Here is a 62,842-nt window from a genome sequence, read left to right as displayed (position 1 = left end):
GAGAGGGAGGTGAAAGCAACATCTGACCGCTTTTGGAAGGATTCTGAATGAGAAGCAAGGTGCCTCTGGGCATGTACAGAGTGCAGAACTGCACACCTGTGCCAGAGATCCGCTAGCTGCAGTTCCTGCGTCAGACTGGACTGGATGACTTCTTCCATCTCTACATTTCTATGATTCTAGCCAATTGACCAATTTCTACCAAAGCCCCAAACTTGTTATTTGCCCTCTCCCAACAAGAATAATGTTGGCGCCTTCACACAGCTTAATCGGTTGATGGATCCCACGCCTTATCTAATCCCTAACCCGATCCTGGAGATATTCCTGAATGGTTGACACTCCCCATGTTTATATATAGAGATTTTTTTCTATACCACCCTTCATCTGAGGATGACAGGGCAGCTTACAGTATAAAAGCACCAAAACTAACAAACGAAAAACATCGTAACAAAACAAAAGAACAGCTGCTGCCCCCAAACAGTTTTAAAGGCCTTCGGTGGTTTAATTGACCAATGGCCTGGTTGATGATGAATGTTTTTGCCTGGCGCATAATGTATAATGAAGGCACCAGGCAAACTTCCCTGGGGAGAGCAATTCCACAGATGGGGAGCCACCACCGAAAAGGCCCCGTTCTTGTGTTTCCACCTTCCGGGCCTCTCACGGAGGTGGCACACAAAGAAGGGCCTCAGAAGATGATCTCAGGGTCTGGGTCGGTTCATATGGAAAGAGGCGGTCCTTGAGGAATTGCAGTCCTGAGCTGTTTAAGGCAGGGGTCAGCAACCTTTTTCAGCCGTGGGGCGGTCCACCGTCCCTCAGGCCATGTGGGCCAGACTATATTTTGTGGGGGGAAATGAATAAATGCACCACAAATAACCCAGAGATGCATTTTAAATAAAAACACACATTCTACTTGTGTAAAAACACGCTGATTTCCGGACCATCTGCGGACTGGATTGAGAAGGCAATTGGGCCGGATCCGGCCCCCGGGCCTTATGTTGCCTACTCCTGCTTTACGGCTTTATAGGTCAAAACCAGCGCTTTGAACTGGGCCCGGAAACTAATTGGTGGCCAGTGCAGTCAGAGCAGGATCGGTGCAATATGCCCAAACTGTCTGCTCAGGTGAGCAACCTGGCCACTGAATTCTGAAGTTTCTGAACTGTCTTCAGAGGCAGCTGCTGTGGGTTAAACCACTGAGCCTAGGACTTGCCGATCAGAAGGTCGGCAGTTCGAATCCCCGTGACGGGGTGAGCTCCCGTTGCTCGGTCCCAGCTCCTGCCAACCTAGCAGTTCAAAAGCATGAAGTGCAAGTAGATAAATAGGTACCACTCTGGCGGGAAGGTAAACGGCGTTTCCGTGCGCTGCTCTGGTTCGCCAGAAGCGGCTTAGTCCTGCTGGCCACATGACCCAGAAGCTGTACACCGGCTCCCTTGGCCAGTAAAGCGAGATGAGCGCCGCAATCCCAGAGTTGGTCACGACTGGACCTAATGGTCAGGGGTCCCTTTACCTTTAATGGAGCCTAGAGGTTGCCAGAGCATAGACAACAGTAGTTAGCCTATTCCTGTCCAAATAGGGGTGCAGCTGGGCTACCAGTCGAAGCTGATGAGAGGCCCTCCATGCCATTGAGGCCTCAAGCGACGGCAGAGGATCCATAACCCCATGACCTCCCAAGGGGGACTGTCTCACTGTCAAACAGCTCTTACTGTCAGAAAGTTCTTCCGAATGTTTCGTCGGAATCTCCTTTCTTGCAACGTGAAGCCATGAGTTCGAGTCCTACCCTCCGGAGCAGGAGAAAACAAGCTTGCCCCCTCTTCTATGGGACAGCGCTTCAGCTATTTGAAGACGGCTGTCAGATCTTCTCCTTTCCAGGCTAAACTCACCCAGCTCCTTCAACCGTTCCTCATATGGCTTGGTTTCCAGACCCTTGACCATCTTCTTCTCCCTCCTCGGCACATCTTCCAGCTTGTCAACATCCTTAAATTGTGGTTTGCAGAACGGGACACGGTATTCCCGGTGTGGTCTGACCAAGGCAGAACAGAGCGGTCCCATTAGCTCCCTTGAGTTTGACACTATATTTCTGTGGACGCAGCCTAGAATAGCGTTAGCTTTTTCTGCCACTGCATCACACTGTTGGCTCATGTTGAGCTTGTGGTCCACTCAGACCCCTAGATCAGGGGTCAGCAAACCTTTTCAGCAGGGGGCCGGCCCACTGTCCCTCAGACCTTGTGGGGGGCCGGACTAAATTTTTTTTTTTGGGGGGGGGAAATGAACGAATTCCTATGCCCCACAAATAACCCAGAGATGCATTTTAGATAAAAGCACACATTCTACTCATGTAAAAACATGCTGATTCCCGGACTGTCTGCGGGCCAGATTGAGAAGGCGATTGGGCCGGATCCGGCCCCCGGGCCTTAGTTTGCCTGCCCATGGCCTAGATCCTTTTCACATATATTAACTGGCAAGCCAGGTGTCCCCCACCTTATATAGAGCTCTCCCGCCCTGAGCATAGATTTATCTGTGGGGTGGCGCTGTGGGTTAAACCACAGAGCCTAGGACTTGCCAGTCAGAAGGTCGGCGGTTCGAATCCCCGCCACGGGGTGAGCTCCCGTTGCTCGTTCCCTGCTCCTGCCAACCTAGCAGTTCAAAAGCACGTCAAAGTGCAAGTAGATAAATAGGTACCACTCCGGCGGGAAGGTAAACGGCGTTTCCATGCGCTGATCTGGTTCGCCAGAAGCGGCTTAGTCATGCTGGCCACATGACCCGGAAGCTGGACGCCGGCTCCCTCGGCCAGTAAAGCGAGATGAGCACCGCAACCCCAGAGTCGGCCATGACTGGACCTAACGGTCAGGGGTCCCTTTACCTAATCCTAATGGGAGTATCCTCCATTTCCCCCTGAATCTTAGGGTTTTGCACTCACCCTAAACCATCTGGGAGACGAGAGGGATCTGCGACTCCTGCCCTTGCAATATGCCAGAGGTTGATGACTCAGTTGGTAGAGCGTGAGAATTTTAGTCTCACGGTTGTGGGTTCGAGTTTTACACCAGGCAAAAGTTTCCTGCGTTTAAGGGGTTGGGCTAGATGAATGGGGTGTAAAAGGTATAGTTAAACGGACCCCTGACCATTAGGTCCAGTCGTGACCGACTCTGGGGTTGCAGCGCAGGAGCAGGGACCGAGCAACAGGGGCTCATCCCGTCGCAGGCGCCGACCTTCTGATTGGCAAGTCTTAGGCTCTGTGGTTTAACCCACAGCGCCACCCGCATCCCATATGGGGCATGGAGTGAGGCTTGCCTTAAATGGAGCATCTTTTGCTTTTGTTGTGCGAGGAGGCCTTGCGACACAGCTGCTTGCCATTACAAGATTGCAGTTGTGGGCCTTGCGGCGTTTTATCGTGCCGCCGCCGGCTCTCCAAACGAGCTTCTTGCAAAGCGCATCTTTGCAAAGGAGCTCTTTGGCTTGCAAGAAAAGAGAGAGGCCTTGTTTCTTCTTTGGCAAAAGCTCCCCTTCTTTTTGCTTCGAAGCTTGGAGAAGGCTTACCTCTCCTATCGTCTGTTCAAATAAAACAATTTAGAACAAAGGGAAAGAAACGCCGTGGTCCTGAGAGGCTGGCGAACGGAGAAGATGGGTCCAGGTTGGCAACTTTTGGAACCGAGATGGAGGATGCAGGAGCGCATCTGGATGTGATGATGTTGTAAACAAAAAATGCCCTTTTCCCAAGAGCCCATATGGAGTCCTTACATAGGTTCCCTATTGGTAGGAGAAGATAACAGAGGCCAACCAGAGAATATTGAGAAGCAAAGCAGCTAGTAAGCCTGATCTTTATTGATCTGTTGCAACGGGGTGCTCCCCTCACATGCAGGAGAGAGGAGGGACCCCGAAAAATGGCGCGCAAGGCCTTATAAAGACTTTTGAAATTGCCACCCTGTAGATCAAGACCACCCCCAGAAACATCATACATACATCACAGAAAAGGCGGTCTAAAACAGAATTTTTAATATTGTTTTTCTTCTGTTGTTGTTTATCTCCTGTCTGGTAGGTTACTTGATTGGATTGCCTGGGGAGCCTGGCCAGTCTTTTGTAGTGATAAATACTTAGTTCCTGGGCCAGGTCACAGGCTCACACCCTATTCAAACACAGACATACCCTTAAGACAGGATTTGTGAAGGAAAAGACAATGGGGAGGCTTTTCCAGTTTGACCCTGCAGAGAAAACATTTGCTCAGTTTATAAATCAAAATGGTTCCAGGTTGGCCTTCCTGTGCTGATCTATGTATGTGCTTGGTTGGTACACTTATGAACATTACCATATAGCTAAGACCATAAAATTCCTATCACAGATGGAGGATACAGGAGCACACTTGGATGTGCAGAGGAACTCCAGAGAGCCGGGCTCAGGCTCCGGCCCCCCAAACCCCGTCTCCCTGCCCCCATGGATTTCTGCTGCGTCCACGCAAGCCTTGACCCGACGAGTTTATGTCAACAACCTTTCCTGACAGTGCAGAATCGTCGCTGTTTGCCCACCGCATATCCCGGCTCGCGGCTGCAGTCTCTGCCAGACGCCGCTGCATCTTGACACCCTCCGTTGACATGATCCCCATCTGGCCTTGGCTGGTCCTCCTGGTGGTCTCAGGACCCTCTCGGGCGGCCGGGGAGGGGCTGCAGGAGATCTTGGGGGGCCACGTTCCCAAGGTGAGTCGGGGAGCTTTGCCGGGTACCGGGGAGCAACTGTCTGGGATAGGGGTGTTCAGAAGATTTTGGGGGGCACACCTGGGTCCCGTATACCCCAGCCGTGCCTGGATTCGGCCTCGGGGCGTTTTGCACAGGAGAGCCCTCTGAGCACGTCCAGAGGGCTTGCAGCAACGCCGGAAGCAGGGGAAACGTCGTCTGCGTCATAGGATGGCGCAACGTTTATAAAAGTAAGCCTGGCCTGGTGAATTTCCTCCCTCCCACTAGAACTTGTGGGTGTATGATGAAGGTGAGCGTTGGAAGAGTCAGGCCAGGCCAAAGGAAGTCCTCTTTTGTGCAGTTAAACTGTGGAACTCCCTGCCACAGGATTCTTCTGATGGGAGTGGCGGACTCCTCCTCCTTCCCAGACAGGAGACTGGGCTCCGGGTGGGCTGCGTTCAGCCCCACATCTCCCGCTGACGCTTTGGGTTCAGCCTCGGGGGCATTTCGTGCTGGAGATACCTCTGAGCATGTCCAGAGTGCCTACAGCAGCGCCAGGGAAAACAATGTCCGGCTCGTAGGATGGGGGGCGGGGGTAAGCTCTCTTTAAAGAAGAGAGGCATGGGAAATAAATATCCTTCGTGAAATGATTGCTCTGCCCTCACAAAATCCCTGGCGCCTTTTCGCAACTGCGCCGCAGGCAGGAGCTCAACAGGTGAAGTTTTCCCTGGAGGCTGCCTTCGCAAAGCATCATGGGGTTTGTAGTTTCCTCCCTGAAATGGAGAAGCAGTGGGTGATGGGAAATTAGTTTTTAGAGTTTGGGAAGGGTTTCCCACCCCACAGGTCACCTAATATTTTGAAAGTAAAGAACTGAATTACTTGGTCCCTGCCATATATATATTTTTTTCTGACAGGGGCTCCTAACCCCTTTCATAGCTATGGTGCTCTTCATCTGGGCAGTTTACAATATAAAAAGACAAAAATACATGCCGTCATAACAAACAAAAACACACTGTGTTTATTTTTTGAAATAATAATCGCCTTACAGCTTTGTGGGTGGGGAGAGAAGGAAACAGAGAGGAGGGAGGGAGGGGGAGAGAAGGAAACAGAGAGGAGGGAGGGAGGGGGAGAGAAGGAAACAGAGAGGAGGGAGGGAGGGGGAGAGAAGGAAACAGAGAGGAGGGAGGGAGGGAGGGAGGGAGGAAGGAAGGGAGGAAGGAAGGAAGGAAGGAAGAGAAAGAAAGAAAGAAAGAAAGAAAGAAAGAAAGAAGGAAAGAAGGAAGGAAGGAAGGAAGGAAGGAAGGAAGGAAGGAAGGAAAGAAAGAAAGAAAGAAAGAAAGAAAGAAGGAAAGAAGGAAGGAAGGAAGGAAGGAAGGAAGGAAGGAAGGAAAGAAAGAAAGAAAGAAAGAAAGAAAGAAAGAAAGAAAGAAGGAAGGAAAGAAGGAAGGAAGGAAGGAAGGAAGGAAGGAAGGAAGGAAGGAAGGAAAGAAAGAAAGAAAGAAGGAAGGAAGGAAAGAAGGAAGGAAGGAAGGAAGGAAGGAAGGAAGGAAGGAAAGAAAGAAAGAAAGAAAGAAAGAAAGAAAGAAGGAAGGAAGGAAAGAAAGAACTAAAAATGTTGAAGTACTACCTACCTACCTATATAAAATAATAAAAGTAAAAATAAAAAGGGTATATAAAAAAACCCTTTGGGAGGATGAGGGGAAGGAAAAATATATTGTTATTAAATAATCTGTTTCGTTGTGTGTGTGTGTCTTTAAAAGCAACAAACAAAAAAAGGGGAAAAGAAAAGAAAAACAACAATAGCAAAGGCAATAAGGTGAAATAGTAAAAAATAGTGATGGTAATGATGAAAGGGTGGGAGGGGGGGACGGACACTGATAGATTCCCCCCCCCACACACAATTTAATTTTAAAGATAATGATAACATTACTCAATAATAAAAAGAAGAGGAAATTAGGGCTGAAGCAGAGGTCCCAGGAAGTTGTCTCTGTTGGTTCAGGCCTCCTTCGAGAGTGCCAACATTTTAATTCCTGAGAGATGAAGATGAAGATGAAGATGAAGATGAAGATGAAGATGAAGAAGAAGAAGAAGAAGAAGAAGAAGAAGAAGGAGAGGAAGAAAAGTTTGGGTCTTGTGTCCCTCTCCCTAGTTCCTCCCCTTTTCTTCCCAACCCAATACTGCATGCAACACTAACCTCTCGCAACAAGTGAAACTGATCTGTAGAAAATGCAATGCATGTATTTTTGTAAAGTAATAAATTGCGGGTGCCGTTGTGGGTTAAACCACAGAGCCTAGGACTTGCCAGTCAGAAGGTCGGCGGTTCGAATCCCCGCCACGGGGTGAGCTCCCGTTGCTCGGTCCCAGCTCCTGCCCACCTAGCAGTTCAAAAGCACGTCAAAGTGCAAGTAGATAAATAGGTACCACTCCGGCGGGAAGGTAAACGGCGTTTCCGTGCGCTGCTCTGGTTTCGCCAGAAGCGGCTTAGTCCTGCTGGCCACATGACCCGGAAGCTGTACACCGGCTCCCTCGGCCAGTAAAGCAAGATGAGCGCCGAAACCCCAGAGTCGGCCACGACTGGACCTAAAGGTCAGGGGTCTCTTTACCTTTACCTTTAAATCTTTAATAATAATAAAAAGTTAGGGTTCCAGGTGGAGAAATCGAAGTTAGAAACAGAATTGTTAGAACCAAAGACTAAGGTACTATCTAGAATGTATAACTTGCTGTTAAAATGGAATACACAAGACGAAATGGTTAAATCGGCTATGATAAAGTGGGCACAGGACATTGGGCATAACATTATGTTTGAGGACTGGGAAAGGTTGTGGACCACTGGGCTGAACTTCACCGCATGTAATGCTCTGAAGGAAAATGTAATGAAAATGATATATAGATGGTACATGACCCCAGTTAAACTTGCCAAAATATACCATTCGTCTGATAATAAATGTTGGAAATGTAAAGAAAATGAAGGAACATTCTTTCACCTCTGGTGGACATGCCCTAAAGTGAAGGCCTTCTGGGAAATGATATATAATGAGCTGAAAAAGGTATTTAAGTATACCTTCACTAAGAAACCAGAGGCCTTCCTTCTGGGTATTGTCGGCCAGAAGGTGCTAAAGAAGGACCGAACATTTTTTATGTATGCAACAACGGCAGCAAGGATACTCATCGCTAAAAACTGGAAAACTCAAGATCTACCCACACTGGAAGAGTGGCAGATGCAGCTGATGGACTATATGCAACTGGCCGAGATGACTGGCAGAATCCGAGACCTGGGAGAAGAGAGGATTGAGGAAGACTGGAAGAAATTTAAGACGTATCTACAAAAACATTGTAATTTGGTTGAATGTTAAGAAGGATGCTAGATTATAAAAAATTGGCCACCACTAAATTAGATTTGAATTTGATGATAAGTGAGATTAAAGAAAACATAAATTTTTTGGAGAATTGCTAGATTATATTTAAATGAGTGGATATAAGATCGTAAACAAGTTGATAATTTGCTTGGAAAAACCTTTTTACGATGTAAATGGGAGCGGGAGACGTGAGGGAGTCCAAAGAAGCGATGAAACCACGTTATGATATAAGTAAGGTTGTTTATTATTTGTGTATTTGTATTCAAAAATTTTAATAAATATTTATATAAATAAATAAATAAATAAATATTTAATAATAATAATAATAATAGCCTTACAGCTAATACAGTATAACTGCTCATCCGCACAGCAGGAAGGGGCTTCGATTGACTTACATCTAGTGGCCTCTGTTTGAGTGGCGAGTGTATTATAGGGCCCCAGGGCCTTTCACAGCTGGGCTACAGGCAGAAATTCAACAGGTGAAACCCGCCACCTCCACATCCTGCTGACCGAAGCTTTATAGGTTGAAATTCTGCCTATTGCACAATTTAAAGGCGTAGAAGCCCCCTTCCGGGTAGGTGGGTAAATAAGGCGTCTATTGCAGCTCCTAATTTATTTATTTAAAGTAAATAAGACGTAATTCTGCTTCCAAGAGTTATTTTTCTTCCCCCGCGGAATCCAGATTTCATTCCCACGAGACGCCAGCGCAAGAAAGAAATGCCGAATTGACAATGGCTCCGAGCTGCACCGAAAACGAGCCCTGCTATTAATTAATTACAATTGGCTTTCTAAAGCAGTTTACGCAGGGGAAAAAATATGTATTAAATTTTAACGGGGCAACAGCGCCACCTTGTGGTGCTGAGGTGTAATGAACTGTGGAATATTCTTTATTTGCAGCAGCAGCAGCAGCACCTACCGGTCAGTTCTGGTAATTCACCCGTTCCCTATTTCTTTTCCGGGTCGGTGCTGTCACCTAGTGGCCAATGATGGTAAATGGCCGTTATATCTTTTCCCCCAGTACGGCCAGTGCTTCCAGTCCGTCTCTGGAGAGGCAGGTGCTTTGAATGTTGGGCAGAGATGGGGAGACCCCTCCCCGACGGCCACATTGGTCATTGATCCGCGTACGGTGACAAGGTAAGTGCCTGAGTCACGCTGCGAGGTCCTGAGAGCCATCGGGGCAGTGGCATAGCAAGGTCAGGGGGTGCCCGGGGCGGAAAATTTCTTGTCAAAACCCCACCGCCCACTGAAATTAGGAAAAGAAGGAAAAAACCTGAGAACCTGAGAAAGTTTCTGGATTTTCAGTGTGTTTATAAAACTGGTGGAATAATAATAATAATAATAATTTATTTATACCCCGCCCATCTGGCTGAGTTTCCCCAGCCACTCTGGGCGGCTCCCAATCTAGTGTTAAAAACAATACAGCATTAAATTTTAAAAACTTCCCTAAACAGGGCTGCCTTCAGATGTCTTTTAAAAAGAAGATAGCTGCTTCTTTCCTTCACATCTGGTGGGAGGGCGTTCCACAGGACGGGCGCCACTACCGAGAAGGCCCTCCGTCTGGTTCCCTGTAACCTCACTTCTCGCAATGAGGGAACCACCAGAAGGCCCTCGGAGCTGGACCTCAGCGTCCGGGTAGAATGATGGGGGTGGAGACGCTCCTTCAGGGATACTGGGCCTTTGAGGCTGTTCAGGGCTTCCAAGGTCAGCACCAACACTTTGAATCGTGCTTGGAAACATACTGGGAGCCAATGCAGATCTCTCAGGACCGGCATGTGGTCTTGGCAGCCACTCCCAGTCACCAGTCTAGCTGCCGCATTCTGGATTAGTTGCAATTTCCGGATCACCTTCGAAGGTAGCCCCACGTAGAGCGCATTGCAGTAGTCCAAGCGGGAGATAACTAGAGCATGCACCCCTCTGGCGAGACAGTCTGCGGGCAGGGAGGGTCTCATCCTGCATACCAGATGGAGCTGGTAGACAGGCGCCCTGTACACAGAATTAACCTGCACCTCCATGGACAGCGGTGAGTCCAAAATGACTCCCAGGCTGCGCACCTGGTCCTTCAGGGGCACAGTTACCCCATTCAGGACCAGGGAGTCCTCCAGACCTGCTCGCCCCCTATCCTCCAAAAACAGTACTTCTGTCTTGTCAGGATTCAACCTCAATCTGTTAGCCGCCATCCATCCTGCAACTGCCTCCAGACACTCACACAGGACCTTCACCGCCTTCACTGGTTCTGATTTGAAAGAGAGGTAGAGCTGGGTGTCATCTGCATATTGATGGACACCCAGTCCAAACCCCCTGATGATCTCTCCCAGCGGCTTCATATAGATGTTAAAAAGCATGGGGGAGAGGACGGAACCCTGAGGCACCCCACAAGTGAGGGCCCAGGGGTCTGAACACTAACCCCCCCACCACTTTCTGAACACGGCCCAGGAGGAAGGAGCGAAACCACTGTATGACAGTGCCCCCAGCTCCCAGCCCCTCTAGACGGTCCAGAAGGATGTTATGGTCGATGGTATCAAAGGCCACTGAGAGATCCAGCAGAACTAGGAAACAGAACTAGGGACTGGGGGGCAGGAAAGCACCTCTGTGGCTTTAACAAGGGCAAGAAAAACAGGCGGAAATTCAACGGGTGCAGTATCTTTTGCCCCAAAGATGAACTGATATGGGGTGGGGTCAGGCCGTCGCACAAGTGGTAGAGCATCAGACAGAATGTCCCAGGTTCAACCCCTGAGGGCTGGGAAAGGACTCCCTGCCTGAAAAACTCTGAGAAAAACTGGGCTGCGGGTTGGTGTACACAATACTGTACTGAGGTAGATATCGCTCTCCATAAGGCAGAGTCTTTGCACAAGAAGTCGCTTGTTCAGATTTTGGCCCCTCTCATTAAAGGACGGCAGGGAATACGGTAAATATCTCTCAGTTAGGGACGCCAGTCAGAAGAGGCAATACTTAGAGATGGGCCAATGATCTGACTCTGAAAGAGGCAGCTTCGTGTGGTTTGCTTCGCCAGTTGGATTTCTGCCTGCCTGGGAACAACCCTTCTTAAAAAATAAAACAACAACCAAGAAAACAAAGGAGGGGAATTTTAGAGTTGAGATAACTTCCGAACCAACATTATTATTATTATTATTATTAATTGGTTTGGGAGTTTAATAATAATAATAATAATAATAATAATAATAATAATAATAATATTTGTGCCCCATCTATCTGACTAGGTTGCTGCAGCCACTCTGGGCAGCTTCCAACACATAAAAATACAATAAATCATTAAACATTGAAAAGCTTCCTGCATTTCGGGGGTTGGTCTAGATGACCCTCAGAGGTCCCGCCCAACTCTACCATTCTGGGATTAAGTGGGGCCTGGCTGATCTCAGCAGCTTCTGATTCCGTCTCCCCAGTGCCACCTCCTATTTCGACTTCCGCACTTTCGACCCGGAAGGCGTGATCTTCTACGGGGACATGAGCCCCGGAGTCAACTGGTTCCTCCTGGCTCTGCGCAACGGGAAGCCCGAAATCCAGATCCACAACACCTTGACGAACGTCACCGTTTCCGGGGGGCGGCGCCTCGACGACGGCCAGTGGCATCGGGTACGGGGTGTGTGTATGTGTTTGTGTGTGTTCCTGTGACAGATGCAAAGTTTAGGTAGATGAAGACGCAACTCGCTCTGCACAAACAGACCCCTCTGAAATGCCCCAAAATATTGGGGCAGGACCCATATGTGGTCTCGGGCTGGGAGGTGCCAGGGAGGACCTAAACTGGCACTCCCCAAACTATTAGAAGCTCCTGACCCATTGGCTTCATAAACCAACCCCACACTTGTTCAGGTGACGGTAAAGGACCCCTGACGGGAAAGGACAGAGCTCCCGTTGCTCGGTCCCTGCTCCTGCCAACCTAGCAGTTCGAAAGCACGTCAAAGCGCAAGTAGATAAATAGGTACCACTCCAGCGGGAAGGTAAACGGCGTTTCTGTGCGCTGCTCTGGTTCGCCAGAAGTGGCTTAGTCCTGCTGGCCACATGACCCGGAAGCTGTACACTGGCTCCCTCGGCCAATAAAGCGAGATGAGCGCCGCAACCTCAGAGTCGGCCACGACTGGACCTATCGGTCAGGGGTCCCTTTACCTTTAACTTTGGAAAGGCGGCATGCAAATAAAATGATTGATTGATTGAGCACTGTTAAAGGGATGGGATAGGAGGGCCTCTGTGTGTCAATATCTAAGGTGTAGTGGTTAGTAAAGGTAAAGGGATCCCTGACCATTAGGTCCAGTCGTGACCGACTCTGGGGTTGCGGCGCTCATCTCGCTTTATTGGTCGAGAGAGCCGGCGTACAGCTTGTGGGTCATGTGGCCAGCAGGACTAAGCCACTTCTGGTGAACCAGAGCAGCGCATGGAAACACCGGTTACCTTCCCCCCAGACTGGTACCTATTTATCTACAGTCATACCTTTTGTTACATTTGCTTCAGGTTAAATCTTTTCAGTTTGCGTCCTGCGGCGACCCAGAAGTACCGGAAAGGGTCACTTCCGGGTTTCGCCGCTCGCGCATGCGCAGACGCTCAAAATGACGTCATGCGGTGAATCACGACCAGTGCACCCGCAGACACGGGTTGCGTTCTGCTCATGTTGTGAACGGAGCTCTGGAACGGATCCTGTTCGCAACCAGAGGTACCACTATACTAGCATTTTTGGCGTGCTTTCGAACTGCTAGGTTGGCAGGAGCAGGGACCGAGCAACGGGAGCTCACCCCGTCACGGGGATTCGAACCGCCAACCTTCTGATCGGCAAGCCCAAGAGGCTCGGTTGTTTAGGTGCCATCCATTTTGGGAAACTCTGATCTAAAGGAAGGGGGAGGGCTGTAGCTCCGTGCGAGAGCATCTGGGTCCCAGGTTCAGTTCCTGAGAACTGCAAGTAGGCCTGGGAGTGGTCTCGGCTGAAACCCCAGAAATCTGCAGTCAGTGTGTAGACAATTTACCAGACTCTGAATAAGGCAGCTTGGCCCCTTCCAAACACCCCAATAAACACAGCCCCTTGGCTATTGGCTTCTGCTCAAAAAGCCTCTGTGTTAATTGAGCAACACTAAAGCGCATTGAAGGGCATTGTTCACATTAAAATCAGAGCGCTTTTGTTCCGCTCTTCAGGGAGAAAGGGGGCTCCCAGAGATGTCAGTGGCAAAGCACTCCCTGCTCTCAATCTTACAATCTCAAGCTGCTTTCACTTTTTTTGTCTGTTTTTGAGATGGGATCTGAAATATACTCTGAGTCGAGAGTGGATTTCGTGCTCTTTATTCAGCTCATAGTGGTGAGGAGGGAACGAAAGTCCCCTCAAAGTATCTGCTTTATATACATTATTTACACAATGGGCTGCACGTGATTGGCTAATTCCGGAATTCTCCTGTAGGCCAATCAGGTTGTGGATTCACTTGCATCAGGAGCTGGATTGGGTGGCTCCTGCCGACCAATCATACTGCTGCATTGTTCTAGGACCAATCAGACTGCTGCATTCTGAATCCTATTGTTCTAGGACCAATCAGACTGCTGCATTCTGAATCCTATTGTTCTAGGACCAATCAGACTGCTGCAGTTTGGATCCTATTCAACTCAGTACATAACAGGATCTTTGCCTTTCACGCCCACGTGTGAATTCTGTGTAGCGTCTGCATGTCACAACTGACATTCCAGTCCATATCTCTCTCCCCATCTGTGCTTTAATTCAGACCTCCCTTTTTCTGGGGGAAACCTGCCACGTTAAAAAAACAAACAAAAAAACCCGTTTGCGGGCCTGTTTGTCATATTAAGCCTCCCGTGTGGAAGACACGACACGAGAGGGAAAGGAGTGTGGAGGGAGGAGGAAAACAGAAAACCCCAGCACTCTTCTTGAGCTTGCAGAGCGATGTGCCTGTATGATATCAACCGCTGAATGCTTGCCCATGTTCCTGCCAGAGTAGAGAGACAAGGAAGGGGAAATTGTGAGCCTTTCCTGTTCCTAACGTCTCTCCGCTCTGCCCGACAGATCATGGCGAAGAACGAGGGGCACAGTGTCCTGCTGGCGGTGGACGGCGTTGACCAGCTGACCCTCAACCACGTCTCCGAAGCCATTGTGGAGGCCCCTGTCTTCGCCCTGCGCATTGGCGTTGGGGGCTTGCTGATCCCCACGGAGGAGCTCCTTGTCCCAGTAAGAGAGCCTGTCCCCTTCCTTGTATGCTAGAAGGGGCTGCAGGTGGGGGCTGGAGCTCCTTGGCACAGGTATGGTTGGAGGAGCCAACAGTAGGTGGCGCTAGAGGGCACTGTTTCTGCATCAGGACCCCCCCCATCTCCGGCAGCATAGAGCGGAACGGTTTGTTGGGGCTGCAATAGCTGGAGACCGGTCCTCTCGCAGTGCCAAGCATCGCTGTGGAATTGGGGGGGGGGTGCTTCTTGAAAATATTGGGAGGCTGCCCCCTGCCCTCCCAGATGGTGAACCTGGCTCCCTCTGGTGGTGGAGGTTAGAAAGAACACCAGGTCACTAATAATAATAATAATAATAATAATAATAATAATAATAATAATTTATTTATTATTTATACCCCACCCATCTGGCTGGGCTTCCCCAGCCACTCAGGGCGGCTTCCAACACAATATTAAAATACAGTAATGCCTCAAACATTAAAAGCTTCCCTAAACAGGGCTGCCTTCAGATGTCTTCTAAAAGTTTGGTAGTTGTTTTTCTCTTTGACCATCTGGTGGGAGGGAGTTCCACAGGACGGGCGCCACCACCGAGAAGGCCCTCTGCCTGGTTCCCTGTAACTGGGCTTCTCGCAGGGAGGGAACCGCCAGAAGGCCCTCGGCGCTGGATCTCAGTGTCCGGGCAGAACGATGGGGGTGGAGACGCTCCTTCAGGTCTACTGGGCCTTTGAGGCCGTTTGGGGCTTTCAAGGTCAGCACCAACACTTTGAATTGTGCTTGGAAACGTACTGGGAGCCAATGCAGATCTCTCAGGACCGGTGTTATGTGGTCCCCCAGTCCCCAGCCTAGCTGCCACATTCTGGATTAATTGCAGTTTCCGGGTCACCTTCAAAGGTAGCCCCACATAGAGCGCATTGCAGTAGTCCAGGCAGGAGATAACCAGAGCATGCGCTACTCTGGCGAGACAGTCTGCGGGCAGGGAGGGTCTCATCCTGCGTACCAGGTGGAGCTGGCAGACAGCCGCCCTGGACACAGAATTGACCTTCGCCTCCATGGACAGCGGTGAGTCCAGAATGACTCCCAGGCTGCACACCTGTCCTTCACATGGATAGAGCCCCTGTTTGATGGATGGATGGTTTCTAAGAATCCTATACCGTTCTTCTTCCAAACAGATCCCAGGGCAGCATGCAAGAACCCACCATTCCTGTCAGTTTAATGTTTATTTATTTTATTAAACAAAATAAACCCAGGACAAATCGCATGGAGAACTATGGTTTCAGCGCAAGGTTGGACGTTATCGTTGAACTTGCTCTTCTAAAACAATACAAAAAATACCCCTTTTTCCATAGCTCAGCCGGTGGAACATTTCGGAGTTGTGGGTTCGAGATCCACGTCGGGCAAAAGATTCCTGCATTGTAGGGAGTTGGGCTAGATCAGGGGTAGGCAAACTAAGGCCCAGGGGCCGGATCCGGCCCAATCACCTTCTCAATTCAGCCCGTGGACAGTCCGGGAATCAGCATGTTTTTACATGAGTAGAATGTGTCCTTTTATTTAAAAGGCATCTCTGGGTTATTTGTGGGGCATAGGAATTCGTTCATACTTTTTTTCAAAATTTAGTCCGGCCCCCCACAAGGTCTGAGGGACAGTGGACCGGCCCCCTGCTGAAAAAGGTTGCTGACCCCTGGGCTAGATGATTCATAATCCCGCGAGGCTGGTTTATATGTATTCTTTCGTCGTAATTCAGTTTAATCAAATGGACCACATTTTCTCCATCTATTCAGATATAGCAGGAAATACGCCCTGTACCCCCGCTCCCCAAATTTTAGCTTTTACAATCTTAGCAGCAGTTATACGGTTAAACGTTATAATTGTACTAAAGCGTCATAACAAATCTCCTCACGTACCATCGAAGCAGCAGAAGTCAGGTTTGAATTTCTGTCGCCCCGGCTGTCTCCACAGAAACAGAATTAACTGCAGCCTCAGGCAAAGAAATCTCAATGGCAATAACATCCCTTAATCTCTACAGTGCAAACCAAAACACAGTTTCCTCCGGCAACTTAGCTGGGTACGAGAGACAGCTGTCTATCGCAGGGGTAGGCAACCTAAGGCCCGGGGGCCGGATCCGGCCCAATCGCCTTCTCATTCCAGCCCACGGACAGTCCCGGAATCAGCGTGTTTTTACATGAGTAGAATGTGTCCTTATATTTAAAATGCATGTCTGGGTTATTTGTGGGGCATAGGAATTTGTTCATTCCCCCCCCCTCCAAAATATAGTCTGGCCCCCACAAGGTCGGAGGGACAGTGGACCAGCCCACGGCTGAAAAAGGTTGCTGACCCCTGGCCTATCACAACAGACCCACAAATATATGTGTGGGGGGGAAATAGATTACCGTATTTTTTGCTCCATAAGATGCACTTTTTTCTTCCTAAAATGTAAGGGGAAATGTCTGTGTGTCTTATGGAGCGAATGCGTGGTCCCTGGAGCCGAATTGCCCAGGGAAAGAGGGAAGTGGGTGCTGAAACAAAGCCGCTGATCGTTCGCCCAATCGGGGAGAGAGATAAGGGGCACTAGAGATAAAGGAGGCTGCCTGGGAGGGGGAAGGTAAAGACAGCAAACTTGCAAAGGGGGGGAAACAGGAAGACTAAAGCAATAAGGAGAGAAATTAGAAGAAAAGGAGGAGCAAAAAACTGCTCCAGTTAAGGAAAAGACACTAAGGCAAACAAGAGGGAAAGGAGTGTTGAAAGGAAACAGTTGATCGGTGGGATCGGGAGAGAGATAAGGGAGGCTAGAGGAGGCTGCCTGGGAGGGGGGAGGTAAAAGCCCATGGATCCTCAGGATTTTTACATTGGTCACCCCAAATTCACCATCAGATCACATGTCTGTGGCCACAGCATGAACCACAAAAATCATACACCCAGTGTTTTCCTCCAGAATATTTTTTTCTTGTTTTCCTCCTCTAAAAACTAGGTGCATCTTATGGTCAGGTGCGTCTTATGGAGTGAAAAATACGGTACATGAAACTAGGAGTGCAAATCAGTCTAGAAAACCCACACTCAGAAGAGGGGGGCTTATTTTGAAATGAATTGCAATTTGTAATGTGCCCCACGGTCATCTAGTCCAACCCCGTACAATGCAGGAATCTCAACGACAGATGGCCGTCCAACATCTGCTTTAAAATCTTCAAGGAAGGAGAGTCCACAACCTCCCGAGGGAGTCTGTTCCCCTGTCGAACAGCTCTTGCTGTCAGAAAGTTCTTCCTAATATTTAGTCGGAATCTCCTTTCTTGAAACTTGAAGCCACGGGTTCGAGTCCTACCCTCCGGAGCAGGAGAAAGCAAGCTTGCTCCATTTTCCGTGTGATACACCTTCAGATATTGGAAGGTGGCTCTCATATCTCCTCTTGGTCTCCAATCAAAACATACCCAGCTCCTTCGACCGTTCCTCATCAGGCGTGGTTTCCAGACCCCTGGTCATCTTGGTCAACCTTCTCTGCACATCTTCCAGCTTGTCAACATCCTTCTTAAATTGTGGCTCCCAGAACTGGACGCAGGATTCCAGGTGGGGTCTGACGAAAGCACAGTAGAGGAATATTATGACTTCCCTTGACTTGGAGTCAGCAAACTTTTTCAGCAGAGGGCCGGTCCACCGTCCCTCAGACCTTGTGGGGGGCCGGACTATATTTTGAAAAAATAAATAAATGAACAAATTCCTATGCCCCACAAATAACCCAGAGATGCATTTTAAATAAAAGCACACATTCTACTCATGTAAAAACACACTGATTCCTGGACCGTCCGCAGGCCGGATTAAAAAGGTGATTGGGCTGGATCCGGCCCCTGGGCCTTAGTTTGCCTTCCCATGGGTTAGATCAGGCTTCCTCAACCTCGGCCCTCCAGATGTTTTTGGCCTACAGCTCCCATGATCCCTAGCTAGCAGGACCAGTGGACAGGGATGATGGGAACTGTAGTCCCGGGCCTCAGTTTGCCTACCCATGACCTGGACACAAGGGTTCTGTTGATGCAGCCTAGAATAGCTCTTTATTCCGTAGCACAGCTCTTCTCAACCTGTAAGTCCCCAGATGTTGTTGGATTACAACTCCCATCATCCCTGAGCTCTGGCCTCGCTAGCTAGGGATGATGGGAGTTGTAGTCCAACAACATCTGGGGACCCACAGGTTGAGAACCGCTGCGCGTAGCACCACACCGCTGTCTCACGCTCCTCTGGGACCGCTAGATCCCTTTCCACATGTGCTGCTGTTGAGTTGGGGGGTGTGATAGGAATTTTATGCAACAGATCAATAAAGATCAGGCTTACTAGCTGCTTTGCTTCTCAATATTCTCTGGCTGGCCTCTGTTATTTTCTCCTACCAATAGGGAACCCACTTAAGGACTCTATATGGGCTCTTGGATACCCCATAAGGGAAAAAGAACAGATTTTCTTTACAACAGGGGCTCACACCCTATATCTCCACCCCTAGTTTTTCCTCCCTTAAGTGCAGAACCTTGTATTTGTCCCTGTCGAATTTTGGTTTTCCTCTCCCTGCCCTTCACCCTCTTCACTCCCTTTCCCTTCCAGCTCAACCCAGCCATGGACGGCTGCATGAGGCGATGGAATTGGCTGAACAAGAGCACCGAGTGGCTGGAAGGGACGTCCCTGGAGGACAAAGACACCAAGGTCTGCTTCCCCACCATCCGCAGGGGGAGTTTCTTCCCGGGGAACGGAATGGCCACCTTCTCCCTATCAGGTACCAGTTGGGCAGGACCCCACGAATGTCTCGCTCCCCCAGTTCTGCAACCCAAGCCTAGATCTCTGTTCCCTTGAGCTGAATAGCAAAAGCCACAGACCTTCCATTGCGATGCAATCCTGACACCGGTTGCCCTAAGGCCAGGCTGCCGCAATGCCATCGCTGTGGGGCTGACCTCGCACTCAATCTGGAAGCTGCTGTGAGTGCGGGAGGCTGCGGCCCGGTTGCTGAATTATAGGCAATTAGACTTATGAACCTTAGTGGTACACCCAGCACAACTTTGTTGTTGTTGTTGAGTCGTTTAGTCGTGTCCGCCTCTTCGTGACCCCCTGGACCAGAGCACGCCAGGCACTGCTGTCTTCCACTGCCTCCCACAGTTTGGTCAAACTCATGCTGGTAGCTTTGAGAACACTGTCCCACCATCTCGTCCTCCGTCTTCCCCTTCTCCTTGTTGTCAGCATCGCCCTTGAGCCAGTGTCACCAACTGGACTCATGCACTTCAGCCCCAACTGGGCTAGGCGAGCTGGGTAGCACTTCCAGAGACCACCTTTTACACAGGAACAGGTCAAAGTGCTGTGGACTCACAGCTTGAAGTTGTGAGCACCGGATTCACTTCCACAATACAGTCGTCGCACAGCAGAGTATAGCAGAGTCTGGCAGTGTATAAACAACTCGGAGAGCAGCTCTGTAGAATATCTTCTTTTATTCTATAACTACAACTATAATACAAAACTATATACAAAGCTAAAAAGGTCTAAGCATAAATGAATGCTGCACTGAGAGTCTGCAGCTGCTCTTAGCAGCAACCTTATCTCTACACACGATCTCTAACACTCAGTCTCTCTCTCTCTCTCTCCCCCCCCCCCCCACACTGACTGACTGACTGGCTGACTTGGTGCTGGAGCTGAATAAGTAGAAAGCAGCACACTGCTCCTCCTCTCTGGAGAATCAGCAGACTCATCAGGCGATTCTTGGATATGGGAGGGGTGAAATCTCCTCATCTGTGCCCTCCATCTTTCCCAACATCAGGGTCTTTTCTAGGGAGTCTTCTCTTCTCAGGAGGTGGCCAAAGTATTGGAGCCTCAGCTTCACGATCTGTCCTTCCAGTGAGCACTCAGGGCTGATTTCCTGCAGAATGGAGAGGTCTGTTCTTCTTGCAGTCCATGGGACTCTCAAGAGTCTCCTCCAGCACCAGAATTCAAAAGCATCCATTCTTCGACGATCAGCCTTCTTTATGGTCCAGCTCTCACTTCCATACATCACTACTGGGAAAACCACAGCTTTTACTATACAGACCTTTGTCTCTGTATGTCTTTGTGATGTCTCTGCTTTTTAAGATGCTGTCTAGGTTTGTCACTGCTTTCCTCCCAAGAAGCAGGCGTCTTTTAATTTCGTGACTGCTGTCACCATCTGCAGTGACCATGGAGCCCAAGAAAGTAAAATCTCTCACTGCCTCCATTTCTTCCCCTTCTATTTGCCAGGAGGTGATGGGACCAGTGGCCATGATCTTCCTTTTTTTGAAGTTGAGCTTCAGACCATATTTTGCGCTCTCCTCTTTCACCCTCATTAAAAGGTTCTTTAATTCCTCCTCACTTTCTGCCATCAAGGTTGTTTCAGCTGCATATCTGAGGTTGTTGATATTTCTTCCGGCAATCTTAATTCCGGCTAGGGATTCATCCAGCCCAGCCTTAGTCTTTATACTATCAACTATCAATCAGAGATCTGCTGCCAGATTTCAGGGTGTTCCTATGAGTCTACCTTGGTTCGCGAATGCCTCGTGACTTGAACGCTTTGGCTCCCGAACGCCGCAAACCCGGAAGTGAGTGTTCTGGTTTGCAAACATTCTTTGGAACCCGGACTCCTGACGGGGCTTCTGATTGGCTGCAGGAGCTTCCTGCGTGCAATAATTATTTGTCCATATTTTTTTCTTCCCATTTTTTGTGTGTTGTTCCAATCGTTCTCTCTCCTGTCAGTTATGATACAATGAGGACTGTGTAACTCTCAATAAACTTATAACCCCCCCCTCTTCTCTCTCCCCCCCCCCCGCAACTCTCACCCTCCAGGCCTCCCTACTGGAGTCATCTCTGCCAACCAGATCTGGTCCCTGACTGTGGAGATGTGGATCGGGGCAGCCCCACAATCAGCGCCCCTGCTGGCTGCCTCCGCTTTCCCCCTGCGCTTGAGCCTCCATCGCACGGTGAGGGCTGCACCATGTAGACCCCCGAGGAAGGGGGGGACGGAAGAGGCGTGGCCCCCAAAACAGCAACACCGGGACCCCAGAGACCCTGAAATAATGGACACATGGGTCTACAAAATGCAAAAAGCATGGGGCGCATGTGAACCGCACGTTAAGCAAAGAGTTTTGATGCAGGGAGAACTGTCATGGCTTCCTCCCCCCCCAAAGAATTCTGGGAGTTGTAGTTTCTTGAGGGTGCTGGGAGTTGTTACAACTACATTTCCCAGAGTTCCATGGGAAGAGGGATGGGTGATTAAACCACTCTGGTCCCTGGCCAATGTGGCCATTCTCCCATCAGCCCTTGCAACACAGGTGTGCTGGCTCAGACTGATGGGAATTGTAGTCCAAAATGGATAGAAGACCCCAGATTGGCTGTCGACCAATCGCTCCGGTCTGACCCCACCAAGCATCTCGCCAAAGATGGACGGGAGAGCCGACCCTCCTGCAAACGTAGGTTGGGGGGGAATCTGGTATACCTGAAGGAGCGTCTCCATCGCCATCGCTCAGCCAGACACTGAGGCCCAGTGCCAAGGGCTTTCTGGTGGTTCCCTCCCTGTGGGAAGTGAGGTTACAGGGAACCAGGCAGAGGGCCTTCTCGGTGGTGGCGCCCGCCCTGTGGAACGCCCTCCCACCAGATGTCAAAGGAAAAAACAACTACCAGACTTTTAGGAGACATCTGAAGGCAGCCCTGTTTAGGGAAGCTTTTAATATCTCAAGGACTATTGTATTTTAATATTTTGTTGGAAGCCGCCCAGAGTGGCTCGAAAAACTCAGCCAGATGGGCAGGATATAAATAATAAATTATTATTATAGTGGTACCTTGGGTTACATACGCTTCAGGTTACAGACTGCTAACCCAGAAATAGTACCTCGGGTTAAGAACTTTGCTTCAGGATGAGAACAGAAATCGTGCTCTGGCGGCGTGGCAGTAGCAGGAGGCCCCATTAGCTAAAGTGGTGCTTCAAGTTAAGAACAGTTTCAGGTTAAGAACGGACCTCTGGAATGAATTAAGTACTTAACCCGAGGTACCACATTATTATTATTATTATTATTATTATTATTATTATTATTATTATCTCTGCTCATGGCCCCAGCCGACACCCACCTTTGGGGAGACTTCACATTTCGCCACCAGCCACCTTTTTTCCTGCCCGTCATGTGTCTGTGAGTTCCAGAGATCTCTCTTGGCTGGCCAGGTTCCTAATCTCCTGCCCTTCTCTTTCCCCCCATTTCGTGCTCCAGGATCTGACGGCTCACCTGGGGAACAAGACGGTCCTTCAGGTGCCCTTCCCCCTGGGGGGCTGCTTGGATGCCCCCCTACTCCTGAGCATCACCCCGTCCCACGCCACGCTCCGCCTGGGTGACGCAGAGACCTCGAAGCCCACCCCAAAACTGGATTTCGAAAGCCTGAAGCACACCTGGCTGGGGGAAAAGGGGGACCTCGTCGTCGGGGGGCTGCCTGGTAGGTGTCCCCCTAAAAAATGTGTATGCCCCCCCTGCAAAGGGGTGGGGAATCTCAGCTCCAGGATGTGGCCCCCAGACCTCTCCACCTGGCCCTCTGAACCTTCCCCCAGGCTGCACCCCTTACCATCCTCCTAGAGAGGTTTTGTTGTTGTTGTTGAGTCGTTTAGTCGTGTCCGCCTCTTTGTGACCCCCTGGACCAGAGCACGCCAGGCCCTCCTGTCTCCCACTGCCTCCCGCACTTTGGTCAAACTCATGCTGGTCGCTTCGAGAACACTGTCCCACCATCTCGTCCTCTGTCGTCCCCTTCTCCTTGTGCCCTCCATCTTCCCAACATCAGGGTCTTTTCCAGGGAGTCTTCTCTTCTCCTGAGGCGGCCAAAGTCTTGGAGCCTCAGCTTCAGGATCTGTCCTTCCAGGGAGCACTCAGGGCAGATTTCCTTCAGAATGGAGAGGTTTGATCTTCTTGCAGTCCATGGGACCCTCAAGAGTCTCCTCCAGCACCAGAATTCAAAAGCAACCATTCTTCGGCCATCAGCCTTCTTTATGGTCCAGCTCTCACTTCCATACATCACTACTGGGAAAACCAGAGCTTTAACTATACAGACCTTTGTTGGCAAGGTGATGTCTCTGCTTTTTAAGATGCTGTCTAGGTTTGTCATTGCTTTTCTCCCAAGAAGCAGGCGTCTCTTTATTTCGTGGCTGCTGTCACCATCTGCAGTGATCATGGAGCCCAAGAAAGTAAAATCTCTCACTGCCTCCATTTCTTCCCCTTCTATTTGCCAGGAGGTGATGGGACCAGTGGCCATGATCTTCGTTTTTTTGATGTTGAGCTTCAGACCATATTTTGCGCTCTCCTCTTTACCTGGCCGGAAATGCGTGTCATAAGGCCCCTTCCTTGCCGGGATGGAGGCTAGAGAAAGCTGTGTACAAAGGTGCAATTTGCATCCCTTGCTCCGCCCACATTTGCCTCTGGCCCCGCCCACCACCGCCATGTGGCCCTTGCATGGCAGCCCAGGCAGAAAGGTGGCCCTCGGTCTGCAAAATTCTCCCCCACCTCCCTGTTTTACTGTTTCCGTTCTAGTCCAAACCCGTGTGTTGTTTTCCAGCACGCTTTTATTTCCTGCTCTAATTTTTAAAAATAAAATTACAGTGGTCCCTTGGTTCTCAAACGCCTTGGTACTCAAACAACTTGGAACCCAAACGCCGCAAACCCGGAAGTAAGTGTTCTGGTTTGCAAACTTTTTCCGGAAGCCAAACGTGCTCCGTTTTGAGTGCCACACTTCCATTTTGAGTGTTACGCCAAGATCTGTCTGTTTTTGCTCTTTATTTTGCATTTTTGCAGCTCTTTTTATTTTATTTTCAGCTACTGATCTGTTGGTTGTGTGACTGCAGTGCATTTTTTACTCCTTTTATGGATCGATGGTCTCGTTAGAGAGTAAAATTCATTTGCTCAATTGCTTAGAGAGTAAAATGTTCAATTGCTGTTTTAGGGGTTGTTTTTAAAAGTCTGGAACAGATCGATCCGTTTTGCGTGACTTTCTATGGGAAAGTGTGCCTTGGTTTTGGAACATGCTTTGGTTTTGGAACAGACTTCCGGAATGGATTAAGTCTGAGAACCTGTACCTGTTTTTGACTGTGTGCCCTCTTGTGGTGGCAACCAGCTGATTAATAGGGCATCTGCTGCAAAAAAGGTGGTCTTGGGGGGTGAATGCCATTGCCTATGTTGTTCTTTAGTCATGTCCGCCTCTTCGTGGCCCCCTGGACCAGAGCACACCAGGCCCTCCTGTCTTCCACTGCCTCCCGCAGTTAGGTCAAACTCATGCTGGTAGCTTTGAGAACACTGTCCCATCATCTCGTCCTCCGTCGTCCCCTTCTCCTTGCGCCCTCCATCTTTCCCAACATCAGGGTCTTTTCCAGGGAGTCTTCTCTTCTCATGAGGTGGCCAAAGTATTGGAGCCTCAGCTTCAGGATCTGTCCTTCCAGTGAGCACTCAGGGCTGATTTCCTTCAGAATGGATGTTGTTATTGTTGTTGTTTAGTCGTGTCCGACTCTTCGTGACCCCGTGGACCAGAGCATGCCAGTCACTTTAGAATGGAGAGGTTTGATCTTCTTGCAGTCCATGGGTCTCTTGAGTCTCCTCCAGCACCAGAATTCAAAAGCATCCATTCTTCGGCGATCAGCCTTCTTTATGATCCAGCTCTCACTTCCATACATCACTACTGGGAAACCCACAGCTTTAACTATACGGACCTTTGTTGGCAAGGTGATGTCTCTGCTTTTTAAGATGCTGTCTTGGCCATTGCCTATAAGTGCATATAAATCATCTTTCCTCCATTGTGATACCCACCCATTCCGTTCCACTTCTGTTTCATTACAGGACAGGAAAAATTCCCGGCGGCCCAGGAGAGGAGTTTCTTCCGGGGCTGCCTGCGTGGGATCCGGGTTCAAGGCCATGAGCTGGACTTCGACGAGGTGCAGTCCAGAAGCAACTCTATCTGGCCCCACAGCTGCCCCGGAGCCGACGTAGGCCAGGCCAAGGCGGACCAAGAGGAGTAGGGCGTACGTCAGCGCATCTTTTCCCATGGAACCACCCCCTCCTGCCCCCCCAGCTCACTAATCCCCCCCTTGCACATTTAACACACAACCAGGCCGCTCTCAACAGTCACGGCTTCTCCCCCCAAGGGATCCTGGGAAATCTAGTTTTCCACGGGTGCCGAGAACACGAGAGACAGGATGCTGGTGCCACCTGTCCAGCCAAGCTTCCTGTTTTCACGGCGGCCGTGCCCATGAGCAGGATCCGAGTGCGAGAGTCGCTATCGCAGCTGTGGGGGCAGTGCACAGCCATTGTGGCAAGGAGCCTTTGACAGCTCTCTCCTCCATGAGGGTTTTAAGGCCGTCTGTCATGGATGCTTTAGCTGGGAATCCTGCATTGCAGGGGGTTGGTTTGGATGACCTCCGGGGGTCCCTTCCGACTCTACGACTCTGTGATTCCAAGGAGACCCTATACCCCTCAGCGACTTACAGTTCCCCTAGCTGGTAGTTAAACTACTCTGCGAATGGTTCCTCCATGAACAGAGGAGTCTCCTCTTTCCCCCCCTTTTTTAAAATTTTATTTTGACAAAGTAATCATCACAAATAAATAAGGATAAAAACGAGCACCCCACGCCCCCAAGGCCATTCCGTTGTAACCATCCAACCTCCCAAAATTTCGACACCTCTAGCGATGGTTTGACCCCTTTCCGTTTTGACAAATTCTATTAACACCTTCCCTATCGCCTCAAAATCATTTCTCCTGCGTATTCCCTGTCTTACCTTTATTATAAATAGCTATATCCCACACCTCTTTATAGCATTCTTCCATTTTATATTCCCCTTGGCCCTTCCGCTTCCTAGCTATAATAATTCGTGCAGCCATCAATAAATTTGTGAGCAAGTCCTTCATAGCCTGCGAACTGTCCGCCCCATCATAAATTGATAATAATGCAACCTCTGGACTTTTGGTCAGCTTTAAGTCAGTGATTTCTGTTATCTCCTTAAACGCCCTTTGCCAAAAAATTGTATGTATTTACACATGTGAACATACCATAATTCCGTTTCCTGGCATCTCAGAGGAGTCTCCTAAGAACTCTCAGCGCCCTTAACAAACTACAGCTCCCAGGATCCTTTGGGGGACGACGACAGACTGTTTAAAACGCCGTGATTCTGCTTTAAATGCGCAGTGCAGACGAGGCCTCAGTCCGATGCGTAGTTGTGCGATTGCTGAGTGGCTGGGAATGGCCTGACCAGATTTCGGTTGTGATTGTGGGCGGTTGTGCGAGGTTTTGCGTGTGTGTTGTGTGTAGGGACAGGGCGGCGATTGAATCTGGCAGTCTCAGCTTCCTTTACTTTCATGTTATTGTTTTTCCAGTCCTAAGTATGGTGCTTCTCATTTTTACGGCGGTCTGCCATTTTTAAACAGAAAAGAAATCCAGCATCTTGGCGCAGATTTATTTTCATGTACACATTTTTTTTGCTTGATATAGACATTTTTGCAAAGCGATTTCCCCTAATTTAGTGCAATTTTGGGGGATATGTTTTATATATATAGATATATATACACACACACACATATATATACACACACACATTTATGTATATGCATTTATATTCACACTTTAGCTTAGTACAGTATGTACACATTATTTCTCCTGTACACATTTCTCAGCCGGAGAGAACTGTATTGCAAACTCAAAAAGAGAAATACAAATTTCAAAGGATGGATGTGTTTCTGTTTGCATAGCGTTTTTGGAGTAGCTAGATTCTTCTTTAAATACAAACTGAACTGAATCTTTCCCCAGTCCCTTCTGGGTGTGGAACTTGCCCCCGACAAGTCAAAAATTCTCCTGGTTTTGACTGAACTTAAGCCTACTCAAGAGAGCCAAACACCTCGGGGTGAGTCACTTTATAAAAAGGACGCAAAGGGCCGCCGGAGATCATTCCCCCCCACTCCTATTTACTCAAGAGTAAGCCCCGCTGTTCTCAATGGGATGTGTAGGGTTGCAGCTAGGCCGGGCACCCCCCAAACTGGGCCCTCCAGCTGTTTTGGGACTACAACTCCCATCATCCCTAGCTAACAGGACCAGTGGTCAGGGATGATGGGAACTGTAGTCCAAAAACAGCTGGAGGGTTGAGTTTGGGGATGCCTGAGCTAGGCAGCGCAATCATGTTGTCTGTTTGCTCAGAAGTAAACCCTGGAGTGGGGCTTTCTAATAATAATAATAATAATAATAATAATAATAATAATAATAATAATAATAATAATAATAATTTGGACCACATCTGCCAGTCACAATGCAGTGCTTTAGCGCTCTTTGGCCCCAAAAGAGAGAGCAGGTTATAAGTTCTAAGCATGAAGGCAGGCCATAAATGTAAAGGGCGTGTGATGGTCACTTTTGTGGCATGCCTGAATCGGAGTTGGCTGTGTGTGGTGGCAGAGTAGTGTTGTAAGGAAATCTGCCCTTCTTCCCTTATGGGGTACTCAAGAGCCCGTATAGAGTCCTTATGTGGGTTCCCTGTCGGTAGGAGAAAATAACAGAGGCCAACCAGAGAATATTGAGAAGCAAAGCGGCTAGTAAGCCTGATCTTTATTCAAGCTGTTGCAGCAGGGTGCAGGGTCCCTGAGAAGGACCCAGAACAAAGGACTCTATACGGGCTCTTGGATACCCCATAAGGGAAGAAGGGCAGATTTTATTTACAAAAGATGGCGACCACGAAGGGACCAAAAAAGCTAGTTGCAGCCTTGATAGTAAAGGTAAAGGGACCCCTGACCCTTAGGTCCAGTCGTGGCCGACTCTGGGGTTGCGGCGCTCATCTCACTTTACTGGCCGAGGGAGCCGGCGTACACCTTCTGGGTCATGTGGCCAGCATGACTAAGCTGCTTTTGGTTTACCTTCCCGCCGGAGTGGTACCTATTTATCTACTTGCACTTTGACGTGCTTTCGAACTGCTAGGTTGGCAGGAGCAGGGACCGAGCAACGGGAGCTCACCCCGTCGCGGGGATTCGAACTGCCGACCTTCTGATTGTAAGTCCTAGGCTCTGTGGTTTAAGCCACAGCGCCACCCGCGTCCCGTGTACGTAATAGGAATGATAAATCTGTTGCAAGAGTGTTCCCAATTAACTGGGCTGTTTGGTGCTTTTTAAAAAAACAACACCACCCAGTTATTTCTAATGCAGGTCCTTAAATAAGAAGAGCCTGTTGAATCAGTCCACTGGCATCCTGCTCTCACAGTGGCTATTATGGAAAACCTGAAAGCGGGATTCGAACACAAGACCCCTCTCGCCTCCTGCGGTTTCCAGCAACTGGGATTCAAAAACATTGCCGGCTCTGACCGTGAAGGCAGACCATAGAGACATCCTAGCTTGTAGCCGGTGATAGCCCTCTCCTCCGTAAATTTGTCCAATCCTCTTTTAAATCCATCCGAGTCGGTGGCAGGGAGTTCCACGGTTCACCTTCAAGCTGCGGGAAGGACTTTCTTGGAACCTTCCAACAACAGGAAAATGGAGGGTGCCTTAAAAATAGGATGCCTCTATCGTGTGCTGCGCTGGCTCGCCAGATGCAGCTTGTCACGCTGGCCACGTGACCCGGAAGTGTCTGCGGACAGCGCTGGCTCCCGGCCTCTAGAGTGAGATGAGCGCACAACCCTAGACTGGCCCGGACGGGCAAGGGTACCTTTAAAAAAAAAATTCTCTCTCACACACACCACAGGGAACTGCTACCCCTCTAAGTAACTCCGTTAATGTGTGACCCCAAAATTCTGGATGCCCTCAAACCAATGCCAAAATTTAGTGCTGTGAACCCCACACGTCACCCCCAAACTGCGTAATTGACAATTCAGGGTCACAAGTTAATGCCCCCAAAATCCAACCTCGTTGAGCGCCGAGGTTTTGTGTTAGTTCTGTGCCGCACACCCCGTTTTTGGTGCCGCTGCCCAAAACCCCCCCGAGTCTTGCTCTGCTTTCTTTCGGACCACATTCGCCCGGCCGAGAGGCAAAACCGTCGAGCTTAGATGAACCCTCGCTGTCCCTTCGAATTCTACGACTTGTGGGGAGAGGCCGGGAGCTATCTAGGGCACAGATCCCCTGCTCTGTTTCCACCTCAGATCCCTCCAACCGGACTTCCCGGCTTTGGAAAGGCCAGCAGACGTTTGCCGGCAAAGCTCGAAGCCCATGAGGTCTAGAAACCTGCGTTGGAAGGGAGGCAAGAGCAGGGGTGGAGCAAGGTGGGTGCGGTGGGCGCGGTCTGCCCCAGGTGTCATCACCGGGGGTGTGTGACATTTGGCGCGCAACCCTCCCGCGACTCCCGCCTACCTTGAGCCGTCGGGAGGGAAGGGGGGTAGTTTCACGCTTTTCGCTGCTTCGTTTTGACAGCCCCGCACTCCCAGGCTGAACCAGGAAGGCCAGGGTATAAATAAAAATATATTATTATTATTATTATTATTATTATTATTATTATATTATGTAGATCACAGCCAGTCTTTTTTTACTGTGAGTAGATCGCAGTCTCGGGACGTGGGTGGCGCTGTGGGTTAAACCACAGAGCCTAGGACTTGCCGATCAGAAGGTCGGCAGTTCGAATCCCCACAACGGGGTGAGCTCCCATTGCTTGGTCCCTGTTCCTGCCAACCTAGCAGTTCGAAAGCACATTGAAGTGCAAGTAGATAAATAGGTACCACTCTGGTGGGAAGGTAAACGGTGTTTCTGTGCGCTGCGCTGGTTCGCCAGAAGTGGCTTAGTCCTGCTGGCCACATGACCCAGAAGCTGGACGCTGGCTCCCTCGGCTAGTAATGCGAGATGAGCGCCGCAACCCCAGAGTCGGTCACGATTGGACCTAATGGTCAGGGGTCCCTTTACCTTTACAGTCTCTTGGGAGTCCAACTAGATTTCAATGTGTGGGGGACAGGGCAAGAAATCTTCCACCGTGGGTACCACCTGACCTTGCTATGCCACTGGGCGAGAGAGCTAGGCTTTGCCAGGATGCTGAGCTTGGCACATGCTTCCCGTTCCCCGCCTGTTCCGTAGAAAGCCGCCGTTTCGGATCAGACTGTCGGTCGACATCGTTCAGTACTGTCCATACTGACTGCTGGCAGGTCCCCTGAAGATTTAGGAAAGGGGGTGTCTCTGCAATTCCCCCGTTTATAGGCCAGCCTGGGAGGGACATTAAATGCTTCTTTCCCTTGGAGTCAATGAACCAACTCTTTGATGATTCTGTGACTTGATGCTTAGATTTTCTAGAATGTGAATGGCACCCGCTATTACTAGGAGAGGTTTTTTTTTTTTGGGGGGGGCAGATTTAACCCTTTCCTGCTGTGGTTCGGAGAGAGGGAAAAATAACTTCAGAAGCTGCTACTGCATTGCATTGGGGAGGGAAGACTCTGCTGGTGCTAAAGGGAAAAAAGAAGAAGAATTAAGCACACTTGGGGGGCGAGAAGTGGTCCTATGACCTCCACTGGCAGGACCCGATCCAGTGGATCCATATTATAAGGAGATTATGGCTAGCCATCGGGAAAAACTTTCTGTTTGGCTCTCTCGGGAAGTGGCGGGTTCTCTTTCTTTGGAGGTTTTTAAACAGAGATTGGACAGCCTTCTGTCAGGGATTCTTTAGCTGAAATTCCTGCATTTCAGAGGGTTGGGCTAGATGGCCGCTGGGGGCCCCCTTCTGACTCGACGATCCTTCACCCGTCGCAGTGCCCACGCCAAGAAGCCCACAGTGTTCTTCAGCTACACAGCAAACCTGTTTATTGTCGTCAGGTGCGAACTGCGGCTTCGCAACAAAGAGCTACCTTGCACCCCCGCCGGACTGAAACCCCCAAACTACCCCCATTTGGGGGGTCCCAGACCCCTCCCAGATACCGCCCCTTCTCCATAACCTCTAACTCTCGAGGGGGAGATAGGTGAGAGAAGTTAAACAACCGAGGATAAATGCCGGTGATGGGATCAATTATTTCGTTCGTTCAGCACCATAATTATTCACCCCCCCCCAGTAAAGTGCGCCAGTGTGAAACAGGGATGAGGAACTGCCCCTCCACACACCAGATGCCTCGAATGTATCTGATGTACCCCCACCCCAGTTTCTTCAGAACACAAGCCCCCCTCCCTTGTCCGTCTAACCAATAGCTGCCGCTTCCTATCCAAACCCAGGAGTCCCCGGGGTGTGTGTGTGTGTGTGTGTGTGTGTGAACCTCCTTGCAGACTGAAAATTTAATTAAAATTAGGGAGGGCCTCCCGGGTGCGCTAGGAGGGTTGCAGAGCCTAGTGGTCAGAGCAGGCCGGCCAGAACCCAGTTCGAGTTCCCCATTGCCCCTGCCACGTAGTGAAGCAGAGTCCTGTTTCTGGTAGAGAAAGGGCCCCAGCGGCTTACAGTGCCCGGCTTCTTTCCACCGCCACTTAATTCTGGAAGGGTAGCGCAGCCTAGTGGGCATTGCCCGCCAGCCGGAAGCTGGTCCCTGTTGCGAGTCCGGCAATGGCCGCTACAGCGGCCGGAGTCCTGATGTCCGGAGACACACACACACACACCCCGCCTCTCTTCAGAGCAGCAGGCAGGTCCCCGACTTGCTGGAGGTGCTTGTTGGAGGTGCGTTGCGGTCCAGATCCCTGGGGGTGGTGCCCTTGGCCCAAGAGACGTTGAGCTCTCCGAAGACGCCCGTCTCGACCATCTCCTCCTGCCAAGGGATGGGAATGTTGCCCGTGGAGAAGTCGTCGTAGAAGGCTTTGTCCGTCTCGTCAAGCACGACGCCCTTCACCGTGGAGAAAGCGCCCACGTCGCCAATGTCTTTGGCGTAGACCACCTTGGGGTCCGGCACGAAGGGGGGCTCCACCAGTCCTGAAGCGGAAGGGGGAAGAGAGTGCGATAGGAATTTGGAGGTCTTAGATATATGGTAATGTTCATAAGTGTACCAACCAAGCCATAGCTGTCAACTTACAGATTTGAAAATAAGGGACCAGCAGCCTCGAAAATAAGGGATCAGCAGCCAAAATAAGGGATTTTAGTCAACCAGCAGCCAAACGAAGCCTCAAGCGGTGGTTCCCACAGCGCAGCAACCCGGCAAAGGGGATGCAGCAAGGAAAACCCCCGTCCCCTCTCCGCTGGGAAGCGCTGAGCAAAGGCGAGTCCCCAGGCAAGGCGGCCGATTTGATTGGCACAAGGCATGCAAGCTCCACCCCCCAGTCATTCTTAGACTCCTTATTGGGTGAGCAACGCAGCCAAGCAACACAATTGGAGCCTCCCTCCTCCCTGGCCGGCAGGGAGGGAGGGAGGGAGAGGAGCTGCTTCCTTTGAAACCCGGGAAATTTAAGGGACATCATCAATAAGGGACAGCAGCAGGACATGGCGCTGGGATAAGGGACTGGCCCGCCAAATATGGGACGGTTGACAGCTATGGCTAGCATAATGGCTCAGAAGTCGGGTGATCCCACTTAACCCCTGGAGGTCCTTACCTGCCTCGAGGCGGCCCCAGTTTATCTTCTGGAAAACGGGGTGCTTCTTCAACTCTGCGCATTCGTTGTCCTTGAACCCCAGGCGAGCAGCCGGGTCTTTCATCATCAGCCCCTCGCAGCAGGCCTTGCACTCGGCGCTGAACTTGTCCGGGTACGTGACAGGATCGTTCAGGATGCGACGTGTCACTTCCTTGTTCTCTACCTGGGGCAGGAAGGAGAAAGGTGCTGGGCCTTTCGCTAAAAAGCTTTTTCTGCCGCCCCATCGCATGCAGAAAGGCGGAAAATCTTTATGCGGGATATAAAATAAACACGCGGTCTCATTTTTTGTTAATGATAAGTACCATAATATTCGTACCCCTTGGGAATATTAAGGTCCAGTGCTTTTTTTCCTGGGGGGACGCATACCCCTAAACATTTTGTGAATCTAAGTTTGGCCTCATTGAAGGGCAGTATTTCTTTTTTAAAAAATATATGCTTTTTATTAAGTTTTCATTTTATATGCACAGACAAAATACACTAATATTTCATATCCTTTTACATCTATCTTTCTTTATGCTCTACAGAGCATTGACTTCCCTCCCTTCCGCAGGTTTTCTTATTCTGATCTCTGATCCACAGTTCTATAGTGATATCTAGACCATGACATAAGATTTATTTCAGCCCTGCTAACGTCTTCAACACGGGTGGCGCGGTGGCTTAAACCACAGAGCCTAGGACTTGCCGATCGGAAGGTCGGCGGTTCGAATCCCCGCGATGCGCTGAGCTCCTGGTGCTCGTTCCCTGCTCCTGCCCACCTAGCAGTTCGAAAGCCCGTCAAAGTGCAAGTAGATAAATAGGTACCACTCTGGCGGGAAGGTAAACGGCATTTCCGTGCGCTGCTCTGGTTCGCCATAAGCGGCTTAGTCATGCTCGCCACATGACCCAGAAGCTGTAAGCCGGCTGCCTCGGCCAATAAAGCGAGATGAGTGCCGCAACCCCAGAGTCGGCCACGACTGGACCTAATGGTCAGGGGTCCCTTTACCTTTACCTAACGTCTTCAAATTTCTACAGTTCTCAGGGTCTCATCCTACTTACCAGATGGAGCTGGTAGACAGCCGCCCTGGACACAGAACTGACCTGCGCCTCCATGGACAGCTGTGAGTCCAAAATGACTCCCAGGCTGCGCACCTGGTCCTTCAGGGGCACAGTTACCCCATTCAGGACTTTATTACCTAGTAATTCATAGAATCATAGAATTGGAAAATTTGGAAAGGAGTCATCTGGTCCAACCCCCAAGAATCTTTTGCCCCATGTGGGATTCAAACCCAGGACCGTGAGATTAACAGTCTCGAGCTCTACCAGTCGAGCTTTGCAATAAAGTTGGCACCGCTTATCGTTTATGGTGGGAATGTAAGTTGGTGCAAGATTTCTGTTATTTAGCTTTGACGCTAAACTTTACTAAAAGGAGCTATTGTTTGTCATCCAAAATCAATGCTGCTGAGTATTTTTGATGACACCGACGTAGGTATGTTGTCAAAAGAATTGATATATGATCTCGGCAGCTCAAATAGTAATTGCGACTCAACAGAAAACAGACCAAAATATTACTGCGGGCGCTTGGTGCCCCACACTCTGGAATAGAGCAATAACGGGGGGGAACTATGCACATTCTGAGATTTCGACAACGGCTTCAGACAATTTTAAGATGGTTTGGCATTCCCTTATCACATATACAAAAGGGTCATTTTCAATACAACGGCCTCCGTCCAGTATATCTGAAGCAGCGTCTCCACCCCCATCGTTCTGCCCGGACACTGAGGTCCAGCTCCGAGGGCCTTCTGGCGGTTCCCTCCCTGCGAGAAGCCAAGTTACAGGGAACCAGGCAGAGGGCCTTCTCGGTAGTGGCGCCCGCCCTGAGGAACACCCTCCCACCAGATGTCCAGGAAATAAACAACTACCTGACTTTTAGAAGACCTCTGAAGGCAGCCCTGTTTAGGGAAGCTTTTATTGTTTGGTGCATTACTGTATTTTAATATTTTTTTGGGAAGCCGCCCAGAGTGGCTGGGGGGGGGGGCAGCCAGATGGGCGGGGTATAAATAATAAATTATTATTATTATTATTATTATTATTATTATTATTATTATTATTATTTATTACAAGCCTGGGGAATCTGGAACTAGACTTGATAACTAGAATAATAAGCTGATAATCTTTACTTGGACTTTGATATTTCAACCCACATGTGACTGAACTCGTTCTTCGTGCTTGTTTTTATAGTTTTGTTTTCCATCTGTTGTTACGATTGTCAGCTCTGTTTTATATACATTATAACCTTAAGAAAAATAAACCTTGGGGGGGGGGGCAAAGATGCTATTGTCTAATATCAATAATCTAAGCACCCAAACTTTTTCTCTCCAACTCCTCGGAGGAGAACAAGGTATAATAAGCGATCAATAAAATAAGATCTGTTTTTAGCGTTAGTTCAACTTTTCAAAAGTCTTAAATTATCGTCAACCAGTCTTGCTATTGTTGTATCCTCTGTGTAAATGGGTTGCTATACGTCCAGTATTTCCAGGACTTATCTGGGATTCAAATGTCGAAATTAGCATCTGGGGGAATTTTTGGGAAATCAGCAAAATGTCCGGGTTTTTGCCAACAGAACCAGGAAGCGTGTGTTTGAGTATCATTCTCTGCCTTTTTTTGTGCGAACTCTTTAACTTTTGAGCTCAACAACTTTTTGGGCCATTTCCTAAGAAAAGCTCAATAACTTTAGTGTCTGGATTTTTTACTTCTTGAAATAGGGCAACCCTAATTGCTTTGATTTTCTGTTTTCCACAGTGTATAAATTTGATTTTTATTTTTATTTATTAAAGATTTTCTTGTTTTACAGATGTGTAATGTCTCCCGTATTTTTTCCATGTAACATTTTTACAAGTCAGTTTCATTTGTTGAGACATTAGGAAGAAAAGGAGTGTATAAATCTGATGACATAAAATAAAATAAATGCCGTACTTTTTCCCCGCGGCTGCGGAAAGGTCCTTTCGCGGCAACCATCTCATAGAGGGTTACTCCCAGGGTAAAGTAATCCACGCTCCAGTCGTATTCCTCTCCCTTAAGGAGTTCTGGGGCCATAAACCCTGTAGGGAAAGGAGAGCGGAAGAACCGCAGAATCACAGAACTGCAGAGCTGGGGCCCCCAGCGGTCATCTAGCCCAACCCGCTGTGACGCAGGAGCCGCAGCTAAATCGCAGGAACTGCAGCTGAAGAGGAGGACCCTGAATAACGGTGTGCCCACCTGGCGTGCCCGCGTAGCCCTTGGTCTTGTCTTTTCCTTCTGCCAGTTCCACCGCCAGGCCCAAATCTGACAGCCGCACGTGCCCTGAATGGGGGGGGGGGCGAGAGAAAGAAGAAGCCATCATAAGGAACCGATTGACGAACTGGGTGCAACATCTGGAATTGGAAATGAAAAGTTACACTTATTTGGGAATGTTGGAAGCCTTCCGGGTTGGAGGCCATTCATGTGGCAGGGAGTTCCACAGTTTAACCACACATGGAAAATTCCTGGATCTTTCAGCGTGTTGCTTCCCTTACCTGCATCATCCAAAAGGACGTTCTCTGGCTTGAGGTCACGGTAGACGATGCGGTTTTGATGGAGGTGTTCGAGGCCGCAGATGATCTGAGCCGTGTAGAAGATTGCCCTGGATTCCGAAAAGCCGGGGTTTTTCTCGTCGACGTTATAGACGTGGTACCTGGGAAGGGAGGCAAAGCCCCAAATCGAATCCCGTCACAGGTTTCCTAAACGCGGGATGCCCACAGAACAAAATATCCGCTAGGATATTTTGGTCAGAACTGAATACAGTGGTACCTCGGGTTACAGACGCTTCAGGTTACAGACTCTGCTAACCCAGAAATAGTACCTTGGGTTAAGAACTTTGCTTCAGGATGAGAACAGAAATTGTGCCGCGGCAGCAGGAGGCCCCATTAGCTAAAGTGGTGCTTCAGGTTAAGAACAGTTTCAGGTTAAGAACGGACCTCCAGAATGAATTAAGTTCTTAACCCGAGGTACTACTGTACAGACTTCCAGAGTTAACACTAAATACATTGCTTCTGTTATATGAGGCACCCGAACTGCTAGAGGGCTGTGAAAATTTGTGTCCCGGGCTTTTAAGGCTCATCCTCCTGTGTACTATCTGAAACAAAAGAGGTGCGCTGGTTGTCAGACTGGGAGCGGCCGCCGAGACCAGATAACACAGGTCTAGAAAGACCTCCATTGGCTCCCAGGACGTTTCCGAGCACAATTCAAAATGTTGGTGCTGACCTTGAAAGCCCTAAACAGCCTCAAAGGCCCAGTAGACCTGATGGAGCGTCTCCACCCCCATCATTCAGCCCAGACGCTGAGGTCCAGCTCCGAGGGCCTTCTGGCGGTTCCCTCATTGTGAGAAGCCAAGTTACAGGGAACCAGGCAGAGGGCCTTCTTGGTGGTGGCGCCCGCCCTGTGGAACACCCTCCCGTCAGATGTCAAGGAAATAAACAGCTATCTGACTTTTAGAAGACATCTGAAGGCAGCCCTGTTTAGGGAAGTTTTTAGTGTCTGATGTTTTATTGTATTTTTAACATTTTGTTGAGAGCCACCCAGAATGGCAGGGGAAACCCAGCCAGATGGGCGGGGTATAAATTAATAATAATAATAATAATAATAATAATAATAATAATAATAATTGTGACCCGTACCCTCTGCAATCCTACCCCACTAAGATCTAAGACATGGGTAGGCAAACTAAGACCCGGGGCTGGATCTGGCCCAATCGCCTTCTCAATCCAGCCTGCGGACGGTCTGGGAATCAGTGTGTTTTTACACGACTAGAATGTGTCCTTTTATTTAAAATGCATCTCTGGGTTATTTGTGGGGCATAGGAATTCATTCATCCCACTCCCCCCAAAAAATATAGTCCGGCCCCCCACAAGGTCTGAGGCACAGTGGACCGGCCCCCTGCTGAAAAAGTCTGCTGACCCCTGATCTAAGATCTCCGGTAGCAGAATCTGTAAAAATGACCCGGCAGTCAGGATTTGCCCCGGGACAGAAGAGGTCTGTGTTGTATATCTGCGTTGGCCGCACTACAGGCAGAACATCCCGGCCTGGTTTGGAGAGCACGACCCTGACATTTTTGCCCCGTAAAAGGGTCTCCCCACCTGAGGTCTCCTCCGTTCATCAGTGTCATAACGAGGCAGAGGTCATTTTTGGTTTGGAAGGCGTACGCCAGGGTGACGATGAATCGGCTGTGGACTTTGGCGAGAATCCTCTTCTCCACTATTGCACCCTGGAAGAAGACGGGCGAGAAAAAGACGTTTAAATATACTTTTCCAAAAAGCTAGGCTTGCTGGGAGAAGATATTAAGAAGAGAGACCAAAGATTATATTTGTATGCAACAACAGCAGCTAGAGTTTTGATAGCCCAAAAGTGGAAGTCACAAGAGATTCCGACTGTAAGGGAAAGGCTGATAAAGTTGGTTGAATACGCTGAAATGGCAAAATTGACACACAGAATTCGCAATCAGGAGGAGACGAAGTACCAGAAAGAATGGAGTAAATTCATGGTTTATATAAGTGAGAACTGTAGAAATATGAAAACGTTGGCAGGATCGAATTAATTCTTATGCCATGGTGTAATTTTTAACCAATGAAACTGTGAATTATAGATTGGAATAAGAAAAACTTCCGGGTTAGATCTCCGGCAATGGCTGAATTCCTCTGATCGGGAGGAACTTGCTCTGTGGAATTTAGGGTCTGGCCACCACGGCGAAGGCGGAGACCCACTAAAAATCGCAGGCGGTAGAAGCCTGTGAACGTGGGATTTGGCTGGCACCTTTTGCGCCTCCCCTACTCGCGGGGAGACCCGGTTTCGGGTATCCGGAGCGATGTGGGGTGAGTGGCGTGGTGCTTCGAATTGACTGCTTCTTTCACGGAGTGAAGCCGCATTGCTGTTGCCGGAGAGCGCTGACTTTTTCCTGTGGACAATTTGATTCTAAACAACTACCCGTGAGTAGAACGGAAAATTGGATTTTTAAACGTCTTAATTTGGCACCGAAATGGGGAGGTTTCAAACAGGAAGTCCGCCTTCCCCTTTTGTAAATAGATTGAAACAAAGAATTTGCAAGCTAAAGTCTTGGAAAGTCCTATGTAAAGGATTAAACTTCCATCGGCTAAAATCATTAAACCCCCTTGGAGGCAGGAGAAGAGGGGGGGAATCTTAGATCGTGTAAGCCTGCAGGAGAGAGTGAAGAAAGGTGGATCACCACCGATCTGAACCTGGAAACGGACTGCTGGTAAGATTTGACGTTTTTGGGAAAGTTCATTGACTGTGACAGGTATTAAATAAGAGAAATACACTGTTTCCATTGTCTCCTTCTGCATTTAAAAAGGAGTAAAAGTAGCTGAAAATTGAAACTAATTTTACTGCTTGAACTGTGCTTAAAAGGACTGATACAAATAGAAATTGTTTCCCTCTAGAGGGAACCTTTGAAATTGTTATTAGTGTTGGGCTGGTGGAATCCCCAGCTGCAAGAGAAAACCGTGAGATTGACCTTGGATCGCTTGAGAATGTCGACAGAAGAAGCCTTAGTGACTGCACTATGCAAGATAAATCAGTCATTGGAACAGCTCCATAAGAAGACGGATGTGATGAATATTAAAATTGATATTTTGGAACAAAAAGTGACTAATTTGGGACAAAAAGTGAACATCTACACACAAACTATTCAGGAACTGATACAGGAATCTACTCTGACATGCCAAATGGTGGAGAAAGCGAAGGAGAAAGTTGTGGTTGATGAACCTAAAGTAATACAAGTGGAGAGGGAGAGAGCCCCAGCCTTACAGAGGCAATTTGATGACTACAAGTTGTTGCCCTCTATGATTAAATTCAGAGAAAGTCAGATTGGAACCCTGCTTGGACTGGAGAAGGAAAGTTGGATAGATTATCTCACGCAGGGATTTATTGACCTTTGGGATCTGGACCTGGGTCAGAAGGAAATGGGAGTTGTGGAGACCTTCAGATTTGGAGCGATTTTGAAACACGTCCTGAAATATCTGTTGGATTTTAGTTTTAACCATGGAGATGTGGATGACATGTCGAGAAGGAATAAAAACATTGCTAGGTTGGAGCTCCCCCGAGACCTACTTTTCAGCATCAAAGAAAGGAAATTAAGAACAAGATCAGCAGAAGACAAAGTAAAGTGCATGTATAAATACGAAGAAGACTTGCAGAAGGGACCTGGAAAAGAGTTAAGAGCCTCGGACAGAAGATCACCAGGTTGATGGACTATATGGAATTGACGGAAATGACTGGCAGAATCCGAGACCAGGGAGAAGAGACGGTGGAAGAAGATTGGAAAAAGTTTAATTTATAGAAATATGGTAAAATTAATGAGTGCTAGAAAAATGTTGGAATGAAATTTTATAGCTTTAGTAGAAGTGTTATAAGGAGTTAAGTATAAATAAGTATTATAGTATTAATGGAAAATAAGGTTAAAATAAGTTAAGATATTAATATGACAGAAAATAGTGAAAGATGGAAAGGAATTGCTGAAACAATTAATAGAAGTGGAATACAAAAAGGGAGGTGAGAGGAAGTCGATGAAACAAGGGAATGAAAGATAAAGCATTGAAATGGTATGATGTATGTTTTTTTAAATTGTTTTTGTTCTGTTTTGTTTAGTTTAATGCGTTAATGTTGTGTAATGTAATGTTTACATATTGTATTGTATTGTTTTTTCTTCTTTTCTTTTTCTTTTTGTTTGTAAGATTTAAAAGTAATAAATATATATATATATATTTTTAAAAAAAAACCCTCCGGAAGGGAAGGACGGAAGTCAACGGCTCTATGGAGCATAAAGTAGGATATATGTAATATGTAATAAGATTTGATGTTTTTGTTGGTCGGTGTTGGTGTTCTTAAATCTCAATAAAAAGCATTTGGGGGGGGGAAGAAAACGAGCGAGAAACAGGGGGCGCAAGTCACTGAGGGCGTTTGCACATGTTTTGGATCAGACTTCAAGTCTTTGTATTATTATTATTATTATTATTATTATTAATTTAATGTAATATAATTTTTTTATTCAAAATAAAAACAAAATATATTATCCAAAAACATATCATCCTTATTCTCCCCCCATTTCCCCTCCCTCCCCCCACCCTCCCACAAAGGGTGCAATATAAATAAAGAAATCTATAAAATAAAATAAACAGATTTCTTTATTTATCTCCCACCCTTTCTCCAAACCAGGGCTCAAGGCGGCTTACGGGAATTCAAAAAACAATGCAAATGCAATGCCGAAAGCTAAAAATGTAGAATCAAAATGATATTTTTTTTATTTTAAAAAAATCTGCTAAAATGCAGATAATAGCACAGAACTTTTAAAAGCCGTTTTCTTAAAAATAAGAAGAAGAGTCAGTTCCTGCGGGAATAAAAGCATCTTCTCTTGCCAGCAGAAGGACAGCAAGGAGGAAGATGGTCTGGCTTCTCTTGGAAGGGAGTTCCAAAGTTGTCTGGGAGGAGCCACCACTGAGAAGGCCCCGTCGCACGTCCCCACCAAGCGGGCCCTGTGAGCGTGGCTGGGCTGAGAGAAGGCCTTCTCCTAGGGATCCCAGATCCCAGGCGGGTTTGTTGTCCTTCAAATAGTCTGGGCCTCAGCCCCATGCGACCCACGGAATCAGGAGGCAAAGGGGGGTATTCAACTAGTTCCAATAGACTAGCTCCAATGGACTTTGACAGTCACTACTGGGGAAACCCAGCCAGATGGGCAGGGGTATACATAATAAAATTGTTGTTGTTGTTGTTGTATCATGGCCACTGGTCCCATCACCTCCTGGCAAATAGAAAGGGAGGAAATGGAGGCAGTGAGAGATTTTACTTTCTTGGGCTCCATAATCACTGCAGATGGTGACAGCAGCCACAAAATTAAAAGACGCCTGGTCCTTGGGAGAAAGGCGATGGCAAACCTAGACAGCATCTTGAAAAGTAGAGACATCACCTTGCCGACAAAGGTCCGTATAGTTAAAGCTCTGGTTTTCCCAGTAGTGATGTATGGAAGTGAGAGCTGGACCATAAAGAAGGCTAATCGCCAAAGAATTGATGCTTTTGAATTCTGGTGCTGGAGGAGACTCTTGAGAGTCCCATGGACTGCAAGAAGATCAAACCTCTCCATTCTGAAGGAAATCAGCCCTGAGTGCTCACTGGAAGGACAGATCCTGAAGCTGAGGCTCCAAGACTTTGGCCACCTCATGAGAAGAGAAGACTCCCTGGAAAAGACCCTGATGTTGGGAAAGATGGAGGGCCCAAGGAGAAGGGGACAAGATCTGTCCTTCCAGTGAGCACTCAGGGCTGATTTCGTTAAGAATGGAGAGGTTTGATCTTCTTGCAGTCCATGGGACTCTCAAGAGTCTCCTCCAGCACCAGAATTCAAAAGCATCCATTCTTCAGCGATCAGCCTTCTTTATGGTCCAGCTCTCACTTCCATACATCACTACTGGGAAAACCAGAGCTTTTACTATACAGACCTTTGTTGGCAAGGTGATGTCTCTGCTTTTTAAGATGCTCTCTAGGTTTGTCATTGCTTTTCTCCCAAGAAGCAGGCGTCTTTTAATTTCGTGGCTGCTGTCACCATCTGCAGTGATCATGGAGCCCAAGAAAGTAAAATCTCTCACTACCTCCATTTCTTCCCCTTCTATTTGCCAGGAGGTGATGGGCCCAGTGGCCATGATCTTAGTTTTTTTTTATGTTGAGCTTCAGACCATATTTTGCGCTCTCCTCTGTCACCCTCATTAAAAGGTTCTTTAATTCCTCCTCACTTTCTGCCATCAAGGTTGTATCATCTGCATATCTGAGGTTGTTGATATTTCTTCCAGCAATCTTAATTCCGGCTTGGGATTCATCCAGCCCAGCCTTTCGCATGATGTATTCTGCATATAAGTTAAATAAGCAGGGAGACAATATACAGCCTTGTCGTACGCCTTTCCCAATTTTGAACCAGTCAGTTGTTCCAAATCCAGTTCTAACTGTAGCTTTTTGTTCTACATAGAGATTTCTCAGCAGACAGATGAGCTTAGAGCATCCATTTCTCCTGCTGCAATGCTGTCATTTTTTTTGTTGTGAACTGCCATCAGATCTATGGGTGTCTATGGGCATCGCTTGATGGAGCAAGGGTTTTGGGTTCGAGTCTCGCACTGGGCAAAAGGGGACCCTCGTGGCCCCTTCTGATTCTGCAATTCCACGGTTCCTATCTCACACACCACCCTCCCTGCCGCGAAACCGCTGACACTGATGTTCTCTGACACCTCTTTCGCCAGATCCGCCATCGCGGCCAGCAAGCGGCTAAACGGCAAGCTTCTTTACGGGGGAATAATTGGCCCCGTTGGGGATTAAGGTGGCTAATTTGCTTCATCTGAAAATAATCCCGGGATGGGAAGCAGGCCGGTTCGCCTGAGAGAGGGAGACACGGTTGTCGTGAGCCGGCCGCGCACGTGGCTCATCCCATCGGACACCAGGCCAGGGAGGAGATCACGCGCACGGCTGCGCAGAGGCCGTTCCCAACACCTTGCACAGAATTGCCAAGACGGATGGGACCCCCAAAGGTCTACTAGTCCAACCGTCTGCGACTCAGGGACACGTGACTTCGCTCGTTTTGCACACCTTGGATGGTGTGGACACACGCAATGGCAAAGCTAGAATTCGCAATGCTAGAAATTCACTTGTGCCCAGTGTAAGCTAAATAAGCTATAGCTTAAAGGTAAAGGTAAAGGGACCCCTGACCATTAGGTCCAGTCGTGGCTGACTCTGGGGTTGCAGCGCTCATCTCGCTTTCTTGGCCGAGGGAGCCGGCGTACAGCTTCCAGGTCATGTGGCCAGCAGGGCTAAGCCGCTTCTGGCGAACCAGAGCAGCACACGGAAACACCGTTTACCTTCCCGCCGGAGTGGTTCCTATTTATCTACTTGCACTTTGACGTGCTTTCGAACTGCTAGGTTAGCAGGAGCAGGGACGGAGCAACGGGAGCTCACCCCGTCGCGGGGATTCGAACCGCCGACCTTCTGATCAGCAAGTCCTAGGCTCTGTGGTTTAAGCCACAGCGCCACCCGAGTCCCGAAAGCAATAGCTATAGCTTAGGGCCCCAAAAAAAATTTTAAAGGAAAAAACACCCTGGATTTACATTTCCAAAATATAAGAGAAAAAACAAATAAAACCTACATGCAGCAACAGCGTTTTGTGTTGTGCAGACTCCAACTTGTTGTGTGCAAATGGCTTGAGATACCTATCAGGTCCATCAATGACCATCTAGCATATATTCAGCAAATGGCAGAAAAACATGGCTAAAAAAGCCACCTCTATTGGTCTGTCAACCCCCAACTGTATTACCTGGGTTATGAAGGCACCCTAAAGACGTTAAAGCAAAGATTATGGGATAATGCACACAGTGACTTGCGATCTCGATCACACGCAGTCTGTAGTCTGCTGGCAGTAGGAGTACAATATGTGCATGTCTTTAAGTTAACACCTTACATTAAAAACCTGACAGTACCAAACTATCGAAGGCTTTTCACCAAAGCCAGACTAAACGTCTTTCCTTCTGCAGTGTGGGATGGCAGGTTGAGAGGAGTTCCCTGCCAGGACAGTCTTTGCTCGTGTGCTCAAGACATCGATTCCATAAAACATATTTTGTTGCATTGTGCAAAATATGAGCAAGCCAGGGCTGAAGTGATATTACCCTTGCTGGTACCTTTCCCGGGAAAATCTGAGGCTCACTATGTGAGGTTCCTATTGGAAGACCGGACAAACGCTAGAACTTTAGCAGTGGCAAAGTTTTTATCGATGGTTGCAAGAACCAATGATCCCTATATTCTTAATGAAATGCTTGTTTAACCTGGAGGTAGGGTGTATGAATTGTGTATTGCTTTGTAACGATTTGTTGGGTCTCTGGACTGTAATAAAGATTGATATGATTATATAGGTAAAGGTAAAGGGACCCCTGACCATTAGGTCCAGTCTTGGCCGACTCTGGGTTTGCGGCGCTCATCTCGCTTTACTGGCCGAGGGAGCCGGCATACAGCTTTCCGGGTCATGTGGCCAGCAGGGCTAAGCCGCTTCTGGCAAACCAGAGCAGCGCACAGAAATGCCGTTTACCTTCCCACCGGAGCAGTACCTCTTTATCTACTTGCACTTTGAGGTGCTTTCAAACTGCTAGGTTGGCAGGAGCAGGGACGGAGCAACAGGAGCTCACCCCGTGGAGGGGATTCGAACCGCCGACCTTCTGATCGGCAAGTCCTAGGCTCTGTGGTTTAACCCACAGTGCCACCCGTGTATATATATGATTATATATTCAACACAAAAAAGTGAAAATTTGTTGTTGACAAAGGACAGCTGGACATATAAAGGGCCCCATTACCTTCAGGAGCTTAGGGCCTCGTAATGGCACCGCACAGCTGAAAACTGCTCTCGCACTTTTTCACCATTGGCTGCATGATGTGACAAAAACAATCTATGCATTTCTGGGGCTGTAGCTCTGCAGCGGAACGGTTCGATTCCTTCTCCTTTCTCAGAGAAGGAGTTTGGACAGCCATCCAGTGGCGTAGCGTGGGGGGTGCAGAGGGGGGCCCGGCCGCACCGGGCGCAACATCTGGGGGTTAGGGTTAGGGGGCGCAAATCCACGGGTTAGGGGGTGCAAATTACTTGCCTTGCCCCGGGTGCTGACAACCCACGCTACGCCACTGCAGCCATCTGCCCTGGCTGCTTTAGCTGAGATTCCTGCATTGAAGGGGGTTGGACTCGATGATCGCTGGGGTTCCCTTTGAAGTGAAGTTCTACGATTCTATGGTTTCCAGCTTCGCCTAGTAGGGCTGGGGTAACATCCTGCCTGAAACCCAGTACCCCAGTAGCCTTGGAGGCGGCCTATGCCTCTGAATGACAGTTCCAGGGATTCACAGTAGGGGAGAGCGACTCTTGAACTCGGGTCCCGCTTACAGGCTTCTCACTGGGGGGTCTTGGTGAGACAGGCTGCTGGAACAGACGGGCCTCAGGCCTGATCCAGTGAAAGGGCTCTACTGTTCTCACGCACTGGCTCTCAGCCTGGTCTACCTCGAAGGGTTGTTATTAGGATAAAATCAGAGGAAGAACAGAAGGAACATTTTATCATATGTGGTGGGAATGTAAAAAAGTAAAGAACTTCTGGGAAATGATATATAACGAGATGAAAAAGATGTTGAAATACACATTCTTAAAAAAACCAGAAGCATTTTTACTTGGTATTATAGGTCAGGACATTAATGTTAAATTGTTTTTATATGCAACAACTGTGGCGAGAGTATTGTTAGCCCAGAAATGGAAACAGGAAGAAATTCCGACGAAAGAAGAATGGCAGATGAAATTAATGGACTATGCAGAATTGGACAAAATGACAGGAAGGATTCGAAACCTGCGGGACCAGAGATTGACAGAAGATCGGAAGAAGTATATAAATTATTTGAAGAGCAACTGTAATCAACAAATTACGCTAGTAGGATTACAATAAGTTTTGTAAGGAGAAATATACGAAGTGTTACAAAGTATAAAAAGATAGAGATATTGGTTATGAGTTTTAAATGTAATAGGGAAGATAAGAAATGCATACTAAGAGATTAGACAGGAAAATTTTCAGACAGGATTGATGGAAGTCAAAAATTTGAATAAGATGTAAAGTATGTTTAATTACTGTTGAAAAGGATATGTTTAAAAAACTAATAAAAATTATATTAAAAATAAAAATAAAAAAAATAAGAGGAAGAACAACACGCTTGGCCCCCAGTTCTTGGGAGGAATAATGATATCAACACGAGCATATTTTCTTTTCTTGTGATTTTGGCATTTATGCCAGAAGACAATTATTAGAGGCCATACAACTCAATAGGCTGAATTCTATGCCACCAATGGTTCAGGACCTGTTTTCGGACAGGAACGATCAAATTACTTTAATAGTGGCTGAATTTTTGAGTGCTGTCCACGTAGAAAGACTGGGCCATTATAAAGAGATTTAGCGGTTCTTAATTGATCGGTGATGGGGTCGTGTTGTATTGTATTATTTACGCAAATTGATTTCCTCTGGAGTTAAAGATCTGACCGGGACAAACCTTGTTATGCTGAGCTCGTATTTTGCACAATTTGTATATGGCGTCTGTTTGATAATGTGCGGTTTGCTATGCCTAATAAAGGATATTTGATTGGAATGATATCACCCGGAACATCACACACGGTTCTGGTCCATTAATTCCTCGCCTCTTCTCTCATTCCTGCATCTTTCCAGAACCTTCTTGAATTGAGGTCTGTGGTTGAGCAGTGGAAGGTGAAGGAGAATATCAAAGTGGGTTTTAACATGTTTTTAATTTACTATTGATTGATTGGATAAATTTATATACTGCCCTATACCTGGTGGTCTCAGGGCTGTTATTGCTGGTGTTATTTTTTTTAAAAAAATGTTTAAATGGTTGCTTTTAACTGTTTTCACCAATAATGTTATTTATTTTATTCTTGCAAGCCGGGGTGGACTTTGGTAATACGGTGCCCTGAGCAAGGACAACATTTGGCAGCCCCACCCTAAATATTTCTTATTTTCCTAATGATTCCTTTGAGTACAGTTGGGTTTTTTTATACATCTTCTGAGTAAGTACCCATATAAATATGGTGTTGTTGTTTTGCAACCCCTCGACCGCCCTGGGTTCAAGGGTGCCAGCCAGCCAGCCCCAAACCCCACCTCGCTGATTGCTCCCCACAACCAGAATGGCCACCTTTGGGCCTGACCCAGGATGTATATATAGGGCTCTCAGCCAATCAGAAGGCTGGATGCCTGGGAGCCAATCAGCTTCAAGGGCCTTAAGGAAAGACCCCTTTACTTTCTTTGCTTCTCGGTGGTTCAAGAAATGAGTCAAAATGGGCACCAAGGACCAGATATCTGGCTGTGAATTTTGTACCCTCTTCCTGCCTGCAGGAAAAGGATTTACCGCCTTTTTTTGCTCCATAAGACGCACCTGACCATTAGACACACCTAGTTTTTATAGGAGGAAAACAAGAAAAAAAAATATTCTGAATGAAACAGTGGATGTATGATTTTTGTGGTTCATGCTGTGGCCACAGACATGTGATTTGACGGTGAGTTTGGGGTAGCCCAATGCAAAAATTATGAATTATGGTGCTGGAGGAGACTCTTGAGAGTCCCATGGACTGCAAGAAGATCAAACCTCTCCATTCTGAAGGAAATCAGCCCTGAGTGCTCACTGGAAGGACAGATCCTGAAGCTGAGGCTCCAAGACTTTGGCCACCTCATGAGAAGAGAAGACTCCCTGGAAAAGACCCTGATGTTGGGAAAGATGGAGGGCGCAAGGAGAAGGGGACAACAGAGGACGAGATGGTTGGACAGTGTTCTCGAAGCTACCAGCATGAGTTTGACCAAACTGCGGGAGCCAGTGGAAGACAGGAGTGCCTGGCGTGCTCTGGTCCAGGGGGTCACAAAGAGTCGGACACAACTAAACGACTCAACAACAACAACAATGCAAAAATCCTGAGGTTCCATGTGGATCTGTGCTTTGTAACCACGTTTTTGTGCCATTGCGGCCCCACGAAACAGTGAGTGAGTGCGTGCTTTTTTTGGTGCAGGCTGTAGCCATGGACATGCTATGTGATCTGATGGTGAACTTGGGGGGACCCAATGCAAAAAATCCTGAGGATCCATGGGCTTTTACCTCCCCCCTCCCAGGCAGCCTCCGCTAGCCTCTCTTATCTCTCTCCCAATCCCACTGATCAGCTGTTTCCTTTCAACACTCCCTTCCCTCTTGTTTGCCTTAGTGTTTTTTCCTTAGCTGGAGCAGTTTTTTGCTCCTCCTTTTCTTCTAATTTCTCTCCTCATTGATTTAGTCTTCCTGCCTCCTCTCCTTGCAAGTTTGCTGTCTTTACCTCCCCCCTCCCAGGCAGCCTCCTTTATCTCTAGCATCCCTTATCTCTCTCCCTGATCGCTTGCGATCAGCGGCTTTGTTTCAAACCCCCTTCCCTCTTTTTTTTTTTTTTTAAAAAAAAGCATGATCTGCTTTTCGCCCCAGGGCAATTCAGCTCCAGGGACCATGCATTCACTCCGTAAGACGCACAGACATTTCCCCTTACTTTTTAGGAGGAAAAAAGGGTGTCTTACGGAGTGAAAAATACGGTAAGTAGCCATCTTCCAATAAGATGCACAGACATATCTCCTTACATTTTAGGAAGAAAAAAGTGTGTCTTATGGAGAGAAAGATACAGTATCATCCTTTTCTGACTTCACCTGCATGCTTTCAGGGCCCATAGTACCCTCCCCGCTCCTGCAGCTGCCTGAATTCGAAGGCAGGTGGCCTTGAGGCGACCTCACGACTACATTCACACAACCAAGTGCAAAATGCATGACCCTGGAGTAGGTTTGTGGCAGGGAGTTTTCACTGAAGGAGGACGGGGAGAAAGAGCTCAGTCGGCAGAGCAGGAGACACTTAATCTCAGGGTTGTGGGTTCAAGCCCTACATTGGGCAAAAGATTCCTGCATTGCACGGGGTTGGACTAGATGACCATGGGGAACCCTTTCCAATTCTACAATTCTGAGATAAGGCATTAGGGCGGCTTACTAAAGAAGAAGAGCTGGACCATCAAGAAGGCTGATGGCCGAAGAATGGATGCTTTTGAATTCTGGTGCTGGAGGAGACTCTTGAGAGTCCCATGGACTGCAAGAAGATCAAACCTCTCCATTCTGAAGGAAATCAGCCCTGAGTGCTCACTGGAAGGACAGATCCTGAAGCTGAGGCTCCAAGACTTTGGGCCCCTCATGAGAAGAGAAGACTCCCTGGAAAAGACCCTGATGCTGGGAAAGATGGAGGGCACAAGGAGAAGGGGACGACAGAGGACGAGATGGTGGGACAGTGTTCTCGAAGCTACCAGCATGAGTTTGACCAAACTGCGGGAGGCAGTGGAAGACAGGAGTGCCTGGCGTGCTCTGGTCCAGGGGGTCACGAAGAGGCGGACACGACGAAACGACTAAGCAACAACAACTAAAGGAGAAAGGTTTTCGGTAGCTCTCAAGGAAGCCTTCCCTTACTTCTTGCCTCACTGGTCTCCCAGGACAAGAAGAGGCATGAAAAGGGCAGAGGATAGGTTTGCTGTAGGCAGACACAGTCTCCGATTGCTTGGGGTAAACCCTGGAGAGGAGGGGACTGAGATGGCTGTGTTCTCACAGTGGCCAACCTCAACATTTACTCTAAGACCACCAGGAACATCTCTAATTTCCTCTAAGGCCACTAGGAACATCTCTAATTTACTTCAAGGCCACCAGGAACATCTCTTATTTACTCTAAGGCCACCAGGAACATCTCTTATTTACTCTATAAAGCCACCAAGAACATCTCTTATTTACTCAAAGGCCACCAAGAACATCTCTAATTTACTCCAAGGCCACCAGGAACATCTCTTATTTACTCTATAAGGCCACCAAGAACATCTCTAATTTACTCTAAGGCCACCAAGAACATCTCTAATTTACTCTAAGGCCACCAGGAACATCTCTAATTTACTCCAAGGCCACCAGGAACACCTCTTATTTACTCTAAGGCCACCAGGAGCACCTCTTATTTATTGTATAAGGCTACCAGGAACATCTCTTATTTACTCTATAAGGCCACCAAGAAGATCTCTTATTTACTCTAAAGCCACCAGGAACATCTTCCACCGCGGAGCCCTCCTCACCTCGTATCCCTTGCGCTTCTTTAGCCTCTTCTTGTTGAGGCGCTTGTTGGCGTACATTTTGCCGGTGGCCTTCATCTGGCAGGCGCACACCTCCCCGAACCCCCCTTTGCCCAGCACTCGGAAGTCCATGAACCACTCGTCCGTCACGCTCTGGGCCTCCAGCCACTTGAACTGGAGGAAGCGGTAGAAGAAGAGGCTCTCCTTGTAGGGGGCGAAGGCCTTCTCCTCCAGGTGTTTGAGCAGCTGCTTCTCGGACTCTTTGAAGAGGTCTCCGTGGCTGTGCTTACTGTCTTCCTTGACCCGCATGATGGCCTTTTCCTCCAGGAAGGAGCAGAACTCCTTCGAGGCCGAGTCGAAGTACTTGTTGATGGTCACCTGGGCGGTGGAGCCCCTCATGGCCTCCTCCGATGTGTTGTACTCCTCAATGCTTTCCCATAGTCCCGCCGCCGCCATGAACTGGGGCGTATCCTCCAGGAACTGCTGGAAAATCCTCTTCCCGATGGGCTGCCTCAGGCAGATGAATTTGAAATCCAGGTCCAAGGTGTCTTTGAGATGCTCGCATTGTGTGATGTGCGGCAACTTCAGCTTGGCTCGCATCTTCTTGTCGCGCCCCGAGGACGGGCCGCCGTCGCCCCGAGCCGACACGTAGGCCGAATTGGCCACCACCGTCTCTAGGCCTCCGATATCCATGGCGGCTTTGCGTCACCTAGCAAGGCAAGCAGAGAGGGTGAATTCCAGACCCTCCAATTTTCACGATACGATATCTTTATTGTCATTGTCCCATGCAGAACAGTGGAATTGACAAATCTGCAGAAGACATTCAAAAACCCCTAAAAACTCTGAAACCCCATTTTAACATACTTCTATAGAGACTCCTTATACAGTGGTACCTCGGGTTATATACACTTCAGCTTACATACATTTCAGGTTACAGACTCCGGTAACCCAGAAATAGTGCTTCAGGTTAAGAACTTTGCTTCAGGATAAGAACAGAAATCGTGCTCCGGCGGTACGGCGGCAGCAGGAGGCCCCATTAGCTAAAGTGGTGCTTCAGGTTAAGAACAGTTTCCGTTAAGAACGGACCTCCGGAACGAATTAAGTACTTAACCCGTACTTCCGCATGGGACAATGACAATAAAGATATTGTTATTGTTATTGTTATTGTGAACCTGAGGTACCACTGTACTGTGTTTAAAAGGGACGCAGGTGGCACTGTGGGTTAAACCACAGAGCCTAGGACTTGCCAATCAGAAGGTCGGCGGTTCGAATCCCTGCGACGACATGTTGCTCAGTCCCTGATCCTGCCAACCTAGCAGTTCGAAAGCACGTCAAAGTGCAAGTAGATAAATAGGTACCGCTCCGGTGGGAAGGGAAACGGCATTTCCGTGCGCTGCTCTGGTTCGCCAGAAGCGGCTTAGTCATGCTGGCACATGACCCGGAAGCTGTACGCCGGCTCCCTCGGCCAATAAAACGAGATGAGCGCCACAACCCCAGAGTCGGCCACGACTGGACCTAAAGGTCAGGGGTCCCTTTACCTTTACCTTTAACCCTTATTGCCATTGTCCCATACAGAACAACGAAACTGAAAATCTACATCAGACATTCAGAAACCAACAAGCCTGCTATTCCAGCTATCCCAACCCAGTTAGCCCCCTAAAAACTCTGATACCCCATAATTAAATACAATATACTCCCATAGAGACTACCTTAACACTGCGTTTAAAACCAAAATCGCATTTGGATAGAAACTGTTTCCCAGGCGGCTAGTCCTAGTCTTTATAACCCTGTACCTTCTTCCAGAAGGCAGAAGCTTAAAGAGATCATTTAAAAACTCTGGTTTTAACATATGCACGGGTTTGCTTTTTGCCTAAAATGTTGTAGGTCGCTTTGAGATGCCGTGGCCAGAAAAAGGGACTGGTATACTTAATTGACCGACTAATAATGAGAATAGCAATAATAAAATGCTGATGGATTTACATGAGGACTCCCCCCCCCCCCAGGAGCAGGAATGCAAAAAACTGAATGTAATATTGAGGGAATGAGAGCCTGAGAGCACTGAAAACGGACAGCTCCTTGACTCAAAAGCAGATTAGTGGGCGGGAGAGGGCAAAACAGGTGAGGCTATAAAGCTGCCAGGAATATCTTAAGGAGAGAGGGGGGGGTTAAAGGAGGTGGCCGGGGAGGGGAGGAGAACAAGCTGCTCCAGATTTAGAAGATTGGCATATTTTCTTGCGCTTCCGGGCTTCTCAAGCATGCTGGCCAGGCGATACCTGAATCCCCGCTGCACTAATGCGTTCCCGGGGAGGGAGCTGCACCAGTTGAACTTCCACCCGTCTCGCAACTTGTCAAAAGCTGCCTCTCGCATTAAAAAGAAGATTGGAAAACTGCTCCCCCCCCCCAATTTTTCAGTTTTTCGCAATCAAAACCTTGCAGCTACTGTTGCGTATAAATATAAAAATTGGTAAAGTGGTATTATACCGACAAAAATAGAGTGGCTTGCCAAACTATTGGAGGTGTACTACAATATATCCAAAACAATGGGAGAAATCGGAAGGATCTCAAAAGAGAAGATAGACAGGGACTGGAAAGTGTTTAAAGGATACTTGCAAAACCGTATTGAAAAATCAGAACTCATTAGAATAAACAAGTTCTGTTTTAAATACTGAAATACTAAATAAGATGGATAACGATGTGTAATAGAAAAAAAAGCATGAAATTAGGTTTAAAGGATACTTGCAAAACCGTATTGAAAAATCAGAACTCTTATTAGAATAAACAAGTTCCGTTTTAAATACTGAAATACTAAATAAGATGGATAACGATGTGTAATAGAAAAAGAAGCATGAAATTAGGTTAAAGAAAGAAAGTAATAGAAGTGGAAAGAAATTGCAATTGAGTAGATCGGAAGTCTAACACAAAGGGAAAGAGGTGGTGATGAGAAAAGGAATTATCTGTGGGATTGAGTGTAGCTATGTTTGAACATTTTTAAGGATTGAATGAAATTCATGTTTGTATGCTTGTATATTCGCAATATGTGTGTATTAATGCTGAATTATTTTAACAATAAAAACTTTTCCAAAAAAAAAAGACCACTGAAAAGAGTAAAAAAAAGAAGAAGAAGAAGATCAGAAAACTGCAAATTAGGAGAAATTCTATTTTAAAAAATAGAATCGCCATTCAGATTTTTTAAAACTCTGGTTTTAACAAATGCATGGGTTTGCTTTTTGCCTAAAATGTTGTACGTCGCTTTGAGTCGCCCTGGCCAGAAAAAGGGACTGATATATTGAATTGACCAACTAATAATGAGAATAGCAATAATAAAATACTGATGAATTTACAGGAGGATTTTTAAAACTTTTTTTTTTGCAGGAGCAGGAATGCAAAGAACTGAATTTAATATTGGGGGAATGAATATTGGGGGAGTTGTCAAAAGCTGCCTCGTACATTAAAAAGGAAGATTGGAAATTTTTCCTGTATGCCACAACAGCAGGAAGGCTACTCCTCTCACAGAGATAGAAACCACAGGATATTCCGACAATTGAAGAATGGCAACAGAAAGTATTGGAGTAAGCAGAAATAGCAAGGCTAAAATCTGACGTCGGGACAATGAGAAATTCCAAAAAGAATGGTCAGAATTTATGCTATACTTACGAGAAAACTGCACATAAATAAAGACACTCACAGGACTGAAATAAAACTCGTAACATTTATCGTAAACGTTTGGTTAGACCGCTGTAATATAATAAGGAATGTATGTCTAAGGTATAATACAAAAATTTATGAAGGAATTATAGACGTTTATATAATGTATATATTGTTGTTGTTGTTGTTGAGTCGTTTAGTCGTGTCCGCCTCTTCGTGACCCCCTGGACCAGAGCACGCCAGGCACTCCTGTCTTCCACTGCCTCCCGCAGTTTGGTCAGACTCATGCTGGTCCCTTCGAGAACACTGTCCCACCATCTCATCCTCCATCGTCCCCTTCTCCTTGCGCCCTCCATCTTTCCCAACATCAGGGTCTTTTCCAGGGAGTCTTCTCTTCTCATGAGGAGGCCAAAGTCTTGGAGCCTCAGCTTCAGGATCTATCCTTCCAGTGAGCACTCAGGGCTGATTTCCTTCAGAATGGAGAGGTTTGATCTTCTTGCAGTCCATGGGACTCTCAAGAGTCTTCTCCAACACCAGAATTCAAAAGCATCCATTCTTCAGCGATCAGCCTTCTTTATGGTCCAGCTCTCACTTCCATACATCACTACTGGGAAAACCAGAGCTTTAACTATACGGACCTTTGTTGACAAAGTGATGTCTCTGCTTTTTAAGATGCTGTCTAGGTTTGTCATTGGGGTGGAGGGAAGTTAATTTGGATAAGATATAGATTGAAAGGAGAATAATATTGTTAAGCTGTCTTGCTGTTAAGATATTTGGAAAAAAATTAATAAAAATTATGGGGGGGGGGTGAGATGCGATTTGTGGGGCATAGGAATTCATTCATCCCCCCCAATATAGTCCAGCCCCCCACAAGGTCTGAGGGACAGTGGACCGGCCCTCTGCTGAAAAAGTTTGCTGACCCCTGCTCTAACCACTATGCCAAACTGTCTACTGGGAGTTCGGAAGGAAGGAAGGAGAACACAACATAAGATAACAAGGCATCCTGTTAACGCAGGAACGGTCTTCCTTGGGCTGTTGTGGACTCTCCTTGCCTGGAGGTTTTTAAGCAGAGGTTCGAGGGCCATCTGTCCAAAGTTCTTCAACTGCGATTCCTGCTTCGTGGGGGTTGGACTAGATGACCCTCCGAGTCCCTTGCAAATCTATGACGTGTGGGATCCTTCTGAGACCCGTGCACAGCTTAAGAGTCACAGGATGCTTGGACCCTAGCGGCCTTTAACCCTGCTAAGATACTGTTTTTTCACGAGAAAGGAGAATGAATTTACCATCTAGCAATGTCCACCTCAGCAAAGATCCTCAGTACGTTTCCGAGCACAATTCCAAGTGTTGGTGCTGACCTTGAAAGCCTGAAATGGCCTCAGTCCAGTAGTCCTGAAGGAGCGTCTCCACCCCCATCGTTCAGCCGGACACTGAGGTCCAGCTCCGAGGGCCTTGTGGTGGTTCCTTAACTGCGAGAAGCCAAGTTACAGGGAACTAGGCAGAGGGCCTTCTCAGTGGTGGCGCCCGCCCTGTGGAACGCCCTCCCTTCAGATGTCAAAGAGAAGACATCTGAAGGCAACCCTGTTTAGGGAAGCTTTTAATGTTTGATGTATTAGTAAAGGTAAAGGGACCCCTGACCATTAGGTCCAGTTGTGACCGACTCTGGGGTTGCGGTGCTCATCTCGCTTTACTGCCTGAGGGAGCCGGCGTCCAGCTTCCGGGTCATATGACTAAGCCGCTTCTGGCGAACCAGAGCAGCGCAGGGAAACACCGTTTACCTTCCCGCCAGAGTGGTACCTATTTATCTACTTGCACTTTGACGTGCTTTTGAACTGGTAGGTTGGCAAGAGCAGGGACCGAGCAACGGGAGCTCACCCCGTCGCGGGGATTCGAACCGCCGACCTTCCGATCGGCAAGCCCTAGGCTCTGTGGTTTAACCCACAGCGCCACCCGCGTCCCTTAGCTATAACTTAGGGCACCCAAAAAATTGAAAGGGGGGAAAAACTGGATGTACATTTCCAAAACATAAGATAAAAAATATTTTGTTAAGTGCAAATGGCTTGAGATACCTATGAGGTCCATAAATGACCATATAGCATATATTCAACACAAAAAAGGGGACAATTTGTTGTTGACAAAGGACAGCTGGACATATAAAGGGCCCCATTACCTTCAGTAGCTGAGGGCCTTGTCAAACCTAAATCTGGCCCTGGGTGCAGTGGCTCACAGCGGCCTTCGCCATCCCGGCCCCCTCCAGATGTTTTGGGACTACAACTCCCATCACCCTGAACGAAAGATTTGATTTAAGCCAGGCACCCCCAAACTCGTCCCTCCAGATGTTTTTGGGACTACAGTTCCCATCATCCCTGACCCCTGGTCCGGTTAGCTAGGGATGATGGGAGTTGTAGTCCCAAAACATCTGGAGGGCCAAGTTTGGGGGTGCCAGATTCAGGCAGAAGCACTGAAAGTCACAAAGCAGCTGCTCTGTTGCAGAGAAATGGGCCCCCCATTCTTTTCCCTTTGCACACAAAACCACAAGAGTTTCTTTCCTGCCCTGCGATTCCTGAAATTCCCACACTTGTGGGGCTGAGACGCCTAGACAAAGACTTAATTACTCCAGCCACTGCCCTGGGGAAATAGGTACTTTGGAGAATGGCTGTTAACCCAAAGGTTGGAGGTTCGAGCCCACCCCGGAGCGGCTGGGGGCAAGGTTCTTGCGTAGCAAGGGGTTGGGCTTGATGGCCTCTGGGGGTCCCTTCCACCTCTACGATTCTATAAAAGCACAGAAAGCAGGGAGCTCAAACTGGGGCTGATGTGGGAAGCCAAGGAGAGGGTGCGGACCAGGGAAGCAATTGTGGATTTTGACTTTATTGTTTTTGTTTCTGAGGGTAAAAACAATCAGTCTGGGTGGGTGTGGGGAGGCAGGTGCCTTGTGGAGTTGAGTTGTCACCCGTCTGTCTTGAGAGACAATGGAGTGCGCCTCCAGGGGTGAAGTAAAACTGCTGCACCAGCAGCACTGAAAGGACTTCCTCAGGAGAATATATGGAAAATGATATATAGGTGGCATCTTAAAACTGGCAAAGATGTACAAAATGAAAAACAAGAAATGTTGGAAATGTGGAGAGGCGGAGGGAGACCTCTACCACATGTGGTGGACCTGTCGTATAGTGAAAGGCTTCTGGGAATTAATTTACAATGAACTTAAAAAAGTTTTCAAGTACACTTTCCCCAAAAAACCCCGCAGCCTTTCTATTGGGACTGACAGGGAAGGAAATAAAAAAGAAAGATAAAAACCTTTTTCTGTATGCCACGACAGCAGCAAGAACTATGCTGGCCCAGAATTGGAAAACAGATGTAATACCTACTATTATGGAATGGCAGGTTGAAATGATGAATTATGCAGAACTGGCCAGATTATCAGGAAAAATACGAGACCAGGATGAACAGAAGTTTTATGAAAGTTGGAGTAAATATTTGGTGTATATAAGAGACAATTGTAAAACCTTAAAGACACTGGCAGGGTTCGATTAATTCTAACAGCAGATAAACAAACAGAAAAAGCAGATAAACAAACAGAATACGCGATGTAAGAAAATATATGATACTTACCGAAGGGGTGGAGGGAAGTCTGAAGCTCGGCAGAGCCAAAGATATATGTGGGATTTATTTGTATAATGAATGTATGTTTAACGATGTGGTCTAAAGGAAAACAGAGCAAGATGTTTGGCTGCAGGAGTTGCCGGAAGGAGGCAAACAAGGCGCTGTTCCAACCACCTTAGGGACTCCGCTCTAGGGTTTACCCCTGAGCCTTTTCTTCTCCCAAAGATGTCCCGCAAGGCAGCTGATGTTTAAGGTCAGGGCCAGATTTAGGTTTGACGAGGCCCTAAGCTACTGAAGGTAATGGGGCCCTTTATATGTCCAGCTGTCCTTTGTCAACAACAAGTTGTCACTGTTTTTTGTGTTTGATATATGCTATATGGTAATTTATGGATCTAGTACAGGCACCCCCCAAATTCGGCCCTCCAGATGTTTTTGGGACTACAACTCCCATCATCCCTAGCTAACAGGACCAGCTGTCAGGGATGGTGGGAATTGTAGTCCCAAGACATCTGCATGGCCGAGTTTGGTCATGCCTGATCTAGTAGGTATCTCAAGCCATTTGCACATGCAGAATGTAGGCACCCTATCTATAGAACTCAGCAAACCGGTGATATTTTAGAGGCTAGCAGGTGGGGCCCATTACTTACATCAGGGGTAAGGAACCTAAGGCCCAGGGGCCGGATCAGGCCCAATCACCTTCTCAATCCGGCCCGTGGACGGTCCAGGAATCAGCATGTTTTTACATGAATAGAATGTGTCCTTTTATTTAAAATGCATCTCTGGGTTATTTGTGGGGCATAGGAATTTGTTCATTTCCTCCCCAAAATATAGTCTGGCCCCCGACATGGTCTGAGGGATGGTGGACCGGCCCCCGGCTGAAAAAGAGTACTGACCCATGATCTAATAGGTATCTCAAGCCATTTGCCCATGTTGCCCTGCAACCAGTCCATGCAGAATGTAGGCACCCTATATATAGAAAGGAGCAAACCCGTGATATTTTAGGGAGCAGGCGAGCAGGCGGGGCCCACGACTTACATCATAGGAGCCTACACAACACAAAACACTGTTGCTGCATGAAGGTTTTATTTGATTTGTTTTTTTCTCTTATATTTTGGAAATGTACATCCAGTCCCCCCCCCTTTAAATTTCTTGGAGCCCCCAAGAGAGTGTGGCCCTAAGATACAGCTTGTTTAGCTTATACGTAAATCAGAGTTTTCCTTTGCCTAGATGGGCTCCCTTCCCAGGTTGGGTGAGCCCACATGCCTTCTAGGAACAAATTCAAAAATGGGCCCTGAAAACCGTGATGTGAGTGAAGGGGTGATCTTAAAAGGTAAAGGGACCCCAGACCATTAGGTCCAGTCATGACTGACTCTGGGGTTGCAGCACTCATCTCGCTTTATTGGCCGAGGGAGCCGGCGTACAGCTTCCGGGTCATGTGGCCAGCAGGGCTAAGCCGCTTCTGGCGAACCAGAGCAGCGCACGGAAACGCCGTTTACCTTCCCGCCGGAGCGGTACCTATTTATCTACTTGCACTTTGACGTGCTTTCGAACTGCTAGGTTGGCAGGAGCAGGGACCGAGCAACGGGAGCTCACCCCGTCGCGGGAATTCGAACCGCCGACCTTCTGATCGGCAAGCCCTAGGCTCAGTGGTTTAACCCACGGCGCCACCAGCGTCCCGTGATCTGGTACTCTCCAGATGTTTGGGACAGCAATGTCCATCGTCTCTGGCTGGCTGAACATCTGGAGGGCTCTGAGTTGGGTGGGGGGAGGCTGTGCGATCAACTCGGCGCAGGACTTTGTGCATTGCAGGGATCTGGGACAAGAGCCACTCCTTTCGATGCGCAGCTAGAATTAGCCTTTGCTAAAAACAGACTCTAATGCAAATAGACAACCTGGGCTGGTTAAGAATAGCCTGCTTCTATTCCACCCCCCCCCCTTATTAACAGGACTAACTCCTCGTGGCACAAGTCCAGGGAAGATTATTTTACGTCTTTGGTCCATTCCTCGAAGTCTGAAGCCTGCTCAGAGATCTGGGAGCAGAGCTTCTGATTTATGAATAATAATAAAAATTTAAAAGAAGGTTTAAAGCGGCGAGACTGGGGGAACGGGAGTGTTTATTTAACCTTCTCCCTCGAATGCCGAACGAATAAAGGAAGGTGAATAATAATAATAATAATAAATTTTAATAATAATAATAATAAATTTTATTTATACCCTGCCCTTCCTGGCCAGAGCCGGGCTCAGGGTGGCTAACACCAATGAAATCACAGTGAAAACATAATAGGGGAAAAAGAGAGGGGTGGGAACCAATTTAAAATACAGGTTAAAATGCAATTTAAAATGCAGCCTCATAGCATAGTTCATTGTCAGAGCACCTGTGAAATCCTGCAATATGGCCAAATATCACATCTCAGTGGCCAAACTGGGTGCCTAAGGTCAGCGCTTGCAATAGAAACTTCGTAGCAAAGTACTACTTTGTGTAGTGTCAAAATAAGGATGTGTATGCACTGCGTGATAAGGACATAAGAAGAACCTACTGGATCAAACCCATTTATCCCAGGATCCTGTTCCCACAGCGGCCACGCGGAATTGGATAAGATGACAAGGAGTATTTGAAACCAGCGAGATCAGAAATTCTTGAAAGATTGGAGTAAATATACAAGTTATCTGAAAGACAATTGTGACCAACCGGCTACGCTCGTAGGACTACAAGACGTTTTGTAAGGCGAACTATCTGAAATATTGCAGAAAAGATTTATGAGAGTGGATTTCAAGCTATGTGTTATTAAAAGTAATAGTTAGGATAAGAAACGTAAGATTAAGAAATAAGGTTTGGAAATCATTAGACGTGGTTGATGGGAAGTCTCAGGCTAAAATAGCCAAAATGTTGTATAAGATGAGATGAGATGTTCTGTTTGGAAAATATATGTAAAAACTAATAATAATGTATATTAAAAGTAAATGAATAGATGCCCATGATGATAGCCCTCTCCTCCTCCAGGAATTTGCCTGATCCTCTTTGAAAGCCATCCAATTTGGCGGCCATCCCTGTGCCTCCGGTGGCAGGGAGTTCCACAGGTTAACGCCGCTCTGCATAAAGAAGTTCTTCCTTTTACCCAGCCTGAAACTTCCAGCGAGGTATTGCTGGACAGTAAGGTTTGGAGCGACTTCTTCCAAGCACAAAAGTGTTTTGCGCAAGAGGAGGCGAGTGGGAATCTAGCCAGGAATGTGGACTGCTGAGTTCTTCCAAAGGGCAAGGCTACTTTTGCGGGCCAGAGGCGATCAGCCCCCGATATGGGTTCTCTACCCCTATATCCCGAAGCGTTGCAGGAAGAGCAGGGAGCAAAAGCTGTCGGGGTTCTTGTTGTCATTTAGTTGTGTCCGACTCTTCGTGACCCCCTGGACCAGAGCAGGCCAGGCCCTCCTGTCTTCCACTGCCTCCTGCAGTTTGGTCAGACTCATGTTTGTGGCTTTGAGAACACTGTCCCACCATCTCGTCCTCCGTAGTCCCCTTCTCCTTGTGCCCTCCATCTTTCCCAACATCAGGGTCTTTTCCAGGGAGTCTTCTCTTCTCATGAGGAGGCCAAAGTCTTGGAGCCTCAGCTTCAGGATCTGTCCTTCCAGGGAGCACTCAGGGCTGATTTCCTTCAGAATGCAGAGGTTTGATCTTCTTGCAGTCCATGGGACTCTCAAGAGTCTCCTCCAGCACCAGAATTCAAAAGCATCCATTCTTCGGCGATCGGGGTTCTAGGATCCACTAAAGAACATCTCCCTAAACTGTTCTAGATTTATCCTCTAATGCTTTGGTGACCTAAGACCTTACCTCGTGCTTAAACTGCCGTCTCTGAATGCACATATTATTGTTTTTTTGAAAGAGACAAGGAGTTGCTGCAGGTTAAATGTGTCTGGGGCCTGAGAAAATGCGCTCTGCGGTCGCATGTGGGCGGCGATGGCTTGAAAAGGGCATTCCCCACAGAAAGTGAATATATAAATCTGGCAAGACTCACAGCATTCATAAGGGCACAATCGGACCAAAAATTATTAAAAGAATGGGGATGTGTTAAAGAGTATATGACAAAAACATTGTTCTGGAGTAAGCATGTTGGTATGTAACGAATGAAGCTTTGCAGGGTTAAAGAAAGAGAGAAATGGTGTAAAAAAAATAAAGATAGAGGTAATCTACATTAGGGACGCGGGTGGCGCTGTGGTTTAAACCACAGAGACTAGGACTTGCTGATCAGAAGGTCGGCGGTTCGAACCCCTGTGACGGGGTGAGCTCCCGTTGCTCAGTCCCTGCTCCTGCCCACCTAGCAGTTCAAAAGCACGTCAAAGTGCAAGTAGATAAATAGGTACCGCTCCGGTGGGAAGGTAAACGGCGTTTCCATGCACTGCTCTGGTTCGCCAGAAGTGGCTTAGTCCTGCTGGCCACATGTCTGCAGACAAACGCCGGCTCCCTCGGCCAGTAAAGCGAGATGAGCGCTGCAACCCCAGAGTCGGTCACGACTGGACCTACTGGTCAGGGGTCCCTTTACCTTTACTAATCTACATTAGACACAACAACTTAGAAAGAGTAAAGATTTTGAGATCTTAGAACAAAGGAAGGAAGTCAATATGTGTAAGGATTAGATTAGAATGATGATATGGTTTTATTTGTGGATGTGTGTTTTTGTTTTTTGTGTTCTTTTTTTTCTTGTGTTTTTTCTCTTGTTTGTACTGTTTTATTTTGGATTGAATGTTTGTAATTTTTGTTGCAATTTTGCTACTGAAAATTTAAAAAATTAAAAAATGAAAGAAAGTGGATTATAACGGCAGGATGTGAGTAACATGGGATTGGGATCGCATTGGGGTGACATCATGAGCACAGCACCCCCAAAAAAGGAATCTTCAGCCAGCACCAGGTGCGAATTATGGGTAATTCAGGCCGGATTAAAGAATTTATTCACGCAGCACAACTATGGAACTCCTTTCCGCAGGAGACACAGATGGCCATCGACCTAAATGGCTGCAGAAGAGTATTGGGCAAATTCATAGTGGAGAGGGTTATCTGTCGCTGCTATCTCTGCCTCCACATGCACCCTGGTTCGGCCCTCTGAACGACTGCTCTAACCGCTACACCACACTGCCTGCGGTCTGGCCAATGTGAGAGCAGGATGCTGGAGTAGGTGGTTTACTGGCCAGATCCTGCAGGCTGTTTTTGTGTTCCTAATATGAAAGAATCGGGCAAATTGGGAAGCCTTTGTACGCCGATCGGTATCAACGCAACTCTCTTTT

The 62,842-nt window shown here is 47.9% G+C and overlaps 2 protein-coding genes across 2 annotated transcripts; one reads left to right on the top strand and one right to left on the bottom strand.

Moving 5' to 3' along the window:
• The first annotated feature begins 4,507 nt into the window (after positions 1-4,507).
• SHBG (sex hormone binding globulin) lies at positions 4,508-25,202 on the top strand. The gene is made up of 8 exons (XM_081835733.1): positions 4,508-4,679; positions 9,030-9,145; positions 11,413-11,602; positions 14,019-14,180; positions 18,746-18,914; positions 20,978-21,111; positions 22,393-22,612; positions 24,991-25,202. Exons 1-8 carry the CDS (start codon positions 4,578-4,580, stop codon positions 25,167-25,169), a joined length of 1,272 nt encoding a protein of 423 aa, XP_081691859.1. The 5' UTR covers positions 4,508-4,577; the 3' UTR covers positions 25,170-25,202.
• A 5,935-nt stretch (positions 25,203-31,137) lies between these two features.
• Positions 31,138-51,041, bottom strand: GRK1 (G protein-coupled receptor kinase 1). Its single transcript, XM_081835717.1, has 7 exons — positions 50,333-51,041; positions 37,755-37,882; positions 36,156-36,313; positions 35,860-35,943; positions 35,578-35,702; positions 32,587-32,788; positions 31,138-31,972 (listed from the first exon to the last, which is right to left on the bottom strand). Exons 1-7 carry the CDS (start codon positions 51,020-51,022, stop codon positions 31,677-31,679), a joined length of 1,683 nt encoding a protein of 560 aa, XP_081691843.1. The 5' UTR covers positions 51,023-51,041; the 3' UTR covers positions 31,138-31,676.
• Between the last annotated feature and the right edge of the window lie 11,801 nt (positions 51,042-62,842).

Source organism: Podarcis erhardii (assembly GCF_964252035.2).
Source record: "Podarcis erhardii genome assembly, chromosome: 13".
Classification (NCBI taxonomy): domain Eukaryota; kingdom Metazoa; phylum Chordata; class Lepidosauria; order Squamata; family Lacertidae; genus Podarcis; species Podarcis erhardii.
This window is presented reverse-complemented; position numbering and strand designations above follow the sequence as displayed.

Bases quoted from the DNA above. Each gene is read 5' to 3' on its own strand.
- SHBG (XM_081835733.1), top strand. From the start codon at position 4,578: ATGATCCCCATCTGGCCTTGGCTGGTCCTCCTGGTGGTCTCAGGACCC. The intron at 9,146-11,412 runs GTAAGTGCCTGA...CCGTCTCCCCAG, and splicing joins GATCCGCGTACGGTGACAAG to TGCCACCTCCTATTTCGACT. The intron at 18,915-20,977 runs GTACCAGTTGGG...CTCACCCTCCAG, and splicing joins GGCCACCTTCTCCCTATCAG to GCCTCCCTACTGGAGTCATC.
- GRK1 (XM_081835717.1), bottom strand. From the start codon at position 51,022: ATGGATATCGGAGGCCTAGAGACGGTGGTGGCCAATTCGGCCTACGTG. The intron at 35,944-36,155 runs GTAAGGGAAGCA...CCCCCCATTCAG, and splicing joins CGTCCTTTTGGATGATGCAG to GGCACGTGCGGCTGTCAGAT. The intron at 31,973-32,586 runs GTAAGGACCTCC...CTTCCGCTTCAG, and splicing joins CTGGGGCCGCCTCGAGGCAG to GACTGGTGGAGCCCCCCTTC.